This window comes from Gymnoscopelus microlampas (genome assembly GCF_963454915.1).
Source record: "Gymnoscopelus microlampas genome assembly, chromosome: 16".
Classification (NCBI taxonomy): domain Eukaryota; kingdom Metazoa; phylum Chordata; class Actinopteri; order Myctophiformes; family Myctophidae; genus Gymnoscopelus; species Gymnoscopelus microlampas.
The window spans coordinates 16,639,727-16,711,815 of NC_139953.1; the positions used below are offsets into that span (position 1 = coordinate 16,639,727).

Below are 72,089 nucleotides of genomic sequence, written 5' to 3' on the forward strand. Positions count from 1 at the left end.
GCACCCTGGAGGAAATCATTGACGACAACCACGCTATAGTCTCTACATCTGTGGGCTCGGAGCACTACGTCAGCATTCTGTCCTTCGTAGATAAGGACCTGTTGGAGCCTGGCTGCTCCGTACTTCTCAACCACAAGGTAACGGGACACATGGGTCGGGCTGGGCTGTTAACCCAAATTGAAACACACATTTTAGAGAACCAATAACTGACTTAATCTTGTAGGTTAATTGAATAATTGAGAAGCAAGTTTTTCTACACGAACAAATTCTATTTTTTTTAAATAATCGACCTCATCGATTAGTCTTATTAACCACTTAACCCTGTTTTATTCTTTGTGTCACCCCCCCCGTAGGTACATGCTGTGATCGGGGTGCTGATGGATGATACAGACCCCCTGGTGACAGTGATGAAAGTTGAGAAGGCCCCCCAAGAAACCTATGCCGACATCGGAGGACTGGACAATCAGATCCAGGAGATCAAGGTACACACACGCTTCATTCCAGCCTGAACATACAACACCGTCTGACTCCGTTCTGCCAAAAATGAACCAATGTGACTGTTGTGTTTTCTGTTGTGTTGGTAGGAGTCTGTGGAGCTGCCCCTTACACATCCAGAATATTATGAGGAGATGGGCATTAAGCCACCAAAAGGTGTCATCCTATATGGTCCACCCGGCACAGGTGAGTGCTATGAATACAGCCGATTTTCACATGTGCATGCAGTGATTCCATTCATTGGGTATCGGAAACCCCACACTCACCCCCTGGGGGTGAGTGTGTGGGCCAGATGCTGCTCCGTGCTCACAGGGCTGTTTTCATGCTCCGCTCCCCCTCAAAGAGATTCCCTTCCGCTCCGCTACAAACCGCTCCATCGTTCACCTTGTTTTGCCCACGCTCCAATCCACTCTCTGCTCCGCTCCAAATGTGTACATTTTGCTGCCATTTGGAGGCCTGTGTCCGAAACCTGTTTTTTTGACACAAATGCATCCCCTATGATGAGTTTAGAGACTAGAAACTTGAGTACCCCATGAACCCTTTTATGTCAGTGCAATTTGCACCATGGGCAGCAACGATGATGCAAAACATACCGTCCAAGTTTGCTTTTTACATAGTCATTGTCTTTTTAATAAGACTGACAATAACAAAACCTGCGGGCTAATCGCCCAGTCCTCTTTCGCTCTCTGTATCGCTCTCTCTTCCTCCCTCTCTTTCCCCCCCTAAAAGGATGCGCAAAGCGTGTGTATGTGGGCCAGGGAAAACCTGACACTTCCATTTCAAATCCTAGCCTTTGATTGACTATGATATAAATATAACTGACACAAGGCATTAACAACCAGACTTGGCGGATGACAGAGACATTTAAATGACTGCAGTCGGTTCAGAATTACATGTGGAAATCCATCATGCACTCCTGTTGCATTGTTGAGGATTCTACTGTGTGTCTGGGCGGCTTGAAGTCGCTCTGACCTTTTTGAAAATCCTCTCTGTGCTCCAGTCAAAATCTGGTCACCATTTGGAGCCTGTTAAAGTTTAAACTGATTTAGATTCTGATTTGTAACGCAAGGCTTACGCATACTTAGCTCCACAAAAATAATGGTCTACTCAAGGCCAATGCAGTGTGTGTAACCTGTAGTAATCAGAGCATTTTTACTTTCCCGATATTCAGTCATCAGTAACTGATTATTGATACGCTGTATCAGTAACCATCTGTGGTCAGCCTCTCAAATCCCCCCGGGTAATGTGTGTAAGGGATTGAAAAGGATATGTGCTGTTTTTATGAATATGTAGTACAGGAATTGTACGTAGTCTAACCTTTTTAATTCTCCAGTGCTTCCTGTCACTATAAACTTCCGTTCAAATGGAGGTGTAGCCATGCGGGTTACACTGCATTGGTAAATTCCATCCATTCATGAGGGACCTTTTTTGAAGGGCACTATGCAAGGGGAAAGCAGAACTTTCCACAAAACTATTTCAGTCTCTACATACAAGAATATAAAGCAATATAAGTACATAAGAGCACTATGTGATGCTGTGGGTGTATAGAGATAGATCAAACTCATGGGTTCACAGTTAGGTCTGTGCCTATGTGGTACACTCCCAGACAGACACACACGTGCTGTGCCACGACGTACATTTCTTTTCAAGAGATGTACCTTTAAAAAGTAGTGGAAGTAGTGTGTGGAGTTTGCATGTTCTCCCCGTGTCTCCTAGGGTAGTTAATACCCTCACAAAAACATGTAGTAACCCTCGTCGCTATACCGCCTCCCCCATGACAGCCGGGGCGCCTGATGGAGGGGAAGGGAACTGGTTGGAATAATGTGTTCCTTCCACATGCTACGTCCTACCGGGACCGGGCATGAGCTCGGCCCTGGGCTCCCTAGGCTGGTGGGGGGAGTGTAGCGCCCAGGATCGCTTAGATAATTGGCACCGGGTGAAAAAGGGTTACAAAAAAAGTAAGGAAAAGAAAAGTAGTGGAATACTAGCTGTTGTTACTGATGATTGTTTTTGTTTGCTGCCCTTGTTCCAGGTAAGACCCTGCTGGCCAAGGCAGTAGCCAACCAGACATCAGCCACCTTCCTGCGGGTGGTGGGCTCAGAACTGATCCAGAAATACCTCGGAGATGGACCCAAGTTGGTGAGAGAGTTGTTCAGGGTGGCAGAGGAACATGCCCCTTCTATTGTCTTCATTGATGAGATAGACGCCATCGGGACTAAAAGGTACGTGTGTGTGTGTGTGTGTGTGTGTGTGTGTGTGTGTGTGTGTGTCAACATCAGAGCAAGGTGCTAATGTGTTCAGTGATCATGAGGAGATGGTGTTGAGAATTGGGAGATAGTAGAAGGCCTTGTGTTGGTAGTGTGTCATATGTGTGTATAACAGCTACCAACACATACAAATACCAGGAAGTTAATTGCCAGGAAGTTAATTGTTTTAGTTACTTTTACCAGAAGAATTACTGCCACAACTTTACCGGTATCGTGTATCGAATTACAGGAATTGATCACTGTCTGCTTATTTATGTGCAGACAATTTAATAAGGAATTGCAAATCCATAACATCTTATTCTGCCTGGACAAGACCGGGTCCTTTTTTGTTTTTTTGTTTTCTCAAGGTAAAACATTGCTCCCAGAATAAGTTGGCAGGTGTAGGTCATAGTTACATTGCATGTGACGGGTAGATTCGATTCCACTCGCACAGTCGGATGATGTCGGTATTGGTAATCATGATTTTACCTTTCTCCATGTCGTACAAGATGGCCAAATGCAAACCCAGCTAACGACAGAACATGTCCAGTTCAGGAGTCTAATTCTGGCATGTCCTCTTAGCCTACTTCACTTTACTCAAGTTTGGGTGCCCTTCATTTCGAGGGCCACTCTGCAGAGGCAAGAAAGAGACTGGGCAGTTGCCAGGGGCAACTAATAATGGTTTAGAGCACAGAATCAAAAGCTATTTTTGTCTACTACCCGTGTAAGCAGCAACAAACACAAAAACACTATTTAACAATGTACTTATAATAGTAATAATAATAATATAAAAAATGTAATGGTGTGGCTCTGTGTGCTGTCTTCACATTGGAGAGGCCTAGGTAAGATATTTTGGGCTGTGTGGAGGCCAGGCTGATTTTCTTCTGTCCCCGTGTGTCTGCTGTAGGTATGACTCCAATTCTGGTGGTGAGAGAGAGATCCAGAGGACCATGCTGGAGCTGCTCAATCAGCTGGACGGCTTTGACTCACGGGGAGACGTCAAGGTCATCATGGCCACTAACCGGATAGAGACCCTGGACCCAGCCCTCATCAGACCAGGTCCGATTTCATGACCTCGCTTTGATAGTCATTGCTCCATTGCTCATTTGTCTCATGCACTGACTGAACCTGTCATCCTACAGGGAGAATCGACCGTAAGATTGAGTTCCCCCTGCCAGATGAGAAGACCAAGAGGAGGATTTTCCAGATACACACCAGCCGCATGACGGTGGCTGATGATGTCACCCTTGATGACCTCATCCTGGCCAAGGACGACCTATCAGGAGCAGACATTAAGGTACGGGACTACGGGAGGGAGAGCATGCGCGTTGTGAACTACAGTCTTAGAACACATTACTTTGCATGATTCAGAGCTTCATATCACTGCAGCAGGCTGACTTATTTTTGCTTGGTGGCTCTTTAATCAGCCAAATAGATTTTTGGAGCAGAAATTCCAAGTGACATTATTTACTTGACAAAGACACGGGCTGCATGTAAAAGACGAGCTGCATTTAGTGGAAGGTACAGTATCTTCCTTTTATGCTTCCGAAACTTTTTTTGTGCCAAGGACCCCCAAATTGATATATATATGGCCACGGACCACCATGTGACACTTTGAAGATTTTTCAAACGTTTTAAAAAATAGGAGAAGTGACGCGCTGTGAACTTATACGTATATCTGCTTTTTTGAATAGCCAACATATAAATGGTAAAACGGGTAAAATGATTGTGATGCTGTATTAACACATTTAGCTGGGGAACCACTGTCTTAAAGGCATTGTAGGGAGTTCAGACATAATCAAAGAAAAAAACTGTTGTCAAACACCGCCCCTCCAGCAGTTCTTTTCCCCGACCACCAGGGGGTGACGCAGGGGGGACTTTTTAAATGAGTCATGCCCAAAATAGGTTGCCTTATGCGGATACAATTCGCGGAAATGCCCGACCCTACGGTTCTCTGAATTTATATTTTTAAATAGGCTCTTTCATGATAAATTGACCACATATATGAAGCTAAACAACTAAATTCTATCCAAACGATTTTTTTAAAGTAAATTATGTGCCTCAAAAAAGAAGTTTGAGAGCGTTTTAAAACCGAAAGTAAAAAGTTGATACGGGCACGGACGCGCACGGACACGCACATGCGTGCGTTAATTTACGACCCGGACATAAACAACATGAACATAAACAGAAGGGAAAATACGGATTTCAGACAGAGGACTGTGTTTCAATGAAGGAAAACACCCCAGCATCATTATATAGTGGCTGATAGAGGGGAGAAAATGCAAAAAATATATATATACATATTTTTTAAATTTAGGCTTAATGGCCCTCATTTATCAACGCGGTGTAGACCAAATAATGGGCGTACGGCGTAATCACTGCAATTTTCGGCATTTATCAATATATCCTGACGTGGGCTTTATCCTACGGTACGCTGAGATCTCACGTCTGGTCGAGACCAGTTGTTGACGTTGGCTGCACCCGTTTATTCCATTCTAGACCTGCGGAGCACCATTGTCTGACTGTCTGACAAGCATCTGGACACATAATCCACTCATAAATGTGTATATCTACACTAATAAATAATCGCTGTGAAAATATATCATTTTATAAAGTAATTTAAACAAACTGCTTTAACAGTCATTCAGATAAGATTGTAGATCTGTCTGTATTGAAAATAGCAGATCTACAAGCTCACAAGCCAGCATTGCATCGCGACGCGTTGTGAGCTTGTAGATCTGCTATTTTCAAAAATATACGAGCGCTTTTGCGCCGGGAGTCCCGCGGCCGGGACGGCACCTTTTCATGGACAGTGAGGTATTCAAACTTACAGTAGCTTGTCCTATGTTATGGAGTTATGTCATAGAGAGTTATGAAGACTACAACCTGGCTGGGTTAAGGATATAAACCCGACGCTCCAATCTCTTATTAACGTGGGCGGCACGGGATCACTGCAGTCTGCAGACCGCCCGAGTCTCATGGGGAATATAGCCTACTACATGAATGCTTTAGTGTAACTTGAACGGGCACTGCTCGGTATGGGGTAAATAAATATACAAACGTATTCCATTCATGGCGATGTAATTGGTATCATCATATGTCATTCATGTAGGCTACAAGCGTAACGTGACAATTATATTGTACCGCTACGGTACGGAGTGTGTGTGTGTGTGTGTGTGTGTGTGTGTGTGTGTGTGTGTGTGGAGACAGAGAGGGCGTGTGCGTGTGCGTGTGTGGCGAGGCGATTCTTATTGGCTTTTCATGTCTTTGGTCGTATTCTGGTTCGTCTTCATGTCGTAAAATCGGGGCGTTTTGAGATTTTTTAAAGGGCGTGTTATTTAAATGACGCTCGTTTCAGCCGTGACATTTATCAACGCTGGGACCAAGTATAAGCTCGGATCAGCTGTGTAGGATGCGTTGATAAATGTGACTTCGACGTTGGTGTACGGCCGAATATATGGAAAATATACGGCGGTTTATACGCTGCGTTGATAAATGAGGGCCAATGTTCCCTACAATGCCTTTAAGGTATCCTAGTGCTGAGGTCATGTGTTGTGTACAACAGGCCAACATTGTGGAACCCCGTTTTGCCTTACTCTGCTGCCCTCTTGTGGGGTCTTTCACAATGGCACTTTGAATATACATTTAGCAGCATCGTTTGCACCTGTGTGGCCCACTTACAGTGAATGGCTCTCGTATTAGTTGAAATTGAAAAATAATGGGGGCTCTTTTATCGTTGGTCACTAAACAGCTTTCTCTCTGCCAAAAAAAGAAAAGATCATTGTGTCAAATCGGTAGCAACCACTTGGTAGTTCACACAAGCCATTTTCTCTTGGCATATTCAACTGCCTCTGTTCTACCCAAAAGGATTTTGCAGGGAATGGAGACAAAATGTTGGACCAAATTAAATGGCAAAGGAGGGGGAAGAAAAGCATTAGAGGCTGCCAGTATTAAGAAGTATAATTTTGTTTTGCGTGGGCAGTTATTCCTCAATTTTCTAAGTTGAATATCATCTTAGTTGGGAGGAAACCTCATATTTTCAGGATTCAAATTCAGAAATAGCAAAAGTAGCAGATCTACAAGCTCAAAATGCGTCGCTTCGAGCCGCGTTTCGAGCATGAGGATCTGCTGCTTTTGATGCTTTTGTGTGACGCTGTAGTCATCAAGTAGGGTGTAAATTTACGAAAAAACACAAAGTTGATAGTATGGAGATGGGAGGTTTCTGTCCGACAGCAACAATTTCTCTCATGGTTTTCGGTCTGTCCTCCTCTCGTCCCATCTTCTAGGCCATCTGCACGGAGGCAGGCCTGATGGCACTGCGAGAGCGCCGAATGAAGGTCACCAACGAGGACTTCAAGAAGTCAAAAGAGAACGTCCTTTACAAGAAACAGGAGGGCACACCAGAGGGACTGTACCTCTAACCTTTCACCACCATTTCACCCTTTTGCTTTCACGCCCCGGCCACCCTCCCTTATGGCACCCGCCCATCGCAGTGTGAAAGAGAGAGAGAGTACAAGAGGAGTCAGTCGTTGTATTGTCTGTCTCCTCCCGAGAGAGTTTTTGATATTTGTTTTTTTTGTGCATGTCATGTCTGGCTTATACCAATATCCACAGTATGAGAATAAATAAACTTATGGAAGTGACGGCTGGTTCTTTGACTTGGTACAATGTCTCCCGTCCCGTTTGAGAGGAAGCAACATGTGTCTGCGGAAGCGTGCCTATGTTCCCAGGGTCCTGTGTTCCCCAGGACAGAGCATAGAGTGAGCGCTCATTTTGCTTCTCGTGATAACCTATTCTGTCCAACATGGCTTCAAACTATGACCCTGGAAACATAGGACCCTGAGAACATTCGGTCCTGTCTCTTCCCGTCATTCGATTGCTGCATAACTCCAGTTATTTGAGTAATCGTGAAATACAGTATGCAATTGGGTCCAATCACAAGGCTGTCACTAACTGCGGCACAGCTTGGTATAATGAAGACAATTGGTCTCCCCCTTCACCATTACCATGTTTCATCTCTGTTTTCCACTATTTCCTTCATGCACACTGTGTGAAGTACCTGTTCTCATGGCAAACCATCTGTGAGATAACGGAAAAGGCCTGAGGGGACTGCCTGTCCTCCCTCATTCTGAAATGAATTCCTCACTCCCTTTTTTCCTTTAAAAGAACTGCTCTCCACTAATTGCCAGAATATTCCCCACACTTGACGGCACAGATGCACATAATTAAATGTGGGAGAAGGTTACAGTATGGGAGAGAACTACCCTTGTTGCAGCATCTTGCACAGATTTAGTTTCCATGGCCTGCATTATGCCTGTGCATTGCTGCAATTGCTTATTTCCACTGTAAGTAAAGTAGTAAATTTGTCTAAAATGTAATCATTTTTAGGCTTTTGTTGGGTACAAAAAAGTCTGCAGAGAATGGCCTCAGTTTTGATTTCAGTTTTTGTTGTTAAAGAGTACCTTTTATATTTTGATGGCCCAGTGTTTCAAAGCCATGATCCGTAACCATAAGTAGTATGTACACTGTCTCCTGCTCTCAGCAGAAAAGTACATTGCAAACTACAATAAAGATGACGGCGCATCTAGTGTCAATCCTTGGACGTTGCCATTTCTAAGTAATGAATCCAGTGTTTCCAGCAATCCAGCTGTGTAGCCTAAATGTCAACGTTGGATGGCCGCTATACACTACACTAGGCATACACAAGACATTACACAGAATGTAACCATAAAGCACATCTCTGTCGAAAGATTTTAGATGGCACCAAGCTTTACTGTGCCATTGTCAACCAGTAGGTGTCCTATCCGACACCATGGTTGAAATTTCTCAATGGAAGAGTGCTAGTTCATTGTATATTAACAGTTTCAGGTACTGTAGGGCATCTCATTGTAATGATCTGATTTATCAACAGCCAATTGCCAAAACTGATCTTGAATTGTTGATACACTTCTTGCCACTATAACCTTTTTCGTTGATGATGTTGGTCTGACATAATCAGAGTGGGCCTGGTTTGTCTTTTCAGGAAGTCGGTACAGTACAAACACACGGTAAATTCAGTGACGAAACCGTCTATTTCTCAATGATTAGTCTGTTAATGGCATTGAAATTAGGTGGATTAACCAGACCCATAGAGAGAGAGAGTTGCGTCACGCTTTGATCGCGTCGCAAAGCAGGATGTTGCCTCATGTAATTCCAAACATTGGAACTTCCTCATTGAGACGAGAACTTTCGCATTCCATTCTTACAATGGCCGTCTACGCTAGTGTCGTCACTCTCATAGTTATATCACGCTTGGTTTAACCACTGGCTGAAAAACAAATAAGGTTTTATTGTATGCTTTATGATATAAAACGAATCAACTAAACTGTCACGCCCCATTTATATGTTACACATAGATTTTCCACATTGGTAAAACTAGACTTCTGATACATAATGGCTCAAGGAGAGTCAAGGTGAAGACAGAGGAAGGAAGATGGATGGACGAAGTCGGGGACGAAGAAAAGGAATGTGACACGATATGTGGAGTGAGAAGAGGATGAAAGGGGAAATTGATTAAAAAAGGAGGTAGGCTAAGTATAGGTTTTTTTTTGCCAGAGATTAGAATGTCCCCAAAGGGACTCTGCAGAGTCAGGTGAAAGGATTCATCAGTGGATTCTCCCATGCCTCTGTCTGGCAGAAAGCCCTATCTACCCACTGAAGTAGAAAACAAACTTGTCAACAAGCTGACCATGTCTCAGTGAGTTTTCCCTCAGAACTGCACTGATATTAAAACATTTGCCTTGGCATCCAAGGCTTTTCAGAGGCAAAAAAAAGAAGGCCTATTAATTGTTTCAGGGGTTCGTGAAACGAAACCTAAACCTTTAAAGAAGCCTGAGTCGAGAGAAAGCTGTTCAGAGACTACGAGGCTCTGCTTGAGATATTCGGCATTAAGACATCTTTCCTCGTCTCACCTCCACCTGGAGGTGTGATTTTGGTTCGGGACAACCCAACAGCGGCCGGATGGAAGCCGTGAGGTTTCCAGTTTGATCCCCCAGAGGAGTTAGTGTCTAAGTGTCCTTGAGCAAGACACTGAACCCCTAATTGCTCCCGATAAGCAGGTTGGTGCCTTGCATGGCCGGTGTATGAATGTGTGTGTGAATGGGTGAATGTAATGCACAATCTATGTAAAGCATTTGGATAACAGCGCTAGTATATAAATGCACCATTTACCATTTAACTTCTCTGTAAGTCATGCCAGTGTTTCTCAGCCTTTTCAGGCAGTGACCCCCCAAAATAATATATAATAATAATATATTTGAACTGGGGACCCCCAACCCTGATAACTTGATAAGCACTTGGAGGAGGAGTTAAGGCATTCAATTTTGTTTGACTCGGTTCCACAGATAAATATTGTGAAAATAGCAGATCTACAAGCTGTTAAAGCTGTTAAAGGGCAAGACCACTTTGGTAGAGGTTTGGGTTGTGTAGTTACCTTGCCATGATGCAACTCCAAAGGTGGACAAGAAAAAAAAATTGCTCTATTGATTAGAAATTGATAATTCAAAATATGCTCCTCATTGACTTACATTGTACGGTAAAACAGCTCTCAAATTCACTCTTTTACCACACAAACAAAGTTGATTCAGACAATATAGAACATCACCAAACCCAGTACTGTTTTTTTTTTAAATATAAATGTCAACTTCCTGTTGATTTTGTCATTTTTAATGAGTAGAAAACCTGGACTGGATCCGCGGATCCGGATCCAGATCTTCAAATAGTAAAATTAACAGGAAGTTGACATTTTTATTTAAAAAAAAAACAGTACTGGTTTTGGTGAGTCAATGAGGAGCATATTTTGAATTATCAATTTCTAATCAATGGAGCAATTATTTTTGATTTCTTGCCCACCTTTGGGGTTACATCATGGCAAGGTAACTACACAACCCAAACCTCTACCAAAGTGGTCTTACCCTAGATCTGCTATTTTCTAAAATGTTGCCTCTTTCTTATATTATTTGACAATTTGGCCAATGTTTGACCAGTTTTTATAGTATAGTGTGTTGATTACTTTTAACACAGTAATGGTGTTTTTCTTTTCAGGTATTAAAATGGTCTCAAAAGTCCTTAAATTGCCACTTCACTGTCATCTGGGGACCCCCCCCCCCCCCCCCCAACATCATGTGGGGACCCCCCATGAGGGTCCCGACCCACAGGTTGAGAACCACTAAGTCATGCAATAGGGGACGTTGTGAAACCCTGCTATCAGATGATAGCAGGTGATCAGATGATAGCTATCAGATGATAGCAGGGCAGAAGCCTTTTAATGCTGTTGCAACATTATGCACCATTAATGGTCTGCAATGGACTGCAATGTGACATGTACTCATAACGTTAATTCAATTCCTCTTGAAATGGAGCCACATGTGTCTTGGTGCTCACTCAGCAGAAAGTGGGCCCCATGCAGCAGGCATTCAGCCATTGACATCAGTGGTTCTCAACCCTTTTCATGTCAAGGACCCTCAAATAGATATATATTTGGCCCGCAGACCCCCATCAGAAAATGTTTGGTGATGTACATCTGCTATTTTTGAATTGCCAATGTATAAATGGATAAAATGGTTAAATAGATTGTGATGCCGTAATAAAATCAAAGTGGGGTCCCCAGACCCCACTTTGAGAACCACTCATTTACATCTCAGGGGTCCGCTCGGGCACTGCGGCTGCAGCCCCCTCTCTCTCTCTCTCTCTCTCTCTCTCTCTCTCTCTCTCTCTCTCTCTCTCTCTCTCTCTCTCTCTCTCCCCTTATTAAATCAGTCACGCATTTCAGCCACAGTTCGCACATCGCAGCACATTCAGCAAATAGTAGAAAAAAGGGTAAAAAAGACTACACTTTTACATCAAGCGTGGCGTGTTGAACCAGAGATGCTGGGTGGATGAGAAGGGGAGTGTGTGTGCATGCTTGTGTGTGCATGGCTGCGTGCCTGCGTGCGTGCGTGTGTGTATAATGAGGCATTTGCCCTGTCAGCTCAAGGCAGATCTTGGTTGGGTATTTTGTAAACCTCCCCCGCAAGTGCAGAGTTACTGATGGGGGGATGATGAGGCTGTGGTGACCGTGTTTTTTGGCATTCTCTGAAATGTCACATTCACATTATTATTCAATCATGGTGATGTGGACAGATTTTGCTTCATTGGATCATATTCCGCTTAAGAGAGTAAAGTACAGCATTACCTTCCAAATTATAAATTATGCAAGACATAAGCCATGTACTAGTTAAATATAAAATGATTAATAATGTAATGAAATCATATTTTTTGCAACTAACCTCCCTGTTTTTCAGATAAACACCAATTAATATTGACTCCATGACTATTTCAGGGAATAATACAATGTTGACGGCTATGGCAATTAGCTATCAGAACATTTTTAAACATAAACAAAAGGACACCACAAAATGCATACATATAAGTTATAAGTATAGGCCTATTACGGCTAAACGTTTTGAATTGAAATTGTTTTTAAAGCGAAATTATCTACTACTAGAATATAAGTTTATCCTTTCAACTGATGAAAGAAAAAACTGTGATTGGTGGTTACATTTTAACAGACGTTCTTTTCATATGAATTCAAGAATATGCCTTAGTTTAGACAAGAGCATGTTTACAGCTGTCTCAGGAAGTAATGTCTCATTTGTACTCTGTAGCATAGTATAATGGAGTATAATTGACCACTCAATCAATTCAGAACAAAGCTATCATTTAAATAGGTAGCTGTACAGCCTATACCGGAGACTGTGCTTGTGATCAGATGAGGCGTGCCAATTTAGGCTTGCCTGGAAAATATGTGCAGGAAGAATGCACAAGTGCTGCTCTCCCTTCCCTTAATAACTATCATTATTATCCGTTAGCAGAGCACTAGATCAGTGGTTCTAAAAAAAAAAACATGTCAAGGACCCCAAAATGAATGTGTACTGTGTCTTGGACCTGCAACTTTGTCCATTTTTTTATTTTTTTAAAGATCTACAAGTTCACAAGGTGTTGCAATGCAAAACTATAGTTCGGCTATTTTCAAATAGTATAAAGGGTTAAAGTGGTTAAACAGATTTTGAGGCTATATTAAAAACTAATTCTGGGGACCCACTGGAACCGCACTAGATCTCAAACTACATTAGAGAGATGACAGCTCTACAGTGTCACTGGGTCTGGTGGTGTAAGGTGTTGACAGGTGAGGAAAGCACCCAATAAATGTCCTGGAAAAAGATGAAAAAAACTATTCATTGATGAGCTTCCCTTGGGCTGCCTTGTGATCCTGAACCTGTGGGTCACCTTTAACAACAAAAAAGTGTATACACCAACTTTTAGTGGGGGGGGGGGGGGGGCTACAGTGAAACTGGCTACAGTGAAACTACAGTGAAACATTGTGTTGATTTTATAATTTTACTTTTTGTTTTTAAAGCCTTAAATGGCCTAGCGCCACAGTACATTCATTTCTGATCTGGTTTCTGCACCCATGGTACTTAGGTCATCTTACCAAATGCTCCTTGCCATTCCCCCAACAAGCATTAAAACTGAAGGTGACCGGGCCTTTTCTGTTATTGCCGCCACAATGAGGAACAATCTTTCACTGCACATTAAGTCCAGCTCCACCATTGACAGGTTTAAATCATTGAATGTATTTTTTTGTATTGCTTTTATGTTCTTTTAATTATGCTGTATTTGTATGTGGTATTGCTTTTAAGTTTATTTTACTATGTTGTATTTATGAGGTCGTTATGATGCTATTGTCAACTTCTGTTGTTTTAAATGTGCAATACAAATAAAGTATACATTTGAAAGGTTGAAATGGGACATTCTGCATAATGAGTACTTTCTACTTTTGGTTCTTCAAGTACATTTTGATACCAATACTTTTGTACTTTTACTCAAGTACATTTTTAATTCCGGACTTTTACTTGTAAGAGAGTATTTCTATATTGCAGTATTGATACTTTTACTTAAGTAAAGAAATTGAGTACTTTTTCCACCACTGATAAGAAGGCTACCGTGCAATTCTAAACACTGTCCATTGGGTGGTGCTGTTGTTAGACACATTGCACCCTCCATCCACCAGGCTTTGAGACTAGTGTAAAACATAGCCAAACTGTTTATTATTTACGACCATAACACTACAGCACCAGCTCTACCACTTTTTGCGCTGTCTTTGTAAACATTGAGTTTTATTACTGTGTTGTGTAGGCTATAGGCTGGCTATTGCATATATTATGTCCTACTAACTTACGCTTGTTTCAGTTTAACCTCAATATAGAAGCTCATGTATCCCCTATCACAGTTATGTGTAGATTAAATGAGTACAAAAGTCTAAACTAGCTTCATTCTTAAAATTCAGGAAGGTCTGTCTGGGAGAATATCAGCCTAGGTTGCCTATCATCCAATAGCAATACTCGCATTTCCCAACCTATCAAGCAATGCCCCAGCGCTAATAATAAAAAGAAAAAAGAAAAAGCCATCGGATTAACCGCTAGTCTGTTAATTAAAATTGCATCTATTCGATAATTAACAAGATTGTGGAAACAATAATTGCAGAAAGATGCTTTGGCTTTTTAAGCTTCTTATATTTATATTTATTACATTTCCATCAAGTGCCGCTGCCTGGTGCAATGCAGGTCCCACGTAGCCAATAATTGCTGCCAATACATGGAGTATAATATTGCGGGTCTGCAGCGGCCAATCAGAAAGCCCGTCACATAACAGCACAGCACATTCTCCAGTGTCAACCCAAGCAGCGTCTTACAGTGAAAGTATCCTTCCGCCGTTAACTAGTACCCCCGGGTTGTGGCCAAACCAAGTCGTGTTGGCGCCACCAACCGGTCGAATGGGTGAATTTATGGTATGTATGCATGCTTTAGTGCAGCGGTTCTCAAACTTTTTTCGTGTCAAGGACCCCCAAATTGATATGTATATGGCCGCAGACCCCCCACATCTGAAATGTTTTGTGCCAGGGACCCCCAGAAGAGGAGATTTGTGTCAAATATTTTTTTTAAATAGCAGATGTACAAGCTTGTAGATCTGCTATTTTTGAATAGCCAACATATGGATAGTGGTTAAGATGATTGTGATGCTATTGTTAACTACTTTTGTTGGGGGCCCTCTGGAACCCCCCCAAAGACCCCTGGGGGTCCCTGGGCCGGACTCCACTTTGAGAACCAATGCTTTAGTGCATGATTGTGCATCATATGTATTAAGTAGCTAGCTACTAATGTACACAATGTGGAAAATTATTCCTGGACCAAAGCTACATTAGTTGGCCTCCCAAACAGGTGCTCCCATTTTAAAGGTGCAGTCTGTTTAGTAAGTGGCTTGCTGAATCAACGTGTGGTGTGGTGAAGTAAAAGTATGTACGTTATATTTGTACAGTATATAACACACAGAGAGAACTCACAAAGTGCTTACTTACAACAGAAATAAAAACAGCATGAAACATTCAAATGGTTAAAAACAACAAAAACACAAGAAAATCTAAGACATTCCACAAATGCCTGTTTAAACAGTAATGTTTGTAAGTGGTTCTTAAAGAAATTCCACAGAGGCTGACCTTTTTTCGTTCCAGCTCTCAAGACCTGTGGAAGGGCATTCCATACCTTTTAGTTTTTTTACCTTTCTTCATCTCGTGAGAGAACGTGGAGGGGGGAGCAGTGAGGGGTTAAGTGTCTTGCTCAGGGACACTTTGAACCCACCCTGGGCAAGACCTGGGATGTTGGTTGTCTAGGAAGTTGACAACCGGAAATGGTTGAATTTGGCGGAAGTACTGCCCAAGGAAATGACGTTGATGCTTTACAAATCTGTTAACATTCTCCGTGAATGAAACAAGTGTTGTGATTGGTCAAATATATTGTTTCCGGGGGAAACGGAAATCTTGTCCACTCAGGACTTCCTAGACACTCGCTGCTTTAGGTCGTGACCAGGCTCTTCTTTTCGCAGATGAGTGAGGCTGGGACCGAGGTTACTTTGAACCTTAGGCTTCCCAGGCGGGCTCTCTAACCATTCAACTATGGCCACCCAACCTGGTGCGAGGAATGACCTATAGACTCTGGACTCTGGACCTTAGGGTCCTGCTGGGCACATAATATTGTTGTAGCAGGTCAGTGAAGGGTCCTGGACAATTAGACATCACTATATGCTTCAAAATGAGGCTCTACTGGCAGCAGTGGTGGAACAAAGTTACTCAACGTACTTGAGTCAAAGTATAGATACTGATGGTGAAACATTACTCAACTAGAAATTAAAGTATTCAAAAGTAGATTTTCTTTTTAATATCAAATGCTGTATTTGAATGTAGACACTTTCCAAGATTTTTTTTTCTTCAGAAATGTAAATACAATATGAATAATAGTGAAGATAGCAGCTCTACAAGCTCACTGTGATGCGTTGTGAGCTTTCAGATCTTCTATTTTCATTTTTTTAAATAGGCCTTAAGAGTCAAAATGTCCCCGAGCAAGACACTTAACCCCTAACTGCTCCCCCCTCCGAGCTCCTCTGTGGGCAGCACTTACAGCTGAAAACTGAAGTTCCCCTGCGGGACGAAAAAAGGTCAAACACTAAAAGGTATGGAATGCCCCTCGGTCTTGAGAGCTGCAGCCTCTGTGGACATTCTTAAGAACCACTTGTGGAATGTCTTAGATTGTTTGTGTGTGTTTTTGTTGTTTTTAATCATTTGGATGTTTCATGCTATGTTTTTATTTATGTTGTATACTGCAGCACATGATATAGCACTGTGAGTTCTCTCTGTGAGAAGTGTTATATACAAATAAAATGTGCATACTTCACCACACTAGAAGTTATTAAGAGTTGTTGAACATGTTTCACCAGGCAGGTCATTTGTTAATGAGGTAATCAAACGTGCTATGACGACATTAGAGACTATGGACGATGATGATGGTGCTGTTGTTCCCTAAATGGAAGGAAAGTTTAAAGGGCGAGACCCCTTTAGTAGAGGTTTGGGTTGTGTAGTTACCGTGCCATGAAATTGATGATTCAAAATATGCGCCTCATTGACTTACATTGTACAATGAAACAGATCTCAAAGTCACTCTTTTAGCACATAAACGATCCGCGGATCCAGTCCGGATTCTTCCTTATAGAAATAGCGAAATCAACAGGAAGTTAACATTTTTATTAAAAAAAACAAATAGTACTGGGTTCGGTGATGCTCTATATTGTCTGAATCAACTTTGTTTACGTTCGTTTACATGCTAAAATAGTGACTTTGAGAGCTGTTTCACTGTATAATGTAAGTCAATGGGGAACATTTAGAATGATCAATTTCTAATCAATGGAGCAATTATTTTTTTATTTCTGGTCCACCTTTGGAGTTACATCATGGCAAGGCCAAAACTCTACCAAAGTGGCCTTGCCCTTTAAGCGTAGCCTGCTTTTAAACTGACGCACACAAGTATTTAGTAAAAATACATATATAGATGTAATCTGAACATTCTTTCACGTTTTGCCCTAAAATAGTGTCAAGATATGCTTGAATCCTAATAATACCAATTTTAATGAATTATTTGAGTCTAAATTGTATGGAAATTGTGTTAATTTCCATGTTGTATACTTCCAAATATTTACTATGTTTGCCCTTTTGGGTTTGGGTAGGATAAGTGTTAACATAGGGTTAAAAAATGGTGACGAAGGGGAGAAGAGGCAAGAAATCATAGCTTGCATTGTTTAACAGTAAACTGTAATAGTACACACATTTAAAAAAACCTGAGTCTCTTAAATTATGATAACAATCAGCCATTGTAATGAGAGTGACGTTAGGGAGTCAGTTGAGAGTGTGGATATAGGCTTAGGCCTACTGCTTGAGAAGACAGCTGCATGTAAACTTTACTAGCCTACTTTATGTACCCATAGAAAAGGCATATTGTTCCATATAGCTACACAGATAAGTCCACCCAACAACCTATCAGGATGTTGTAGTGGCTATGATTGAACTATTCAGTCCACTTGTAGCCTACCACAACTAAAATGAATGAATTAATGAATGATTGAATGTGGGTTGTGGGCCCCTTGTGTGCATACCGCGTAAGCAACTGAGTACAGTGTAATATCCTGTGTAACAGCCTGGCTTCAAGGGCTTGAGCTAAATAATTTAACACTGAATTTTGCAATGCTCTCACAGGCTTGGGAATCGAAAATAACCTCCACATAAAACTGACATGTTAATCTGCTTCACAAAATCAGACCTGGTCCAGTCTATGGACGTTTGGCAATTAGGCTGAATGCTCCCAACTGACTAGTTTAGTCCATAGGCTAAAACAAGCTGTTGCAGCCTGCAGGGCAGTATTTGCACCGTCATGGTGGTAATAGTAATAAAGTCTGCGCCCTAGCAGTGCCATGGTGCACAAAACAGGCCCACCCACTCTCAGCTTTATTACAGTAGGCCTATGTCTGATGATTCTGGGTGCACAATATTTGCACTGCATGCATTTCAGACCACATCCAACATGGTGACTGGCACGTCTCCGGCAGCAGCAGCAGTAGAACCGTGCCGGCCCAAGTCAAGTAGCTTTAATGTATTATATACTCCAATATACTCCATCATGGGGAGGGAGGGAGGGAGTGTTGGATACAGGATAGGTAGGCACTTGGGCACCTCGATGTAAAATTGTCTATTTTGTCCAAAATGTAAAAAAATATATATATATTGAAAGATTATCTAAAGTATATGATGTGAACATGCACGGTAGATCATTAAGAGACTTAATTTCCTCTCCTTAATATCCTTCAACTTCTTGTTTATGGCCCAAAATGACTGGATATACAGGTTTTGTAGCAATAAGTTGTAGCAGTATTGTAGAAATATTAGACCTCAATTGTCTACTGTAAGCATGTTCTAATCATGTATACTTTACTTTACTTAAAAACATTTTCCAAATATTTTATTTTTCAGCATTGGGGGGGGGGGGGGGGGGGATAGTCAATTTAACACTGAGGTGCCCAGATGTCCTGTTACCGACGAATCTTCTTGAAGCTTTAGCTTTGAACCCAACAACACTGAATTGAACTGATATAAGGAAGTGAGTGGTCTGTGCCAACAGCAGAGCAGTGTGGCGGAGGGATACACAACGCTGTTGAGTCAACCCCCACCGCGCCTCCCCTCTACAACCCTCCCCCTCCCTCCCAGGGTTCTGAGACCACACCACGGCAGATATACACGCTGCTGCTAGTGGAACTCCATCTAAGGAACAGTCTGCTTCCATACACCACCACCAAGCACACAAACACCACCTCCACCACCACCAACAGACAACATGGTACGTATATCTTCCTCATTCATTCTGTGTTATTGGGGCAAACGCGTTTTAATGGTCGTTTGGCACGGTTTAGGCACGGTCTGGTGTAGCATTAGGTAGTGGTGTGTTGAAGTCTTTTTTCCACCCGGATTTATTCGCGATAGATACTCATACAGGCAGGATTTTTTTTCTTTACACTAAAAGGACGAGGAACGCCCCGTAAAAGCGTATTCCTCTAAACGTTTTTTTTAAGTTGTTGTATGTATGGGATCATGTTGAAGTGTCGTGTGTGTGATATTTTATTTGTGTGTGTGTGTACTACTCATTTCTGGGACGATGCTTCCTTTCGAAATGGAACGCTGTTCCTCCACAAACTGCGCAATTCTATATGGCTATATATATGTCTGTATTGGGTGATCATGTTGTGGTTCCGCGGTGCAGATTGAATTAATTTCCGGGACTGTTCTAGCTAGATGAAGCTATTCTGGGTTATTATGGCATAATGTATGTAGGCTAGTCGTATAAGTGCATTGGGCTACATTTCACAATCCGCCTTAAGAAGAAGCACAGGCGTGTTCACACACTATAGCCTCTGAACGATCCGAGTACTAACGTTAGCTCCATGCTGGCATTTTGATTCCTCCCGAGTCCTGACAGATCGATCAACGATACAATAACTCACTTCCACCGGGGGGACCAGATCCATCCATAATGTTGCGTGTTTTAGGTTAACATGCAGGTTTCTTTTTTTTTTTTTTTTTACAGAATGGCACTAGTGAGGTGAATGCCTGAAGGGCGCTCCTCTCTCATGTTGAGGAAATGAATCTGTCTCTAGAATAGGCTTCCCTCTACGTTGCACCATGTTGCGCCTGTCTGTCGAGACGATCTACCCATGGTGGAGAATTGCATTGCAACATCGCATGATCGACAGTGTTCCGCAACGGAAATCGCCCCATATTCTAATTGCAAATGTTACAATTTGCTGTTTGACTTAGAGACCAGGGGTTTTCAACGTTTTTCAGGCTAAGGACCCCCTAGCTGAGAGAGAAATGAAGCAGGGACTCCCACCACTACATATTGTATTATAACATTGTGTTGCAGATTAAACTTTTTCATAGATTTCTTAGATGGCTTCATAGACTTGTTCGACAGCTATGTTCAGTGTTGGATTCATGTGAATGTGTATTTTCAGACCGTTCACCTTTTTAAACCTTCAATATTTAGTCAACTTTGACCGTTGGCTCTGTACTTGGTCTGCTCTTTTTCCTTCTACACCAACTCTCCGAAAATAAGCCTACAAGTAAAAATGGCAGATCTACAAGCTTTAACACTAAACATAACAGATCTACAAGCTCACAACGCCTCATGCTGTGAGGCATTGTGAGCTTGTAGATCTGCTATTTTTGGCTAATGTTCTCCATCACGCAAATATTTGGTGGACCCCCTGTAGTTACTCTGAGGACCCCCTAGGGGTCCCGGACCCCCTGTTGAACACCCATGTGCTGTATGTCACCTGGCCCATGCATATGGCTGCTGCTGAACAATGATAACAGGTGCAGATCCGCCTTCGCTGTCATGCATGCATTATAGGTTTTATCTTCATGATATGCTGGTTGATTTGGTTGCCTCTTGCAAATTCTCGATGGTATGCAAATCCTGTGCCAGTTTGTCCAAGAAGCTTTCTGGCACTTGCTAGTGCAAAACATCAACAGCTGTAAAGTTAGGATGACTTTAAAAAAAGATCAACCCCTTGTTATATGTTTTTTAAATGAATATAATATCTACACTACAGTAATGTCTCTTTTTGGTAGTAGCAACTTTAAGTTTGGAACTCTAATTAAAAGACCAGTAAACCCTATAATGTGGGATCCATCAGCCTAAATTGGCTCATAAAATAAAACATGTGCATTACCGTACTCTCTAGTATAACCATTTGCACCAGATGTTTCTCACACATGCACAGACACATGCTCATACCAGCCATTTCTGACATCTGCAACCAGATAATGAACAGAACCTTCCTACTGGCTTTGTCATGCCAAGAGAAGTCAGGATCTGATTATTGAATAGATGCCTTCAAGCGAATCCATTGATTATCAACCTTGATGGATCATTGATAGCGCAAGGGAGCCAAGAAGCCACAGAACCCCCCCAGCACACACACACACAGCTGTGATCAAATATCCCATATATGGTATTGAGCCACAACACAGTTTCACATTGCAGCGCCACACAGTAATTGGAGTGTAAAATGGAATTGTTATGGAGCTAGCCTGCGTATCAGCATCTCTGAGAAGTTATAGTCCACAGGCGTAAGCCCCTTGTCCTCATCAATACGCCCACTGAAGTAGAAACATCCCCCCCATTGAGGTGGAAGTATCCAATAAGTAGTCGGACCATACGGAGGCTGCTATCCTATTCCTGTTACGCCCTTGTTTGCTGATGCATGTTTAGTAACTCTGAGGACATCTGATACGCTGCGATGAATAATTGATGTGCTTGGCGGCCAAACCATCGCCATGTCCTATTATATGTTATAGTAGTGTCCAGCACTATAACACTATAATGTAGTGTACCACTATGGTACACCCAGCCGCCCACGAGCACCTCGAGTGCCATCGGGCCATATGGTGGACTGGCCTGGCCCTGCAGGGCATGGAGAGGCTGGTGTTGGTTACACCCTCCCATTCTCCCTGCGCCCCTGGAGCAACAGGCCCCTTTCTGTCTTTTGTCTTAGGTCAATAGAGAAGAGGCGTTCAGCACTCTGTTGAGCTGAAAGCTCCTATAGAAAGGGAGCGCGTGGCTGTGTTTGTCACAATGACTCTTTGTGTGTGGAAAAAACACGTGCTGTGAGTGTGTATGTAGACGTGTGTGTGTCACGTCCATCTGTCAGTGACTGGCTGGTTTTGCACCTTTCACATGACTGTCACTGCATACAGAGCTGCTACTTCACTATTGTGCATGTTTCCACACGTGGTTACAGGCCAACGATGCCAGGCCGCAAAACAACACCTCGTAGTTGTTGTGTTGTTTGTTGTTATGGCACAAGTTGCCTGGTTGCCCTCCCTTACACAATTCTGCATTGTAATCATTGAACTAAACACAGTTCTCTGTGGGAGGGATTCAAAAATGTTCACAGAGAACTCCCCCAAACACACATACGGTACATGCACACCCCTTGCTCTTGTTTGGAAGCTCACTGCAGGGGCTGGCTGCCCAGGCAACCGCGGGAGTGGCTGACCCACTGTTGCCAACAAGCGTTTGCCAGCATTCCCCCCACCCCCGCAACCACCTATTCGCCCCTACAAGCTGTCGTTAGGGCTGGAGGCCTGGCACCGCACATGCCTCTCCATAGGGTGGCATGGATCATGAATCAGAGGGAGTTTCCTCGGAGCAGTGTATCAGAAGGAGAGAGAGAGAGAGAGAGGCCTGAGGAGGAGGAGGAGGAGTTCATATGGGCTGAGCTCCAAAAAGCCAAGGGAAGAAGAAGGGGAAGGAGGGAGGAAGGGATGGGCCGGTAGCGGGACTGGGTGGCGCAGCAGTGTTGCTCAGGCCCAGCAGCCTGGGTCTGAGCCAGGGGAGGATACTCGGTACTGAGTCACTGAACCCCACACCCCAGGATAGAGACGGAGAGGGAAAGTAAGGGAGCGGCAGATGGGAAAGGATAGGGAGAGAGGGTAGGGAGGGATAATGTTAGAAATAGAAGGAAAAGAGAAGAGACAGAGAGATGAATGGGGGGGAAATGAATCAGGAGCGTGACATAGAAAGATAGATGTAGGACAGAAGGGAAAGTAAAAGGGATAGAGAGGGAACACAGGAGGAGGAGCATGCTAGCAGTGTTTGCACACGCCACCCACGTGTATGTACTGAAAATAGCAGATCTACAAGTTCACACACACACACACACACACACACACACACACACACACACACGACACGTTTGTGAGCTTGCAGATTGGCTATTTAGTATTTTCAGACACCTGCTCGCAACTAAGTATAACTCGGGCTTAAGGCCGGTGACAGAGGAACAACAGAGATGAAAAGCTACAGTAAGGCCATTAGGCTATGTGGGTGGCACACATGATCAAATCATGTCGGGCTACTGTAATATTATCAAAGCCATTGAAGTCTGTGCAGATCGATGCCTCCCACAGCTAATTCTCCAGACATGGCTTAGAAAAAAAGCTAGAGCTGAAGGAGCATCTGATGGTGTATGCACGCCAATCGGATGAAATCGCATCCGGTCCAAAACAGAGTTCTATTCATTATTCATCATCACATGGCGAGCCTACGGCACCCTTGAATGTAAGCATGGTTCTGCTTCTGTTGATCGGCTGTATCAGAGAGGCCAGACTCCTTGTGCAAACACAAAACCCTCCATCAGGTTTGCAGGAATTAGCTTCGGGGCTGAACTGGCTACTCTGACTAATTCACAGGAATTTTGGGAACGGAAAATATTGGTGTTGAGGAAGAATGGCCATTAATAGGGATGGTGCGTGTGACTGTGTGTACCATCTGTCTGTCAGTCAGTGTGGGTAGGTACATAATGTAGGTCTGTAGGTTCATATAGAGAGTGAGTGAGTGGGTGGGTTCTTGTGCGCTTGTCTGTTTGCGGCCCTGTTTTTCTGCCAGGTGGAATGACGTCAGTGCCTTGTTGCTGTAATAATAATAACAATAAGCTTGTGTTTTCCCACATGGGGGAAGGGAGGATACCTGCGGGAGCTGGCATTTGCACTGCTAGCTCGGTTGTTCACACTTTATTACTGGGGATGTTTGTTTGAAAGCAATGACTCCTCCACAATGCTATCCATCTGTGCACGGGGGGAGGGGGGGTTCTTCCAGTTAGATGATGATAGTAATAATAATATAGCACATCAATCAAAACAAGGTTACAAAGTGCATTATATAAACTGAAGAAATAATTTTGCAATAGAATTAAAAATGTTTTGTGCCATGAGAAACAATGTATGTATTTTTGAATACATTTTTAATTTATGGAAAGGTCTGCCTTGGAAAGTACATTTAAAAAAATGATTCATCAAAGAGTCGAGGAGCCCTGACAGCAAAGTCACGGTCACCCTTTGCCTTCAGCCTCGAGACTCGGGAACAACTACCATACTAGATGCGGGCTACCAAAGCCATTTAAAGCCATTGTGTGAGTCATCACTTGCCATTACAGAAAGCCTAGCTAGTGCAGGGAACAGCCTGGGTAGGGAATCAAACCACACCAAACTCAGCAGCCCATTCCCTCTGTTGTTAGGCAGTAAAAGCACTGTGGAAAAAAATACTCCCATGCTGTCCTGAAACAACCCTGCCTAGACATCCACTCCTGGCCTCCAGATGATCCTTTATCTCTAGTTTCTTTCTTACACTTGTTACCTACCCCTTTCCCTTTTTCTTTAAAGGACTAGGGTGATATTTTCACTGATTGTAATACTGCACATTGTGAATTCATTTAGTTGTAAAACAATATAGTCTTGTTTTGATCCCTAAACCCTAGAGCCATATGAAATCCGTTTTATTTTTTTCCCAATTCCGTTTTATTTTTTCCCAAATTCTGTTTTTTCCATTTTAATATTTCTGAATTCTGTATTTTGCTTTTTATGCTCATTTTTACCATTAAAAAAGTGTCTGGTAAGTGGAAATGAATAAATGTTCAACATATAACAGTCCATACATGGCCCTTGTTGTGTTATACGCAAAAATGTTCCCAAAATAATTCGGTCTAATTCGGTCTGAGCATGCGCAAAATGGCGTCGCCCATGTATTATTGTTTCTATCGTCTTTCTAAGACTATTTCTACGTGGATTTTACTGTTTATAAAGTAGGATGTGGCCATGCAAAATGGTGGTGTCCCGTGGATTTGTAAAAAATCGCGGTAAAAAAAAAAAAATTACCGCGATTTTTTTATTTATTTTCCAAATTCTGCAATATTCCGTGTTTTATTCCAATTCCATTTTTATTGGTCATTTCCGCGATTCCGTCCGCGATTCCGTTAACACGGATTTCATATGGCTCTACTAAACCCGCAACAGTTGGATCCGAGTATCCCTCCCTGGTTTTGATTTATAGAGTTGCTGTCCATTCCAAGGCAATAGGAGTCGATGATGGTCATTAAAATGACCTTTTCAAAGGTCTTAGAAAGTTTTATGCCGGTCTAATGGCACTTCTCTTGACAAACTCAATTGAGTGAGGGGTAATTCTGTTTGGAGAAGAACATGTCGCCCTCAAATGGATGTCCTTTAAGAAAAGGCATCATTTTGGACTGGAGGGATGTTGACTCAAAATTTAAATAAAATCTTGGGACCTTGTAAGAGAGATGTGTGCGGGGTCTGGCCAAGGCCCCCTGTGACAGGCATAGTTCAGTAGTGGGTAGGTCCCTGAACACTGTTCCCTGTGTTAAGGAAGTTTGGCCGAAGGGTGGGGATTTTGTGGGAAGCAATGATGAAATGGTTGGAATAATCGCCTGTTGAGTAACTTGTTTGTTTTCTTTCCTCTTCTCCCCTCCCTCTTCGTTTTTTCCAACCACAGGCTGACCAACTAACAGAGGAGCAGATTGCAGGTAGGAAGACCGTGAATTTGCGACACACACACTTTTGACATTCAAATCCCTCTGTGTCAATTTACAATAACAATTTAGGCATTTAGCAGAAGCTCTTATCCAGATTACCTTACAAAGTGCAAGATCGCAAGTGCCATGAACCCTAGTCAACAAGCGACAGGGTAAATGGTCAAGTAAATGGAGTGCAAAGAAAATTAAGTTCTACAAAGTAGCTGTCATGACACTGCTCAATCTTTAGTTTGCAAGTTACTATTTTTTAGGGGTGCAGTTGGTGAACGAAGCCACAGAATTTGCAATGCAGTTCAGTTGGCAAATATCTGTATCAATTCTCTGCTGCAGCTTGGTGTAACTCACTATAGCAGAGAACGGACATCACATGTGCTGTTAAGTTTGCTGTTCTATGACGTTATATATGTAGCAGCGTGAGCTTATGATTGGTTTTGTGGGGCTATACGTAAAGTAACTGACAACCTGTTCTACACGGCTCAGCCTTCTGCCACTAACTAAACAAGATGGGGTCTAATAACGCCGTCGCTTCTCGGACGTCGGACATCATGTGACCAATCTATGATGTCCATACTATGACATCACGTCATACGCACCTCCAGTGACTTCCAGTGTAAAATAAGTTCAGCAGACCCTCTCCAGACAGCTCTGCCCCTACAGTGGCACGCCGTTGCTGTTGACAATGCATACTATCATCATCTACATTAGGGATGCAAATGATCAATTATAATTCATTAATTGATAGTTTAATGATTCATTGATTCAATCGATTAATTGATAAGCAATGATTTTTAAAGATGGACCAAAATGAAAATTCCTGACCGAAAATGAGGAAACACTTAAGCCGAAAACCGAATACCAAAACACAAAATGTGACTTTTATTTTATTTATTAATTATTATTATGTAGCCAATTGTTTGTGCCATTGCTGTCATGACTGCGACTCTGTTGTGTGTTTATTATTAACCTAATGGTCACTCCAACCAGCAATATCCCTTAAACTCTGAAAGCTTGTAGATCTGCAGAGCATAAATTAGGCTCTAAACTCTGCAATAGTTTTAGTTGTCCGCTGCCTGTCCAAATCCCTCAGGCTTTGATGTTGTGTATCTGGCATTGAATCGTGCATTCACACCGGACAGATACAAACAATCAGATCATGTTAATCAGGGGAGACGGGCCGCTGTTGTTCAGTTATGTTATGAACGTGGAATATGTTTTGGCTCGTTAGAGGTGAGAGGCTGGCGTCACCGTGCGCTCTCGGCTCAACGGCTACACACAGACCCATGGCTTTGGCTCTGTGTTTCAAAGACTGTCAGCGCCTGATGTTTTTCTGTCATGTTATGAATCTGGTATATTTTTTGGCTTGTTTGAGCTGGCTCTGGCTACGTAACTTAGGTCCTGGTCCTGACAGAGTATAGCCACTAAGGTCCTACAGATAATTATGTAGCCTTAGTTTCCGATAATGAACGTTGGGAAATCTGAACCGCGTAACTTTCAATTAAATGTTTGATCAATTTACTCGAGTGAATTCTTAACGGCAATCATAGTCCACGTGCATGTGTCTCATTAGCCAGTTTATGCATGTGTCTACACCATCAAGCGTCAGGAATCAGAATATTGGACAAGGTGGCAGTCGGCCCTCTCTTGGTACCTCCCTTGGTAGCTTGTCAGACAGTGGAGTGATAGGGGGGAGGGGGAGGGGGCTTTTAAACAGTGGCATGAGTCAGGACTCTAACCTAAGCAGTTAGTGTAAAACAAGTTTTCCAGACGAGCAATGGTTTACACCAACCGGACAAGCATGTTGTGACATTCTTGATAAATGACTAATAGGTAATTTGAGCTTTTGGGCTTTGCTGTAAGTCTTCAGGCTGTGTTCAGAATGATTCTTCTCAGCCAAACTCCCTTGGTGGGTAATTAGCTTGTTCTGAGGCTAATGCTCACTATTGCCTAAGTTATTTTAAATGTGTTCGCATGTACCGTGTCTATTCAGAACCCCATCAGTACCAACACAGAATAGACACATGCGTTTTAAGTTATTGGGAGTAAAATCTGCTTTTATCTTAGCAACTTGCAAGCTCCTACTTTGCGCTGTTCTGTGATTATGTCCTACGTACTGTAGCTTTAGAGCTCAATACAAAAATGAACACTCCGATTTTTCCTGTGTATTCCACAAAACCTCATACACAAAACCTCAGTTTTTCTAGTCTTAACACAACCCATTTCACCATGCCTTGCCTACAGTTCTCTGACCCTTACCCTTCCACTCCACTCTACCTCTTCCAGAGTTCAAGGAGGCTTTCTCCTTATTCGACAAGGATGGCGATGGCACCATCACCACCAAAGAGCTGGGCACCGTCATGAGGTCGCTGGGTCAGAACCCCACAGAGGCTGAGCTGCAGGACATGATCAATGAAGTGGACGCAGATGGTTAGTACACGCACGCACGCACGCACGCACGCACGTGGAGAAGCAGAGTTCCAAAGATATTCCAAAAATGTATATGTGGATTCTTAATAGTCACTTCAGGTCAGCGTCAAATCAGGAAATGAAGATGAGGAAATGATTCTCAATTTCTCATGATTAGCATGGAATGAGGAAGCGTGAGACATGGAACTACGAGAACATTCCAAATAACAGGTCAAGCAATCACTATCTGGTGTTTTCATGCTTTTGACATCTGAAGACTTCCCAGATTAACCAGGAACCTTCCGATTCTCAGACGACTGCTTTAGCTCCTGAGCCATTGCAATACAGTGTTGTAACCTTCCTTCCTCACCATTCATCCCCATCAACTGTCCAGTTAGCCCCCCGCCCTCAGATGGGTGTCAGCAGTTTAGTCACTGTGTGTTAAGGTCCATCAATGTTGACAATGTCAGAGAAGAATCGTGTACACGAGAGAGAAAAGTGAGAGCTAGTGTCAAAGACTGTGGCAGCGTTAGAGCCTGGGCTGTGAGGCCATCGGGTGCTATTACTGAGACGGACAAATACACGGACAGACAGATAGACGTGTTCTTCCTCTATCCTCTTCATGCTCTCGGAATGTTGAGTCCCTTTACTGTAGGACCGTCTAATTGCACTGTGATTGAGAGAGAGACAGAGATGGAGAAAGATGGACAGAGAAAAGGGAAGGAGCCAAGTATTTGGTTCTTGGCTTTCATGCCTGCAGGCCAGCTGGCCGTCTGTCCTTGGGACTGTAAGGTAGGGGAATGGGAACTGTCAAACCCAGCCCGTATTTCACCGGTGCTCTGTCAGCTTATAGGATTTTGTAAATGGGGAGCACATTGATCAGGAGAAATCAATTGCACCGCGGCTCCACTGCCTCCACCGAAATGTCCTCCCACCATCGTCGTTCTCGCCAACTCTCTCTCCCCCCCACCCCCCCTGTCACAGCTGACTGCAAGTACGAACACTCAATTGTGCATGCATGCACATAATACACATACACACGCTCGCACAAACCACTGCTAACCTCCTCTTGTTCTGCCTCTGCCTCCCCTGGCTGATGCAATCTAGGTCAGACAGCAATGAAGCTAGTAATGGAAAATAAAAGTGGTTACATAAGGCCTCTCCAGGCTTTGCACATCCAGTACCCACATAGGAAGCAATGGGATGGCAGCTGGCCATTGAACATCAGCTTTATTTACCAACCGATGAGGGTTTGCAGCGAATGACCGATGGTGAATGAGAAACGGTACAATTTGCTTTAGACAAGAGGAAGAATTGAGGAAGATGAGGAATGACCTCTTGGGCTACTTGATGAAAAGAATTGTTGGACGGCAATTGTATCTGCTAATGCTCATGTCAGAATCAAGTCTGCCTTTGCTTTACTACACAGTTACAGGTAAAACTCTATTTGATTATGGTTTGTAACCCTAACCTTATTCAACGTGTACCGCTAGTTCTGTCAGTAATAGTCGAGTACACACCGATTATCGTATGAATATGGAATTTCTTTCATGTTTTATATAATACTGAACGATGGGTTCAACAGCTATTTCGCCTAGGTCTGTACGAGAGATAGAGGTAACTACAGTAGCTTTTAACCCCCACAGCATTTCAGCATCGTCAGGGCGATGCTTTTCTCTCCTCGCCTCGCCACAACCACATCTATATATATATATATATATAGAAGTCCACTGAGATGCTTTAGCCCTGTCTAGTTTTGCGTCAGCACTCTCTCTCTCTTCATGTGTAGTCCTACTACCCTCTCCCACATGGCTCGCTCCTTACGTATACTCCTCTCCTCTCCGCATCTCCATCCCTCCCCAACTCCAGCTCTCGCCCACTCACTCATTGACAACGTCGCTCTCCTTCCCTCCCACCTCTTCTCTCGCCTCAGTCCCTCCCCCACAATCCTTCTCTCCTTCCCTCCCTCCCCGCACCCTTATCCCCCTCCCCTCTCTCTCTTCTCCTCTCCAAGTGACTGAAGCAGCAGCATTGAGCCCCCAGGCTTTAGTGGAGCAGCAGAGCAGATACAACTCCTGGGCCCACACTTCTTCTCTAGTTATCGTTCCTTCCTCCCCTGGCCAAAGCTGGACCCCCCCCCCTCCCCCCCATCCCCAGTGGCAGCACGTGTTCCCTCGATGCTGCTGACTGTCTCTGTGTGTTAGATAATAGGTCCTTAGATCACCACCGCGGGCCATTAGATCACCATCTGCCCCATCGCATCACCACACCTCCCTCCCTCTCTCTGATCTCTTGTAATATATCTTTCTCTACCTCTTTCTCTGCCTCTCTCTCCCCTCCCTTATCTATTATACTACCTCTTTCTCCCTTTTCTCTCTCTCTCTCTCTATCTGCGGTGCGTTGTATTGCTGGTTAATCCTAGTCCCACAGCCCCTCCCTAATCCCACTGGGTCCTTTGCCCCGCCCTCTCTGTCCCTGACCTTTCCCTATAATCCCAACATATAGTCTTACGCCCCAGATCGCACACAAGTCAAATTAACACTCTGGATTTTACTGTGTAGCATCTCTCCAGGTCTATATCTGAAAGCCAAGACAAAAAATAAATAAAGACATGCCATCTCCGGTTTACTTCCTGTATCTGCCTGAAGCAGCAGCCTTGTTAAGAGATCAGAAGCAGGTCTATTATTTCCAATGGAAGAGTGAACGTGAACACAGCTTCTGAACCATTCTTTAGCCCCATGGTCTCTGAACTAAATATTGGACCCGATCACCACAAGCCACACAACCTTCCCAATATTTTCATACAAAAATGGCTTTTTTTCAGAGCGAAAAATCAGGAGAAAATAGACTTCATTATCGACCTTTCTCTGTCCCAGCAACACACTTTCACAGAATCTAGCACCAGTAAACATAGGACGTTCGCGAGAATGTTCTGCCGTCAGACGGTGCTCACTTAAGGAAACACGGAGTGAGAGAGTAGCGGAGTGACATGCAGCAAATGGCCCGCGCCGGCTGGGAATCAAACCAAGGACTCGTTTGTCAGGCATTAGAGCCCATGTGGTATGTGTGCCCTAACTATTCGGCTATCAGGTTGCCCACCCCGCCCTTCACCCTCCTCCTGTCTGTGGGGGGGGGGGGGGGGGGGGGGGGTTTCATGGAGCTGTGCAGATCACTGGTCCTTCCCCTGTCTACAGGGCCTGATCCCCGGCTAATCCCGCCTTGACAACGGCAACATGGATATCGATCCCCCCCGCCCCCCCCCCCCACACACACACACACCACTAGCACAGTGGTTCGCTGATCCTCCTATCCATCCTCCCATGCTTTCCAGCCCACCCACATAAGTGCACGCACATACATACAATACGTACAAAACGCTGAGCGATCGAAACAAACGAGGAGCAGAGGTATAGACTATGGATGTGTAGGGGCTCGGCAGAAGAGAGCGGGGATGAAAAGAGGGATAGAGCGAGGCGCCAGGGTTGAATGGAACAGGAGAGAATAGGGGATGGAGGGATAAAACGGGAGAAGCTATAGTTGTTGATGAAGAGGGTAGAAAGAGTGGAATGCGAGAATGAAAAGAGGGATGGACAGATTGGGTGGAGGAAGAGAGAGTGAGAGGGGATGGGTGGATGGATGGATTGGAGAGAGATGCTTCTATACAAACAGGTTCTCCTGACAGGGGAAGCAGGGGCAATGAGCCTCTGATTTATGGAAGTTCCAGGAAGGCCAGGCTATATGTCTGCATTATGGATGACCTGCTAAGCATCCTCCCTGCCATGGTGCTGCTCCCCGTGCAGTGGTGGAAAAAGTACTTGCATGTTTTACTTAAGTAAAAGTATCAATACTGCAATGCAGAAATACTCACAAGTTTTCAAATAAAATGTATGCAAATCTTTTGACAATAGCCGAGCTTGTAGATCGGCTATTTTCAAATGGTCGAAATGTATATAGGGCTGAAGTGGGTAATGTATGTTTTGTAATAATAATCAAAATCTAGAAAGTAACTAGTAAAAGTTTTCAAATATTTGTAGTGGAGTAAAAGTACAATATTTGCGGAGATGCAAGGTTTCTGTCCGACAGCAACGATATAAATCCTCTGCTTCTGGGCCTGCGGCGAGGCTGTTTACGGCAGGAGGGAAGCTGTGTACAGGGAATGACTCGAGGGGTGTTCCCTTCGCCATGATGACTCAGGTCTCAAGTTGCTCTCAGCGTGTGAGAAAAGCCTCTCAAGGGCTTGGAGAAACGCTTGCCTTTTTTTTTATACGTATTCAGAAGTTTTAGGCTTAATCAGTTCATGATTATGAGAGACCAGCAGGGGAGCCAAATTAAACTATTGATCTAATCAACTAAACGCTCATTTATTTTTATCCGTTAGGTGTTACGCAAGAGCAATTTTTCTGATGAAAGATTTTTGTAATCTCTCTCATTCCAGGTAATGGAACCATCGACTTCCCCGAGTTCCTGACCATGATGGCCAGAAAAATGAAGGACACAGACAGCGAGGAGGAGATCCGCGAGGCGTTCCGGGTATTTGACAAGGTAACCCATCTGAATGTTGTCAGTGTGTTGACACAGCGCAGTGACCTTTTTAAATGACAGTGATGTTGTGTCTACTAACCACACCTGTTCTGTACCTTATAACAATTAAATGCATGTTTTTCCATTTTGATGTGACGCTAATTAACTGCTGTGTCATCAGCTAATGCTAAATCAACTAAATAAACAAAGACACATCGCAGCATGATGACCGTTGAGGTGAAATTAGACCATGCCAATGGTCTGGCATAGGCTGGACAAGAGTTACTGCCGAAAAGTGTAGTGTATCAGAATGTACTTGAATGCAGGAAGTTCCAGCTGGCTGGGCACTGCACTTCCTGTCCTTCCGGTTAAGCACTTTGGTCATTTCCCAGGCTTTATCTCCTCATGAGATGGAGATCAAACGAAGAATGAGTTGGTCTTGTGTAGCCCATCTAATTCAACCCCACCATAATTTGACATTATTACAGACCATTTTCCAAATGTTGGTTCGATTTCCAATGAAGCCATTTGGAGAAAATGTGAAATCAAGCCATTAAAGGGAAAATGCTCTATGTTTATGTACGATATATATGGCCGAAGCTGTGAATAGGCAATGACTGGTATGGTCCTTTTATAACCCAACAAACCAGTTATATTATATGCTAAAAGGTCACGACTCTTACTCTACTCAAGCACAAACACCCTCGTCAAATATGCCCAGGCGTTTCTCCAACTTCCTGTTAGCTTAGCACCTGTTGCTATGTCAGTTCATTAACCAAGCTGGTGGGAATTTTTGTATTTCTCACCTTGGCCTGCCTGTGTGTGTGTGTGTCCACCAGGATGGAAATGGCTATATTAGCGCCGCAGAGCTCCGTCACGTCATGACAAACCTGGGGGAGAAGCTAACGGACGAAGAAGTGGACGAGATGATCAGAGAAGCAGACATTGACGGAGATGGACAGGTCAACTACGAAGGTAACGAACGATCCATGGATACAAAAACTGTCTTTTTGAAATGTTTGTATACTGTACACTCATTTTAACCCGCGATGCAGATCGTTTTATGTTCGAGACCGCTGCACTGACTAGTTAACCCATTCAATCCGGGGAACGCATCTCTGTCACTTTCGATTTGTTTGGCTATTCAAAAATAGCAGATATACAAGCTCATGAGCTTGAGCTTGTAGATCTGCTATTTTTGAAAAAGCATGAACATCAAGTGCAAATATTTTCTTTTTTTTAAGCGAACATTTGTAACTCAAATATTTGCTACTGGAACTAAATATTTTGCAAATGTTCACTTTAAAAAAATACATATTCCATGATTTGCACAAATCTTCACGACATTTCTAAAATAGCAGATCTACAAGCTCATAGCTCGGTACTCGGTGCCACGCTATGAGCTTGTAGATCTGCTATTTTTGAATAGCCAAAGAAATCTTTAAAATGACGCAAACAATGCTTCCCCGGTCTTAAAGAGTTAAACTCTGTTATACCGCACATGAAGAGAAAGAGGCTCTTGAATTAGTTTTTCAAAAGGGCGATAGTGAGCCGCAGAGCACAGCCAGCCACGCGTAATATCGACTATTAGATGAAGGCTATAGATGAAGGCTACTAAAGTAGAGATGGGAGAAAGAGACGTCCTTCTGAATTACATCACATTGCCAAGAGCCTTCTGACTCTCTTTCAAACTCCCCTTCTCTCTCTCTCACCCGCCCCCCCCCCCCCCCTATCTTTTTCTCTCAGCACATTACATGAGAGGATACTCTCATTTTCTTGCAGGGCGTTAATATTTGTGAAAGTCTTTTAAGTTATTTGCATAAATGTGCCTGACTTCCATACTCACATTGTACTCATTGATTGATTGAATGTGTGTGTCACTATAGTCACTGCTGTAACAAACCACAATGCAGCAGCTTTTCTTTTCTTTAAAAAAAAAATGAAACGGGCTTAATGAGATGGACACGGAAGCTGTTAGGAAAGGGGACACTAATTAGGACGCGTGTTTCCGAACCTGCTCGAGTTGATTAAAAAATTAACAAAGCATTTAACAATTTAGCAGGTGACTGGCCCTGCTGCCTCTGTCCTAATGTTCTCTTGTCCTGTCTCTCCTTTCTCTCATGTTATCTTTTCTCTCTCCGTGTCTCTCTCTCTCTCTCCTTCTCTCTGTCTGTTTTTGTCTCTGCAGAATTTGTACAGATGATGACTGCGAAGTGAAGCTTGCCTGCCCTGTCCTGTCCCCTCTTAGAAGACGACAAAAAAAGAAAAACAAACAAAAAAAATATCCAAAATGTTTTACTTACCTCTTGGGAAAAAAAAGAAAAATGTTCATTTATTCATACTGTTTCTGTATAGAAAATAATTGAATGTTGAAATATTAAAATATCCTTCTGTCCACACAGGATAAACAAAACAACCAAACAAAAAAAAGAGAAAAATATACAAAAAATATCTGCATGAAAACAATGGTTAGTGATCCTGTCCCCCTTTAATAACCCTCCGAAGATCCGTTTAGCATCAGTACTTAACAACATAAGACTAAACGGTAACAACAAACCCTGTAACTACTACCTTCAAACTGAAGCGTAAGCATTTGGTGAACTCCTTCCAGTTCCCTTTTGCTAGTGGTAAATGTCTGGGCTGGCCATCTCTCTTCAATTCTACTACTACTACTTATTTCTCTGTTTTCTGTTCTCCATGCATGCAGCTTGAGGCCGGAGCACTACCACCCCCCACCCCCCCAGCCCCTCAGACCCCCAAACACCACCCCCACCCTCCCCTTCCCTCCGGGTGACCAGAGCGTGCTGATTCCACTATAAGCTGTCCTCTTGTTGGTTTGGTACAGTTTTTTTTGTATTTGGAGAGGAACCCCCCCCCCCCATAATCCGTTAAGACCAGACGAGAATATAAGCCGGTTCTGACCCAAGCTGGGGGGAAAAAAAGGTGGAATGGGACTTAATTGTATGCTAGATAAAGAGTTTTAAAAAATGTACAAAAAAAATGACATTTTCAAATGTTTGGCATGTAATTTTCTTTTTTTCTTTTTTTTTTAATGTTATTTGGGCAGCCATCTTCTAGTTGTGTGTCCTTTGCCCTGTTAAAAGAGGGGGCGGGGCTTCAAGAGTCTTATGGTGAACTTTTCTTTCTTTTATTTTTCTTTCTTTTTTTTTGCTGAGATGGAGTGTCCTCTTTCTGGCAAGAGAGAATCACTGGCCTTCACTTATTCTATTTTTTTTTCTTTTTTCTTTTCTTCTGTTTCTCGACTCGGATGCGAGCATAGCGAGGAGGTGCGCCGCGTACCGCAGTGCACACACTGTAACGGTCTCGGTGCACGGCCATCGCGACCGCTCGCCCGAGTTCAGTTTACATTCATTCCAAGTTGTACATGCTAGTCCTTATTTTAATTTTTTTTTTTTTTCAAATAAAAAGACCATAAACTTTATATACCGTGTCTGTCTGTATGTTATATGTTTAGTCTAACTTAAGCATCATGTCTAGTCCATTTACACGTGGGGCCGATTCTAAAAACTGTTTCCGGAAGAAGAAAACAAGTTTCTATATATCGTCGTTGTCGGGTGGAAAACTTGTCTAAAACTGTTACTTTATTTATTATATTTTTAAAATAGTGAAAATAGCAGATCTACAAGAGATCTGCTATTTTCACTACTTTTGTGTGACACGACACTTTTGTATGATGTAGGATTAATTTCCGGGAAAAAAGGTTGAAACATGAGATACAAGGTTTCTGCCCCACAGCAAAGATATGTGAATGGGCTGTTATGGGTGTTATTATACATGCAGTGGTCAGCCGAGGGCTTTACTGTATAATCCGTTGCGTGCAGTGTCATGCACCCTGAAAATAGCAGATCTACAAGCTCACATCGTGTTATGGCGTGACGGGTTCTGGAGCTTGTAGATCTGCTATTTCCGGTGCATGCCACCGGCGCACGACCAAAGTGTAAATCGGGGCTTCACTCACTGTGGATAATGTTCAGCTCAGCAAGTGACAGTGGGATGATGGGAGCAGCAGGAGAGAGAGAGCACTGTTTGCTCTCTCGCTGATCCGTGGATATACATACACAACAGTGACACTTATCCAGCTCTCCCAAGACCCAGCTGGTTGCTAAGCAACAGGAGCATACTGTAACTGGGGTGTATGGAGGGGGCAAAAAAAAAGACAAGTGGGAGTTTGAATAAACCCTCCTGCTGCCGGTGATGACTCCATGTTTGCTTGTGCTTCTCCTAGTAAGGCAAACCAGGCTATATACTGAGTCGACGGCACTGTTGATGCCAAAGGCATTGATCCAAAGGCATTGGATCCAACATGCACCTTTAACCCATTAAGACCGGGAACGCATCGGTGTCATTTTTTGATTTCTTTGGCTATACAAAAATCGGTAAAAATGTGTGCAAATCTTTGAATACATATATTTTTTTAAAGTGTTACGATTTAGAAAACATTTTTAGAATCGGGCTCCGGTCTTAATGGGTTAACAGGGGGAGTTGAGCAGATCTAGTCGTAGGCTCAGTACCATCACTATGCTACATAAAGGTCTAAAAAGTCTTGTAACTTTGGCACATTGTTTGACCATATTTGGGCAGGGATTTAACCAAGCTTGGAATGGAAGTATGGAAAGTGTCCACGCGTGACACACTGTCTTAAGTTTGACTTACTGTAAAGCTATCCATCATGTACACATAATACTTACTGCACATAAACAGTACATGGCATTTAGAGGGAGGCAATGGATCCCGGACACCAATCCTCATTAACACCGCGTTGAACAAGTGTAGAAAGGTGTCCACTAATCACTCGGTGACCACCATGGGGATCAGGGAGGGTAGGGGATGCCTTATTAGCTAAAAACAGTTCACTGCTTATGTGTGAATGGTGGTACTTCACACTTCTACTTGCCTTGTGGTCAGCACTCAGCACTACCTCAACAATGGTGTGCATTTCTCCCCCCCACCCCTCCCCTCCCCCCATCCTGTGAGAGAGAGAGAGCAGCCGCACACTCATAGCTCTGATGTAAAAATACAGACTGATTTATATAATAGCGAAGTTTCGACAGCGTTCTTAATCGGGCTTAAAAACAGCATGAATAGCAGATTTACAACGCACAGCGATGTGTCACTTTTTGAACATTTTTGTCTATGATGCAATTTACAATTAAGTCATTTTTTAGCATGACGCTCTTATCCAGAGCAGCTTACAATAAGCAAGTTAGTCACATACAGTAGAATGCAGATAGACAGTGAGTCAATGATGACATTCCCAAATAATTAAGGTTGAAAGTGGTGCCTACTGCCACCATTACACAGGTGGTCAAACGGACACAAGAAGAGTGGGAACCTCGATGTGCAATTGGCTATTTTGTCCAAAATGCAAAAAATATATATTTGAAAAATATTGCGTTAGATCACGTATTTTAATAGTTTTTTTTTTTTTTGAGATCTGACGTTCATAGTGACACAACACTATGAACGTCAGAACATACATACATACATACATACTTTAAAAAAAGGGAATTCTCGCTAGACGAGATTGATATCTCGAGATTGAAATCTCGTTTAGCGAGACTTCCGATATTTTTTTTGTTAGTGTTCTGTCACTATGAACGTCAGATCTCACCAAAAATTAATGGTTTCTACTGTACCATTCATCCTAAGATATAACATCATAGAAAACTTTAGAAAACCGTGGTCCAAAATGTTTGACCCTTAAAGGGCAAGACCACTTTGGTAGAGGTTTGGGTTTTGTAGTTACCTTGCCATGATGTAACTCCAAAGGTTAGAGCAGACAGAGCTGATTCTGACTGTATATAACATCACAAAACCCAGTACTGTTTATATCATGTATATTTACATTACTGAAGACCGTTTCTCAAATGTAATTTTTTTAAACATTTTGGACAAAATTGGCAATTTTACATCGAGGTGCCCACTCTTCCTTAGTGCCCAACTGCCCACTCTTCCTGTTACTAGTCAAACATCACAGAGGTGCCCCAGACCGCTGGCGTAGCGGTCTGACAGCGCGTCGCGGGTTCGAGTCCCGTTCTCTCCCCATCTCTCTCTCCCTCTTTCCTGTCCCAACCCTTCACTTGAAAATCTATCAATAAAAAGGCAGAAAAGCCCCCAAAAATATTGATAAAATAAAATAAAACATCACAGAGGTCTTCTGCATTTAAAAGAAACGAAAACTTTGACCCCAAATCACGTGAATGTTGTCTGGAAAACGTTTTGCCTGTGCTGCATACTCGGTGTGACGCTGGTCGATGTATAGCGTCTGAAATCGCATTCTTCGGTACTTTGCACCTGTTGTCAGGTCATCCAGGATGAGACGGTGTCAGCTAAATTGCCCGATAGTGCCGCAGTTAAATGTTAAGGAGCTCCGGGAGAGAGGCCTGCTGCTGATACCTATATCTGCCCTCAGATCCTCTCACCTCATCTCAGGATCATGACATTAGCCACCCCACAGCTGCACTGCATGTACCCACACACACACATACATACATACATACTTACTGTATGCACAGACACACATACACGTCTATGAAGAGACACATACACTACTGTGAAGAGACACATACACTCCTGTGAACATGAAGACACACATACACTCCTGTGAACATGAAGACACACATACACTCAACACTCCTATGCAAACACATTCTCAAAAGCCTCTCAGTCAGCCTTGTTCACTCCCTTGCACACATACAGCGCACACCTACAAAAAACACAATTTCAAACATATGATCTCATTTACTCACACGTGTAATGTGTACATTTAGCCACTCAGTCACTCATACGTGGTGCCACCGAGAGTTACGGTCCAGTGGTTCTCAAAAGGGTTTTTTTTTTTTTTTAAACAGAAATCTCTTCTGGGGGGTCCCTGGCACAAACATTTTCAGATGGGGGTCCGAGGCCAAATACATATCATTTTGGGGGTCTTTGACATGAAAAAGTTTGAGAAGAAGTTTGAGAGAATGACATACACTCCCAGGGTTGAATGAAAGTTAAACACTCAGGGATCTGACAGTGCAGAAACCACGCTACAAAACCCAACACGGCAGACCGGGCAAATCAGAGCCAAGCCCAAACACTCCCTGCCAGCCAGCCAGCCAGCCAGCCAGTCCCAGCAGAGCAAGGTTATTATAAATAGTTTTTTATTTTGTTTTGACTTTATTTTTTCAATTTGTTAGTTTTTATTAGTTTTTAAAGTGGGTTTGCTTGTTTGGTTTATTATTATTTTTAGTAGTTTTTATCATTGTAATATGGAATAGCCGGGGGGCGAGATTCAACAAGGTCAGAAAAACTGCAAAGAAATTGCAGATGTACAAGCCCACAACACGTCACATGACGCGTTGTGAGCTTGTAGATCTGATATTTTTGAATGTTTTTGACCAAGTCTAAAACTAAGGACTAAGGATTTTCTCAATTATTTGTATTAGTTTCAGTTAGTTTTGTAAACACAATACAGTTTCATTTAGTTCGTAAAAAAAAAAAAATCTTGTTTTTATTTCAGTTGTCAATTCTAATTGTGTTTGCTTTAGTTAACTAAATGCCTGCAGCAAAGGAAGGGAGCATGCTGCAGATAGAGAGGGTGGAGGGCTGGGACCCCTCCTCCCCATCCCCTCCCCTCGGGGTAGGAAGGGATACCTGAGCACCCTGGGGGTTAAATTAAGCACATCAATATTTCACGTGTAAATGAAGCAGTACACTGTGGAGGCAGTAAGGCGAGAAGGATTGAGCAGGCCGAGAGACGGGGCCCGATCATGTATCACCGCCTCTGGAAAGATCTGACACACGTTCGAGACGGAGACGGGCCCCTGTGAATTACGGCGGGAGAGTGTGTGTGCAGGAAATATGTACAGTATGTGTATTAGGGGCTGCAACAGTTGATATGTCAGAAAGGGGTTAGAGAATCCCCTCATGTCTGGGAATTCCCTTATATATATCGTCTCTGTCGGGTGGAAACCCCATGTGTCCAAAACTGTTACTTTTCAAGATTCAAATTCAAAAATAGCAAAAGTAGCAGATCTACAAGCTCAAAGCGCGTCGCGTCACGTTTCGAGCTTGATGCTTTTGTGCGACGCTGCAGCATGATCAAGTAGGGTGTTCATTTTACGAACAAACTCTAAAAAGTTAGAGTATGGAGATAAGAGGTTTCTGCCCAACAGCAACGATATGAATGACGTATGATGTGGTCATCGCCTGAGGGCCACCCTATAGCATAATAGCTACAGGCAATGATAGAACAGTGTCAGATTCATTAATATCCACACTAAAGAGGCAATGAGGAAGACCGACTCTGACAAGTTAAGTAAGATTCTAAGACCTTATAAACCCAACCGACTCAACTCTGTCCCGCCATTGATTACTTGGGTCTCGGGCCCCCATTAATCTGCCTCTAAGGCGCTAGGCCGGATTTAGGGAAGATCCACCTTATGAGCGGAATCGCCTTGACCAGACGATACTTGGGACGATTGCTGCCAGTGTTAATATATAAACAGTTCTCCCCGTTAGATAGAACTAATCAATGTAACGGATTATTTAAAAAAAAAAATCAATAATTGATCATTTTATATTTTGGGCATATTATTAAAGGATACAAAAAAATGTACAGCAGTGAAAATAGCCGATCTACCGACACGTGAGCTTGTAAAGTTCAGCTATTTTCCCCATTATTGCATGACATTTCTTAAATGTTAAATGTGCTTCTCGATTAGAAAAGTGATCCATAGAAAAATTGCTAAGAAAATAATCGATGGTTGCAGCAGCCCTATGTACAGTATGTGTGTGAGCGTACGTGCGAGCATGCAACAACATTTATGTGGGTCTGACTAAAAGGGTGTGTACATGAACGCATGAGTCGATATGTGTACGTCTCTCAACCTTTTATAATGTGGTGTGTACAAACAAACACACTGTGTTTGTGTGTGTGTGTGTGTGTGTGTGTGTGTGTGTGTGTGTGTGTGTGTGTGTGTGTGCGCGCGCGCACGTGTGCGTGTTCGTGTGTGTGTGTGTGTGTGTGTGTGTGTGTGTCTGTCGGTGGAGACTAACAGGTCGGTGTAGACATGAGCATGAGATGACCAATAACAGGCATCTATATAGCTGCGCTAATGTGTGTGAATGCATCCGCACACACACACACACACACACACACACACACACACACACACACACACACACACACACACACACACACACACACACACACACACACACACACACACACACACACACACACACACACACACACACACACACACAGTACACACTAGCCTTTGCAGAAGGCCCACATCATGCACCTGTCTTGTATTTGTCCCGCAGTGGTGCTGTAACCTTTCTGGATGTTGTACAACACAACGGGACAGACATACTGGAACACAACACTGCTTTCTCAAATGTCAGGACGTTCCTCGTGCCTCCGGGTGGCTGGAGAGACAACAAAAGAGAGAGAGACGGATTCTCATCCAAAATGAAGGCAGTGAAGCCAAGCTAGCAGTAAAATGCTAAAGAAGAAATTAGATTTTTTACGGGCAGGCACACGCACACACACACACACACACACACACACACACACACGCGTACATGCACACACACACACAGACATGCACATGCACGCCACACACACACATATTGTGTTTAATGACTGTCTGGGACGCTTTTCTCGTTTGATCTTCTTCTCTAACACCCCCTGCACACACGCACACTCACACGCGCACACGCGCACACACACACACACACACACACGCACACACGCGCGCACACCCGTTCCCAGGCTTTATTCCCGCTGAAATATTTATGCATAGGTAGCAATAAGAGACACCTAACAGTAATTAGGTTGTATGGATTTAGCCATAATGTCTCTTGCAGCCCGGTGGCTTATTAGTGTCAGGGCCGTGGAGGGTCGTTCACGTCTCCCTCCATGTTGTGCTAATGATGACTATGGGCTGATGGTGGAGCTGAGCACTGCAGGGGGGCTCTGCTGCTGCATTGCAGCGAGTCCCCCCACCCCCCCCCTCCTCCTCCCCCCTCCTCCCCGCCCGCGCTCCCCAAACACCTCCTTATACCCATCCTATTTCAACCCATCCAGTCCCAGGCCAACCCCAGCTAGATGGCAGGATATACCTCCTTAAATCAACTCCGTGCCTTTTCAATTACTGGGAGCAGTGTTGCTCTCACTAACCCCCCCCCCCCTTTCTCTCTCTCTCTCTCTCCCCAGCCCCCCCTCTCTCTCTCTCTCTCTCTCTAATAGCTCCATCTCTCTCTTTTTTTTAAAAATCTTCTTCTCTTGCTAACCAGTGTTGCCAGGTCTGCTTATTATTTTTTCCTCCAAGCTCCTCCAAGCTCACAACGTGTCACGATGTGACGCGTTGTGAGCTTGTAGATCTGCTATTTTCAAATACCCGATGTGTACAGTATAGGTTTAAAGTGCTCATGTGGCCCATAATCGCTTCTTTTGGGCTTGTTTTCCTAGACCTGGTTGCTTGTTTCTCTCACAGAATCTGGCAACACTGTTGCTAACTCTCTCTCCGTCACTCTCACTCTCACTTTCTTTCTCTCTCCTCATTAACTTGTTCTCTCTCTCTCTACTGACTGTGTCATTCGACTTACGTTGCATTTTCATCTTTATGGACTCCCATCACTCTTCTTTTCTTTTTCTTTACCCGCCTTCCCCCCATCCCACCACCACCAGCTCCCTTTATGGCGCATCAGTGTCACTGTCTTTGGGCTTATTTCTCATCACAGACGCACCACACACACACACACACACACACACACACACACACACACACACACTCCGCCCCCATTTACCCAGAAGAATACACCCATCTATCTTTGATTGTTGTGAAATATTATGTTGTTGTCACGACGACGACAGTTGGCGCCACCTCCCTGAACCTCATGCAGTATTCAGCGGTGATGACATAAGACTGACGCTGATGAAAAGGACAAACAGGCACCTTCGTTGGTAGTAGGAGTAGTAGCCCCCCGATCCCGTGCCGAGCCCTGTGAGTTCACCCCAAGTCGACCGAACCGTGCCACTGTTTGTGACCCGGCACTCTGAGACCGAAATGTCAACACCGCCAGGGACAGGGGCTCTCCACTCCCGTGGGGTGGCGGCGAGGCACGAGGACATTTTCCATGTGTAAACGGGACCTGTGCTGTACCGTGGGGCCCAGTATACCTGCACTGTGGGGCCCACCCCACCTGCCTCGCGGGGGCCACCACCTGCACTGTGGGGCACCGTTCACCTTCGGTGCAGAGCTTCCATTCTGCTGTGCTAAACCCTTTCTTTGAAAGCGGCATATTGTCTGGGCTGGGGCCGGAATGGGAGACATTGTCAATGTAATACTGAGAGGGCCAGTAAAGCATGCCGTGCATGCTTGGAGGGCTTTACCGGACAACCCTCGTTTTACAACACACACACACACACACATTCATACATGCAATGGAGATATACACATATACACACATTCTCACATAAACAATCACTCACATGCGCTTACAAAACACTCTCCCACACAAGTGACTTAGGCAGTAGATTGCATCAGTGTCAGCAGTGCTTCCATATAGGAATACAGCACCAGAGAGAGAGAGAGAGAGAGAGAGAGAGAGAGAGAGAGAGAGAGAGAGAGAGAGAGAGAGAGGGAGAGAGACAGGAGCAACCGGGACAGATACAATTTAAATTCAATAAACTCTGCACTGTTTTGAATAGCCTATCCCTATGAAGGAAATAACATGCGCGCACGCACGCACGCACGCGCGCACACACTCACTCCACCTCCATTTAAAACCAAATGTGACATTGACCCCTCTCTCTGAACAGAAGGGACAATTGTGCTAGGTGTGCCACATGTCTATCCATAGCTGTCACAGTTAATCCTGCTGTCCATTTCTCAATGAGTGGCTTGTACAGGGACCGCCAGCATTGTATCCTTTTGTTTTGGGGTAAATATGTCATAATACATCAGTCCACCTCCATGCCTTCATCCCTGCTAAGGAGCGTAAATGTGACACTTTAATGCATAATATAGGCCTACGCCACTTTCTTACCATCTCAAACTGCCCAGGCTCAATTTCTAACATTCAGATCCTATTAGAGACATACTATAATTGACAAGATTATCTTGACACCATTATCTCAGCTTTAGATCAAAATTAAATATTGCTTTTGTTCATGCAGGACAATACGCCCCAGCTGTACTGAAGAGCCTAAAATGCAGGACGTTGAATGGAACAAAATTGGAATTACTTGCATGTAACCTGCATATAGTCTCTGTCGGGTGGAAACCTCCAAAACGGTTCAGGATTCAAATTCAAAAGCATCAAAAGTAGCAGATCTGCAAGCTCAAAACGTGTCGCTTCGCGCCGCGTTTCAAGCTTGCAGATGAACTACTTTGGATGCTTTTGTTTGACGCTGTATAGTGTGATCAAGTACGGAATTAATTTACAAAAAAACACAAAAAGTTAGAATATGGAGATAGGAGGTTTCTGCCCGACAACAACGATATGCACACACAGTCTCAAGGTTTACAAATATTTAGTCCATGGCTATGGCTCCATCCTACACTGATCCCTGCTATACCCCAGTGATGCCACACTCACCACTGCTGCTGGCAAAGGTTTGGCTCCACCACCCCAGCCTCCACCTTCATTGCATGGCTCAAAATGTTTTACTGAAACAAAATGTTTTACGTGCTTTGGGCCCACTCTTGCTCTGCATCACGCTCCCTGTTTTAGCCTTTCATGCGCTGCTTACTAATTCAGGGAGCATCTTAGGAGTGGAGTCATCAGCGGCAAGTAAAGCTGTATTCCATTTGATACAATAGATGGTTAAATCTACGACAATAGTGTTCCTGACAGAACTACTGTCGCTATTTGTGTTAGAAATCACATTCACTCACTAAACAAGGAGAACAGAGCACAGCCATACACCCCTGCACTGAAACTTGTTCCATTGCTGAGAAAATACTGATCCTCCCACCATTAGCCCCGGTCCACCTTATTTTCCAAATCACGTTGTGTTTCCTGATGGAAAACAACATCAAATTGATTTCCGCTGATATAATGAAAATACATAAAACCCTCTCCTGTCTATCCCTCCCGCCATTAACATTCAAGGGCCAACCTCTGCATTCAGTATGTACTGTAGGCTAGATTAAAGATGGGACAGAGAAAAACAGTCAACAACAGAAACGGGCACGAGAACAAAGGCACCCTGACCCTGCTATGCATGATCATTGTTTACTTATTTATGTTCTTCCTTTTTGCAGTGCTCCCTTTCCTGATAAGCCAACAGACTGGAGCAAGCTTCCTCGGGGCAGTTACATGCTTTGTCAATAACAAAACAATAAACACGTTTTTCACCCATCTAGTATATCCAGCCCTAATGCTTTTATGAAAATGTCATCATTTTCATATTTAGTTTGAATGAATTCTTCATGAATTCATGAATAATCTTTCACTTTTATAGATTTTCCAAATGTTTCACACAAACAATTGTTTATTTCATCCAACGTGTACATGTGATTCCTATCACCATTCTGACTCGGAATCATTCCGTTTCATAATATTCATCATCGTTTCCCTGACCCTTATTGGGGTGATCGGGTAATGCCTGGCTACCACAGTGCAGATATAACCAATTTTCGATTGGCTCAGCCATCTCCGCTCCTGGTGAGCTCTCAGCCTTGGCCATGTCATCCACCCCAACATGACCTGGAGCCAGGGGTGTGTTTAACATTGATGACTTCTGGTTCTAAACAGGCTTGATCATTTCCTGAAGCGCTGCAGCTCTCGCTTAACCCGTTAAAACCGGTAAAGCATCTGGGTCATTTCAGATTTTAGCTATATAAACCATGGATTTAGAACAGTGGTTCTCAATAATAGCAGATATACAAGCTCACAGCGTGTCACTTCGTGCCGCTCTGCGAGCTTGTACATCTGCTATTCTTGAACATTTTTGAAAAATCTTGAAAGTGTTTGAAAAATGTTTTCTTAACACAAATCTTCTCTTCTGGGGGGTAGCCTACCTGGCACAAACATTTTCAGATGGGGGTCCGCGGCCAAATACATATCATTTTGGGGGTCCTTGGCACAAAAACATTTGAAAACTACTGATTTAGAAGGCATTTATAGAATCAGCCTCAGGTATTAATGGGTTAAGTGCTTCATTGCGGATGAATGGGGGAACACTGCACACTGTGACTGTGGTGGATGGGACAGCCGACAGTGAAATCTGTACATACACACACCATTAATAAAAATGCCACTCGCAAACAATTGATTGACGTAGCTTTCAGGAACACAATACCCTGGGCACGAGAGACAGAGATGGCATCTGCCGAGTATACGCCACCCCTCCCAAAACACCTTAAAGGCATAGTTCACCCAAAAAATGACTTTGTTTCTATTGATTAGTCACCCCATGGAGACTTGAATTCATGGATATTGTTTCGTTTTTGTCGCATTCCTAAGCCAATAATTTGATGACCAGCGGACCGGAAGGCAGCGGTTCCAGTATAGGAGACACAAAGGAGACTCTTTGTGTCTCCAACCGGAACCGTTGCCGGTCATCAAATTATTGGCTTAGGGAATGCGACAAAAATTAAATCCATGAATTCAAGTCTCTCCATGGGGTGACTAATCGATAGAAAAAAAGTCATTTTGGGGGTGAACTATCCCTTTAGTGGTCGAACAAAAAAACTGCAACAAATGCCGCACAATCAACACTCAATCATAAGATGGAAGAAAACTAAGTTTAAATTTTGATTTCTCAGCAAACAGTCACTCACCAAACACCAAAGACTGTGCTCATACACCCAACTCCCAGCATGCAACAGAGAGAGAGAGATAGACAGAGGGAGATAAGAGAGACAGAGAGAGGGAGAAAGAGAGAGCAATGCAGTGGAAGTAATACAATGAGAGATGCAGTGAGGGAAGAACAAGTCAACGAGGGCAAACGAGGCAGATGGAGAGAGAGGTATAGATAGAGGAGGGGGGGGTGAGGAGACTGAGGAGAGAGTGGGGGAGAAAGTGCTGAGTAGGGGTTCTCCTGCTAGGGATTTCCTTCCTCTAATGTATTCCCCCTTTTTGTTGTCTTTACCGCAACGTAATCTTTCCTGGGCTCCACACAATACTGTGTGTGTGTGTGTGTGTGTGCGCGCGCGCGCGCGTGCGTGCGTGCGTGCGTGCGTGTGTGTGTGTGTGTGTCTGTGTGTGTGTGTGTGTCCTGCTCTGTCCTCTTCTTCTACAGACGGGTAGTAACCTGGCACAGAAAAATGTGTGTGTGTGTGTGTGTGTGTGTGTGTGTGTGTGTGTGTGTGTGTGAGAGAGAGAGAGGGGGGGGGGGGGGGGGGGGGGGGGCGAAGTTTCGGGTGAAATAAGGGCATCACAAGGGGAGGGAGAGAGTTAAGCGGGGCAGTCTTGCAGAGGCAATGCAGAGGCAAAAGAATGCAAATGCAACATAATGCAGTGGTGCCAGTAGACACTGCAGATGTGACAGGACAAGGACATCCAACAGAGTACAATTCCACCCGTAGCACCTTAGCAACAATATGATGTATGATGGACAATGTGACATGAAGTATGATAGACATGTATAATGATGTATGATAGTCATTATATAAAGTATGATGGACATGTGGTATGAATTATGATGTATGATGAACGAAGTACGAGATACACTACGCTTGAGATAGGTAATCCATCACAGTGAACTTAATGGCACCTTTTCTTTTGTTTCTCCATGCATTTTAATGCGTTTTTATGTGTGTATTGATTTGAAAAGCCTAGTCTAAAATAGTCCCCGGAGAAAAGCCTGATTTACGAATGAAAATCAAACATCCATAACTTATTTACTGCACACATTCTATGCACCAAATTCAATTCAATTCAATTCGGGCGAGTGCCCACACCAAGAAGGATTATGCACAAAATAATAATGTGCATACATTTTCATAAGATATACAAACCGCTGTATGAGGATTTGGACTCTCACATGAAACACTTTTCAAGGATGGCCCTTTTCACCTACAGTACAAATCATTGCAAAACTACGGCACACCCTGGCTCAACCAGATGCAGAAGAACTAATCCACACATTTGTTACCTCCAGGCTGGATTATTGCAATTCCTTATCAGGTCCACTCAAAAATCTCTAAAGTCTCCAGTTGGAGTGCTGCCGCACATATATACAGTATTTCTTCCACATTAGCTTCTCTGCACTGGCTCCTTATAAAGGGGAATGTAATTTAAAATCCTTTGCAACTACAAAGCCCTTAAAGGTCAGGCAGACCGCGATTGTACCCTATTACACCCAACTCATGCTCACAGAATTCAAGCCTACTTGTGGTTCCTAGAATCTCCAAAAGTAGATAGTAAGGCAGAACCTTCAACTGTGGCTCCTCTCCAGTGGAACCATCTCCAAGTTTCCTCTCTACATTTGAGAGCAGACTTAAAGGTGTCATGACATGCTGGTTTACAAAACATTAAAAGTGTTTATCATGGTCCTTCCAACGTGTATTAAAAGGTTTTAACTGAAGAATCCACTCCAGTGAGCCATGACAGGTTTTTTTCTTTCTGTGTTCTGAGGCCTTTTCAACTGCAATGAAAAAAAAAAATACCTATTTGCCTGCGGGTGTCGCTGTTGAGGGATTTTGCCTGTCAATCATCACCTCTGTTCTGCCCCCCCCAAAGGAGAAGGATAGGGGAGGGGAGGGGCGGAGAGGAGAGGGGGCGGGATTAATGGACTATGACATCAAAGTCCACGGGCCAATCACAGCACCTTTCTGAGCCTAATTATTCAGAAAACCCCAGACCACAGAAAATCCACTGAATGTTCAAAGTTCCATTTTTTTGTGTCTGTAATTGAGGTCAGAAAACCCCCAAAAAATAAAAATAAAATAGAAATATGATGTCATGAAACCTTGCATATAAGCTTACAAGCTGAGGACTCAATCGTACAGTAGTTTTACTGCTATAGGCTTAGATTACCAGGGCACGCAGCCTCTCCCTCTCTATCTGTACACATTCATGTCCCATCAATGCATATGTTATTAACTTCACTACTTCCCCAGAGTTGTTCTGCTTTCTCATCTTACAGGCTTGCAGATGTTCTTGGACTTGCATGTATCATGATTACAGATAGGGCTGTCACGATTATGACATTTTGCTTGCGTTTCTGTTTGAAAATTGCAACATTATGAATAAAAAATACATTTCTGTTTGGCTTTTAGGCTTCATAAGCCTAAAAGGTGCACAGGGCAGATATGACAAATAACTTACATAATTGAATAACTTTATATATTTTTTTAAAAACATGAAAAATGGATGGATCTACAAGCTCAAAACGCATCACGATGTGGCACGTTTTCAGCTTGTAGATCTGCTATTTCCATTCCGTTTGAAAATGTTTGAAAAAAAATTTCAGCAGGTTAATGATTATGACGATTATGCAAAAAAAAAGAAGAAGCAATTATCTCAAATAATTGCAATTAGGCAATTATGTAGTAATTGTGACAGGCCTAATTACAGATTGCGGATTGAGCGCTTCCATGGACTATGACTGTGGCACATTATTCTAGTTATTGTTTATTGTACACCTCTGTCTTTCTCTCCTGCCCTCGCTCCCTTCCTCTCTGTCTCTGTCTCTCTCTCAACCCAACAGGTCAAGGCAAATGGCCGCCCACCCAGAGCCATGTTCTGCATGAGGTTTCTTTCTTCCCATTAAAGGGGAGTTATTCCTTGCCACCATCATCAAGTGCTTGCTCATGGGTCACTGTGAATCAGAGTATGGTCTTTACCTGCTCTATATGTAAAGTGTCATGAGATACTGTGTACATTTTGTTTTGCGATTTGGTGCTACATAGCCTAAATAAAACTGAGTTGATATTAACATAATAATACTGTAAAGTATGAAGGACATGTCATATGTAACTATGACGGATGTCTAATATAAAGTATGGACATGTAATATGGAGTACGATGTGTCGATAAAATGCATCAAGAGAATCTGCTGCTCTGAGCTTACACTCTTCTTCCTGTCCCAGACAGTAAAACGGAGATGCACAGGACTGAATGAACACACACACACACACACACACACACACACACACACACACACACACACACACACACACACACACACACACACACACACACACACACACACACACACACACACACACACACACACACACACACACACACACACACTACACGGACCACACTAATGTACAACATGCACACTGATGCTCAATTATTCAAAGTCAATGTACGCAACGTCTGACAAAACAAAACACAACGGCTCAAATGTACCGTGGCACAAAAGAAGTCATTACTATGGATAGGCCGGCGTCGGGAGTAATACGGGCCCAGTGATAGGACATTGACGTACCGCAGAGTAATACAATTTTCAAAGGTAATCTGGTTTCCAGATTGTTTTTGCGTGCGTGCGGGCGGGGAGTCGCAACGCTTTTTCCCGCTCCTCTCTACCGGCCAGCGAGCCTGGAAAATGTTCCCTTAAATGTTAATGTCCTCCTTTTCTGATTTAATAATTCAATAAAGCTAAACTTAAAATGGTTCTGCGTGCTCTCTGGGCTGCCAGGAGCAATTCAATTAGCCAGATGTGTCGTGACTTATGATTTTCGTCATGAATTATGTGCAATTTATGCTTAGCTCCATTATTTATATAGAAGATATATCGTTTGTTTGTATATCCCTCCTTTAAAAGCCCACATAAACTGTCTGTCTCGTTCTGCCTCACTGTCTGTTGTTTCGCCGGCTCTGACAGTATGTTACATCTTAGTGGCAAGGAAGGCCATGCAATCAGCTAACTCAGAGCTTTTCTGTGACTAGCTGTGATGAGCTGCTGTAAAAAAAAAAAAAAAAAAAAACATGTTGTCAAGAGGTTGGTTGCAAAAGGCGGACAAAGGGAGAGGTTGAGAAAGAAAGACAGAGAGACAGAAATATAACGGGGGAGTGACGGAGTGAGTGGATTGAGGTTCCTCGGGACTTGCATAATATTCTGTGTGAAAGGTGCTGACAGGCAACAGGGGCGTTAAAAGGGCAGCACATTCATTCCCAGGAGGGGACGGTGCTGGTCAGCCACCCCCAGCCAACGGGAAGAGCGCTCAGGCTAATCCCGAAATGAGATGGATGACAGAGAGCCAACTGTCAGCAAGTGACAATGGCCTCGCACTCCACACCACCCGCAGATAGGACAACATCACACAATGGCACCACCCTGCACGGGACATGTGTCACGTATGAAACCGTAGGCCCGGGACGGCAATGGAAAGAGAAAGAGAGAAGGGGACGACGGCAGATGAGGGATAGGGGGAAGATGGGCCGCTAGACAGAATACTAGACAATGCCTCTTACGTGACCTTGTGGGATAACAAATATATGATCAATTATTCATAATTTATTCATAGGTGTCCTCGTACATGCAATCATGCGGACTTGTCACACGGCCTGGACGACGTGGGGCTGTGATGAAGAGGAGAGCGCAGGACTTTATGACGTTATATGTATACATGCAGGGCAATACACTGGACCATTTAAATGGTATTGTAAACGATTGACTTCATTTTCATAAGGATGAGGTGAACGGTGATAGACTGCCTGCTATGTTAGCACAAATGCATAATGTGCAAGTTCACATGCCACACACACACACACACACACACACACACACAAATATGCATGCTTGTGTATATCCGGGATACATACATGTGTGTGTGTGTGTGTGTGTGTGTGTGTGTGTGTGTGTGTGTGTGTGTGTGTGTGTGTGTGTGTGTGTGTGTGTGTGTGTGTGTGTGTGTGTGTGTGTGTTTGATTGATGCGCGTCATCACAGCAGCGAGGCTGATATGAGTATGTGACAGCATGCTTGCGTGGTATATAGGTATGACTGTCTGTATGCATGCTCATGACGTACGTATATACAGCAGCAAGGCTATATTCAGTGTGCATGCTTGTTTATGCATGCACGCGTGTGTGTGCGTGTGTATGTGTGTGTGTGTGTGTGTGTGTGCGTGTGTATGTATGTGTGTGTAATGTATGCGTGTTCAAGTGAGACCACAGCAGCCAGGCTCATCAAGTCGTAGATGTGTGTAAGCATGTTTTATTTACAGTACATGAACATATACAGTATATAGTATGTACAGTATACTGTGTGTGTGTGTGTGTGTGTGTCTGTGTGTGTGTGTGTGTGTGTGTGTGTGTGTGCGTGTGTTAGGCTGATGAGCAGCAGTGTCCTCTATGCTGCTGCACCCACACGCAGGCCTAGTCACCAGGTGGGCGGCCAGAAGTCCACTCTCATTGGCCGCCCAGCTCACTGGAAACTGAGATAAGGTGGCCTACCCGGCCAAAACGAGATTATTTTCATCTCCTCATCTCCCCACACACTCACCAGTCCCTACCGCGTCCGCGACTATAAGTGGAGTCTGATTCAGAACGGGGGGAGAGAGAGAGACAGAGGGAGAGAGAAGAGAGACACCTTGATATACAGTATACAATATAGTTATTGAATCATCCTACTCCTTCAGTTGAGTCACTATATCGTATTGAAAAATATGTTGAAATGTGTTGAGCTCAACCTGACTGAGTCATCTCTGGTGCTCGGTTTAAGTAAAATGTACCATTTCCTACAGCGTAAAAGAACTATGAGCACTCGTTGTTAATATGATACATTTATAGTTCCATTTATAGTTCATTTATAGTACATTTAAAGTCACACGCACACGCGCACACACACACACACACACACACACACACACACACACACACACACACACACACACACACACACACACACACACACACACACACACACACACACACACACACACACACACACACACACACACACACACACACACACACACACACACAGTGAATTTGAGAAATCAGTTCATATAACTTTATCCGATCAGGAGAGAGAACTCACATGATAGGGTTAGGAACACTATCAAATTTAAGCTGATGAATGGGTCTCCTGTGGTTAGATGAAATTAGCAATATTGCATATTTTCTGTTTACTAAAGAGCTGGAGAGACAGGGAGACCCCTGTTGTTACTGAACAAACACTCTCTAGCACTAGCAGTGATTAATATCAGAACCAGACAATATAGTCTCATGTCATGGTGTAGATACAGTACAATTTTGGTACACTGTATTGCCTGGCCCTAATTGAACAGAATGCTTAACAAACCAATCTGTACTCAAACCAGGAGTTTACTTTTTTATATGTTAGAATGTTCAGGTTTCATACATATTCATAGAAAGATATGAATAGGAATGTATTTTAGCTTAATCTATCTATGCAATCAATGATTTTTGAAAATGCACTTTTACTTATCTTTTTTTTCTCCTCATTGTTGCACTAAGGAAATACATTTGTTTCCCCCTGAAAAATGGCTTCAATCAAATGACACAAATGAGTACAAAACAAGTATACGTGTAGCTTTTAACCACAGGTGACTCCAGAGGTCAAATGGTCATCATTATTTACAACGTCCCCATGCTGTTAGGAAGGGACCCTGACTGTTGATTTATTAGTTCTTCTTTCCCTTCCTCACTCTCTTTCTCTCTAATTACCTCATAGCAGACTAACGAGGAGGATTCACTCGTTAAATACAGTACAAACAGTAGCCTTGCCTGCTAATTAGCAGCCTCTACTCTGCCTTTGTTTTCGAAAACACTGACGCACAGAGTGGAGCATCTAATAAAGGCTCAGTGTTAGGTGGCACTCAAACATTAAAAGGGTTGTGCCACCGAACTATCTGCACAGTTTGAGAAGGAAAATATATATGAAAGGCTCATTTGAGTGAGAGTTAAATTCACAAAAGTAAATCAACCACATAAGCCCTTTATACTATACTATACTTTGCGGTACGATGAATAGTGGATAAAAAGCCCCTACAAGCTCACATCAGGTCGACAAGTTGTGAGCGCGTACTACTGAGTAGATCTTATTGTTAAAATAAGTTAAAGGTAGGGTAAGTGATATTTTTGGTTCAAACTAAATGTTTTTTGTAAAAAGGTTAAAGCACATTCTGATAGTAATCATTGTTTGTTCAGTAACAGGAGTCTCCGTCTCTCCAGCTCTTTAATAAACAGTCCTGCTTCTTCCAGTTGAGAAACATTTCAAAAATCAAGTAATTCCTGTCATTCGCAGACCTTGAGAAGGTAATTCATGCCTTCCTTTCCTCAGGCCTAGATTACTGTATTCTGGGCTCAACAAAAAGGCAATCTCTCGTCTCCAACTTGTGAATTCGGCAACTAGACTATTGACTAACTCTAGGAGGCGTGACCGCATCACACCAGTCCTGGCCTTCCTTCACTGGCTGCCGGTGAGTTTCAGAATGGATTTTAAGATTTGACTGACTTTTAAAGCCTTACGAGGTCAGGCTCCCAGTTACATTTTAGACATGCTGGAATCGTATGAGCCTGTGCGAACCTTGGATCCTCAGGCAGGGCTCTCTTGACTGTTGCCCAAACTCGCCTCGTCAGTATGGGTGATCAGGCTCTTGCAGCCCGGACACCTAGACTCTGGAACGCCTTGCCTCGGGACCTATACCAAGGCCTTCTCTTAGATCACTTAGTTTATTGTTTTTATTGTTTTGTTTTATAGTTTTTTCTATTGTTGTTTATCTTACCATCTGTTTTTAAGCTGAATATTTCAGTCTAAACATATAAAAACAAAACAATTAAGCTGAATCATTCTTGGTGTACAGTACTTTATTTTGCCACTGAAGCACCACGTTTCGAAAAGCGCTTTATAAATACAGTTTATTATTATTTGTATTATTACAAACAGAAAATACATTTTCAGGTGGGTTGCAATTTCAGCCAATCAGGAGAGAGTTTATCAGCTTCATTTGTATAGTGTTCCAGTTCCAATTGTTTCAACCTTTAATGAATAAAATGTTATTTTAATATAATATGTTAAGTGTTTCACATCTCTGCAGTGGTTGGAGGTGGTCTCCCTATTCTTCCATTGAAAAATTCTGAACCTGCCTGCCTGTCGGGTAGGACACCTACTGTACTAGTTGACAATATTAATAAAGTTATTTGAAGCACTGGATTGGACACTAGGGGTTCTATCTTGTGCACAACCTTACCCCTTATGCCTACATCTTTGGAACGTTTTACTGTGTTAAAAAATATCTTTAAATAGTTCAAATAGCCGTCTAGGCGTCTACATTGACACGTTGTGAGCTTGTAGATCGGCTATTTGAACTATTTAAAGATGTTTTGGCGCACAATATAGGGCCCCAAATGCGCTGCAATAAAGTTGCAGTTCTGACATCATTGCAATGATCTCTCTCCATCAGAAGAGGGGGGTAACGGACATAAAAGGTACAGATTGTAACTTTAAATCAGACAGATTTAATAATTCGGATCACACAACAATTCTCAGAGGTTTTTGCGTTTTAAAGGGCAAGACCACTTTGGTAGAGGTTTGGTTTGTGTAGTTACCTTGCCATGAAGTAACTCCAAAGGTGGACAAGAAATGAAAAATAATTGCTCCATTAATTAGAAATTGATAATTAAAAATATGCTCCTCATTGACTTACATTGTACACTGAAACAGCTCTCAAATTCACTCTTTTAGCCCATATACGAACACAAACTAAGCTGATTCAGACAATATAGAACATCACCAAACCCAGTACTGTTTATTTTTTTAATAAAAATGTCAACTTCCTGATGATTTTACTATTTGAAGATCCAGATCCGGATCCGCCGATCCAGCCCAGGTTTTCTTTCTAATAAAAATAGCTAAATCAACAGTAAGTTAACATTTTTATTAAAAATAAAAACTGTACTGGGTTTGGTGATGTTCTATATTGTTTGAATCGACTTTGTTTACATTCGTTTACATGCTAAAAGAGCGACTTTGAGAGCTGTTTTACTGTACAATGTAAGTCAATGGGGAGCATATTTTGGAGTTACATCATGGGTAGGTAACTACACAACCCAAACCTCTACCAAAGTGGTCTTGCCCTTTAACTTGTGTCTGACACTTGTGTACATCAGCCAACTGGGGTCAATGCTGTTACACAGTTTTCAATGGTACCACTACAACAGAGGCAATTGCACTCAATGTACGCGGGCATGCACACACAGCAAAATCTCACAAAACTGTCGAAGCGTGCTGTATTTAAGTGACATGCGGAACCTTGTGAATAATGGAAGCACTGTATTTAGCCTGTGTCAAGGACCCAATCTTAGAGAATACCGGCTGCTGGAAGGAAGCCAGCAGGCGAGTGTTAATAGGGTCAAAGGCTAAGTAAACGGATGAGGAAATGTAACTGAAAATACCTCCCTTTCAATATCCCGTTCCTTCGGGCTAGGGAGAGCTTTCTTTTTGTTACAGAGAGTACACCTCTCAGTTATCTGCGTCCTTAACCCGAGCTGTCACACTCCCACACAACCCCACTGTCTTCAAAGTCTCACCAAAACAGAACACAGCACCTGGTGGACCAGGGGTGTGGTGAGGGGGGGGGGTTGTGCAGGGAGCGAAAGAAATGTGCTTCGTGTAGCGTTACCATGGAGACCTGACGAGGTCTTCGGAAAACCTGAGACGGCTGCGGCGGCACGCTTGAAACTCGCCACCGCCGGTCGAACCGTCTCAGGTTTCCATTGAAGGGCCTGGAGGCTCCCAATGGCGGCCAACGGGCCCACGGTGTAGCCGTTGTGTCTGCTGAGTGACAAATGACCCCGGGTCAACTCATTATAGGCAGTGGTGTAGTAGGCATGATGGGGGAGGTATAGTCATCGCCTGGTATAAATGTAGAGCCCTGAATGGTCTGTTAACGAGACACTGGATCCTAAATGATAACAGAGTGTTTATGAGAGTTCACCCGAGACGGGCTGATTAATTATACAGGCGATATGGCCTGGTGAGTGCAGTGGCTGGACCGGTCCGGTCAGTCGGTCAGAGCTCACATCCCTGGTTGGGGGTGGTGAAAGGCCCAGCAGGGTTCTATGCCATAAAATACGTAGTGTAAATTTGGACCCCGTTTCATTTAATCAACAAACTAAGCAGACACCAAGTGAGAGGGAGCAAATAAAATGCTATTTATTCGACAACAAAAATGTTTCCACCTCCAAGTGAGGATATTAAAAAAAAGCTAATTTTGCATTCTGAGATTCATGGAAAAAAGAAACAGCGATGAGACCCTGTAAGCGTAATCAGGTTTATACAATACTGTAGAGCAGTGGTTCCCAAATAGTGTGCAGTGTTATGTTTTGCAAACAAGTCCAGGTGTGCCTTGGGATTCTGTGACAAACAGCGGTGGACAGCAACAAAGTACATTTACTTAAGTACTGTACTGAAGTAAGTTTTAGATCAGCCCTTGTAGATCAGCCCTTTTCAATATTTCTGACTGATATTTTTGGAAAATCAGAATTTTGGGGGAAAATGTCAAAGTTTGAATACAGCAATGCATTGATATTAAAAAGAAAATGTAATTTGTCATTAGTACTTTTGAATACTTCAGTATTTAATTTGAATTTGAATAGTTAAGTATTTTTGGAAGCAGATACTCTATACTTCAACTCTAGTACAAATGTGTACAGGAATATCTCATGGTCACTTGTAACTTGTTTAATCTAACAGAATTCCTCTGAGACCTTTGCATCCTGAGTGAAATCCCCTTTCACCTGACCTTCAGCTAAAACATACTGTCCAGAATATGCTTAGGTCAGTCAAACATTACCAAAAGCCCAGCTGTCCCACCAACTGACCACAAGGATTTGGCCTCGACTACATCAGTCATTTTTTCATTATGCAACAAAGTCGTGTAAATATTTGGGTACATTTGGCCCAGTCTGCAACTTCCACAAACATCTCGTGCACTACCCTACCCCCAATAGTTCAAATTCTTGAGTAGTCATGGAAATACCGGCTTTATCTACCATATAATAATTTATGACAGGTCACCTGATCATTAATTCTGTCACTACTACTGCTCTCCAGTACGGGCATCTGCATCTAAACAGGAACATAAATTGCAACTTGTGCAGAACCGAGCAGCTACACCAGTTCCGGGGGCTGTACACTCAACTCAGGAATCCTATCATTCAAACGCACGTCAGACTATCACATAAAAAGCATGCTGTGCTGTATCCTGACATGACGCAAGCCTAACAACAGGCGCTGTCTCTTTCTAACTCAGTCGGAATATCTGGCACTCAGCTCGGCTAACAGGAGCGCTCGGCCTTATTATCATACCATAACAAGATGTTTGTTACATCAGAGCGCCAGTATTTATAATCGCCTCAAAAGCGGGAGTGAATTCATTTCTATAAAAAGAAGCCCATTGAAATTACTTAGACTTGAAAATGATTGGATAGTCGCAAGTTCCATTAGTGTCCATCCTCCCTCTCTCTCTCTCTCTCTCTCCAAACCCATTAAAGGTGCCTCCATTTAATAATAAAAGCACTATTTTACTACTACGCCCCCTCCCTCTCTGCATCAGCTCACTGGCAGATAAAAGGGAACAGGGACGTTTCTTTACAGAGAGACACGTCGGCCTCTATTCATTTTGCATATCGTCTCTGTCGGGTGGAAACCTTGTATGTCCAAAACTGTTACTTCTCACCATTCAAATTCAAAAACATTAAAAGCAGCAGATCTATAAGCTCTTTCAAGCTTGTGGATCTGCTACTTTTGATGCTTTTGAGTGACGCTGAAGTGTGATCAAGTAGGGCGTTAATTTACCAAAAAACACAAAAATATGGAGACAAGTGTTTCTGCCCGATAGCAACATTATGAATGGACGGACGGACAGACGGACGGACGGACGGACGGACAGACAGATGAATGGATGGATGGATGGATAGATGGGTGAAAGTGTGGCGGGGTGGAGGCAGGGCTCTCTATCTCCATGTACTGTATGTTCCAGTGTGCAGTCTGCAGGCCCTAACTCACACCCTGCGGCGTTGCTGAAGCTCAGTGAAGCTGGCAAATGAAGACGGAGGGAGACCGAAAGAAAGTAACCACCCCCCATCCTCTCTCTCTCTCTCTCTCGACACTCACAAACAAATACACAGTCACACACAAAAACGCACACACACAAAAACGCACGCACACACGCGCATGCACGCACACGCACGCACGCACACACACACACACACACACACACACACACACACACACACACACACACACACACACACACACAGACTTTTGTCTCTATCTTCCCCCCTGTTCATGTTGTGATGGTTACATAAGAGTGAAGAACGCAGGGGGCAGGCTGGGATAAACACGGCCACTGCTGCTGGTCAGGGATTTCTATTTACTTATTCATCAGTAGAGAGCTGAAGGGCTGCTATTCGGTGTAGTCACATGGTGTGGTGCATGTTTGTCATGTTGTGGGGGTGGGGGGGGGGGGCGTTGTGCATTGGAGTGGGAGATCATTAAATGCCAGACAAATAAATCAGGTCAGTGGTATTTATCTAAAGCACACAGCATTAGCATGCGACTCATGATGTTAACCATGTCCTCCCTTCAAACCAGGTTAAGTAATTAGCTTTACTTGCTGTTCTCCTGTTTTGCCCGGGAAATCGGGCAGAGATAGACACTAGCCGAGGCATATGGACTAAGGCAGGGGTCTTCAACGTTTTCAGGCCAAGGACCCCCTAGCTGAGAGAGAGATGAAGCAGGGACCCCCTCTATATTGTATAACATTGTGTTTCAGACCTTTTTTTGTTTACTTGGTCTGCTCTTTTTTCCCTCTACACCTATACCTCTTTGCCAAAAATAGCCGATCTACAAGCTCACAACGCCTCGCAGCGCGAGGCGTTGTGAGCTTGTAGATCTGCTATCTTTGGCTAAAGTTCTCCTCAGAAAAGGGATAAAAAAAAAAATCATATCGCACAAAGATTTGGCGAACCCCCTGTAGTAACTCTGAGGACCCCCTGAGGGTCCCGGACCCCCTGTTGAAGACCCCTGGACTAGGGGATGAAGACAGCATGAGACGGAGAGAAGAAGAGGGAGAAAAACAGAGCACCGCCCAGGAGTTAGTCATGGGCCTCTGCACCTTCCAAAATGGGAGGTTCCAGTCACTCTGCCGGTCTTTGTCATGGGGGATGACATTCCCATGATAGTGGGTCATCAAAAGCTGAACCTGCGACAATAACATTGATTTCGCATCGGCAGGGCGCGGGAAACCCTGCGGGGGGCTCGGCAGGGTCCTTCCTTGAACATCTCTTTCTGGCACAATACGAGGTTCTCATGAATATTCAAGGGGCCCACATACATGGTTTAAGACGCGGTAGAATTTGCTGATATCGGCGCAGAAGAAGACGTGCATACACAACTTAAGTGCACTTATAACGGCACAGTACTACGCTTTCGCTCTCCGTCGCCCTCCTCTCATGCCCACACACACACACACACACATCCAAAATGTCCAAAGGCACACGCGTGTGCGCCCGTACGTGCACATCACATACTCAACACCACCCACATGCTTTTAACTGTAAGGTTCACACATTATCTGGTCAGTGAATCGTGTGGATAGCATCTTCATATTCCCTTCACTGGGCCCTTTTGTCCTTCCGCATTAAGGACAACGTAACTCATTCATATTAGCCAGCTCAAATGTGCGCTCGACGTGAAAAAAATAAATTGTGGCTCTTGTTTAAATATTCACAAAGGTCAGCAGCGTCGTACGTCCTAGAATCATCGTAAAAGCGCTGATCTAGGCAGAACCTAATCAACATAATTGCTAACACACTCGTCGGTTTTGTAATTGGATTGTGTTTACATCAAACTGCACTTGTGTCTCTAGGCTACTACTGACAGTGTCCTCGTATGGCTTCGGCCCTGCGTGCTGCACCTGCCTCTCAGCACCGACATGATGGGCACAGTTGTACCCCATTACATACAACCTTAACCACTTAAAACCCCATATGGTTGTCCCTCAGGGCTCTATGCTAGTGTATTTTCCGTTTTTTTGTTATTGTGGGGAAAGCTTTCGCTGAAAATAGCCGAGCGACAAGCTCACAACGCGTTGCAACGCAACGCGTTGTGAGCTTGTCGCTCTGCTATTTTCCTGCAAAAGCTTTCCCCAATACGAATGCTGGGGCTTAAGTGGTTAAGTGTAGCAGCTGTGACTGTGGATCATGAATCCATTATTCATGACATCCATCAGCTTTTAAATGTTGTGACCAGGCCCCCATCCCGTGGCCCGCAGACACCGAAAGGCCTCCTCAGGTCCCTGTTTTACCTCAAACACCCTCCCTCAACTTCTGATCGCATTACTCAACGCAAAAGGTATACTGTCAGGAGCTCATATTGTCTCTGTGAAATGTGGGTGACGCGTGCAAAGCATACCAAGCGGAACCGAGAGTGCAGGGAGAACTTTGCAGAGTGTTTTGGAATTCCACTGTACTGTATGCTGTGTTTGCAGTGCTATTATGGATGGCTAGCCGCTAACCTCTAAAGAGCTCTCATAAGATGTCCTAAACTAGTTTAGCTATTTATTTGGCTTATGACTGTCCGGAGCAACTTTAGACACAGGATTTTCGTAGCTAAATTTCAGATTTATGTATTTACGACTCACAAATGCTGTATAATGGGAGGAAAAGGGTAATGATTTGTCTCCTTGTCCCTGCCATATCATTCTTACAACCTCCAGCTAATGTTCATAAACACTGTTGCAATCGACAGTCAGTAGGCTAATGTACTGCCTTTCAGATTTGCGTTTAAGATTAGACTAGATTGATTATTTTATTTTCGTGTCCTGCACACAAAGTGCCCAACCCTCATGTGTTTATAAGACACCATTTTACGTTTACTACAACATGTTTATATTCACATAATACATTCAAATAATCGAATACAGATTATCACTAAGTAACACAAACCGAAAGATTCTTACATTATCACAGTAACACACAAGTCAACCATGTGCCATGGAGGGAGGAAATACCAATATGCCCCATGATTCTGATGTCTTTTCGTGATTTAATTGCTTTAGTTAATTATATTCCCTTGGTGTCCAAGGTCCCTGATTAGACATCCATCTCTGACAAGGACCTGAGGTGAATACAATCAACCACCTGGTAGGAGAGTAAGTAGTAACAGGGTTCTCAAGTTGAAGAACCCTGTGTCACATGAAATGACCCGACCCACAGTTTGTGCACCACTGCTTTAAGATAGTAATGGTGAAAAGAGAGTCTTGTCAATTTCCTCTACGGTCAATTACAACCAAAAAAACAATGTAACTTCAACCCTTACAGTTATCTTTTGGCTGAACTGAACACCTCTCCTTGTGGGGAATGTAGCGTGAATCATCACTGAGACTGGTAAGGGATTTAAAGCCCAACCACTTAAGCCCAGGCTTAATTTATGCTTGCTAAAAATGTGTAGTGGGATTTGGATTGAAAGTGAGGGAGAGTGGGAGAGATAGGGGACAGGAGAGAGAAAAAGACGGGGAGTGGAGGGACAATGAGAAAGAAACCGAGAGAAAAGCGAGAAAACATACAGTAAGGAGAATGTGTTGTAAGCCGTTTATGTTGAGAGAGAGAGTGGAGAGAGAGTGGAGAGAGATGGAGAGAGATGGAGAGAGAGAGGGAGACTGAGCCATTTAGCCTGCTGTTCACTGTGGCATCATATCCTGACAGTAAGGACATAAAAAGCCCTCCCTGCACTTATCCCAGTGCAGCAGCTCTCCCTTCTAAAAATCTCCCTACAGTTTAGAGAATTAAGGACGCCTGAGCTGCTCTCAATGACTCTGGCACGAGCCTCAATCACAGGCCTAAATCTCTTTTTTTTTTTCATTTTCGTTAGAAGGTTCCTGGAAAGAAAACAGAAGAAGACAGTATGCCACATCATGTGTGATCTGTATGTTCAGGCTGTAATGTTCAGACGGTTCCATGTTATGTAAATATTAATGAATGAGTACACAGAGAAAGGACAAAAAAACGCTTCATGTATGAAAGACGTACGTGACAGAACTTCACATAAACAAATTGTAGATGAAGTTGCTGTGGTTATACCTAGAGGCATCATGTCAATTCAGCTCGATGAAATTTATGTTCAGGAGGCTGAGGGAATGAATGCTCACTGTACCAACAAGAGGCGAACCCACCCGGCCAGACCTTGACTTTGAGTCATTTTATCGTCTACTCAGGATTTTGTGAGCCCCCACCATTTTTAAGTTGCTTGATTCAGTATTTAGGTATTTGATATTCATTTTATCAGACACGCCCCCTTCCAATACAAACCCATTATAACTTCAAACTCCATTTTGAACATGTTAGATTCATCAAAAACACCCGTCCTTGGTTCTGATGAGTCACCAGAACCAAGGACAGGTGTTTTTGATGAATCTAACATGTTAAAAAATTGAAGTTTGAATGAAAATGCTGTTTAACATCTCTCCTTCTCTGGCAAAAACAGTAGATGTATAAGCTCACAAATAATGCATTACTGTACATCGCGACACATGAGAGAGTGTAGTAGATTCTAGATTTGTCATACGACAAAGTGTTAGGGTTTAAGTGGTTAACGTCTCTTTCCATCTCTCTCTCTCTCTCTCTCTCTCTCTCTCTCTCTCTCTCTTGCACTGTGTCCATCTCTTAAATCTTAGCACTGCAGTCTGCTGTGCATCAAAGAGGTTGTCCATTAAGTGTGTGTGTGTGTGTGTGTGTGTGTGTGTGTGTGTGTGTGTGTGTGTGTGTGTGTGTGTGTGTGTGTGTGTGTGTGTGTGTGTGTGTGTGTGTGTCTCTGTGTGACATGTGGATGTCTGATTGTACTGTATGTTCCCAGGATGGCTGGCACTCTTGGTCATGAAGTACCAAGCTAATTAGCTTGCTTGTTTGCGTGTGTGTGTGTGTGTGTGTGTGTGTGTGTGTGTGTGTGTGTGTGTGTGTGTGTGTGTGTGTGTGTGTGTGTGTGTGTGTGTGTGTGTGTGTGTGTGTGTGTGTGTGTGTGTGTGTGTGTGTGTGTGTGTGTGTGTGTGCGCGCGCATGTGTGTGTCTTGCAAAATTCTGTGGAATCTCTTCTACTATTGGTAGCCACCAAATATGGCGAAGACGCTGTTATTTGGACCCCTGAAGGGTGTGGGGGTATTTGTCCATGATTTGCTAACTGTACATTTTTTACAGCATCTTGTAATATTTGTGTCCTTGTACTGTATCTCTTATGTGGACATAAATATTATTATTAAATGTGTGTGTGTGTGTGTGTGTGTGTGTGTGTGTGTGTGTGTGTGTGTGTGTGTGTGTGTGTGTGTGTGTGTGTGTGTGTGTGTGTGTACACACTCGCGCACGTGCACTTGCATGTGCACGTGCATGTCCATGTGCATGTAAGAGAGAGAACAGGCACCAGCTTGTGCATGTATACAGTATGTGTATGTGCAATGCATGCACATGCATTCATAAAAGTGTGTTTGCGTGCATTCAAGGGTATGCCTGTCCCTGCTTGTGAGCGTTCTGTGTGCGCAAGAGAGAACAGAGATAAACAGAGAACTATCTCATTAAGGGCTGGCCTTTGTCCAGTCTCTTTCATGGCCATTTCCTCCCGTATCTAGAGACACTGGAAACACAACAAGCGTTGCGTTGAAACCTTAGCATCAAAGGGGGCTCTGCCTGCCATTGAAGAGTTATTTTTATTCTGCGTTTCAAGTCCTGGGAACGAGAACGGCAGGGAATTCCTCTGAGGAGCCACAAACCTGAGATGAAATGAGGAGAAAAGCAAAATACCTGTCGGGCCACGATGTGCACCGTCAGCCTCCTGTCAACTAGCGTGCAAGCCCAATTAGGACCACGGCCAAACGGCTGCATGGGCTAGCTCTCTGTTTCTCACGGCATGGACACACACACACACACACACGCACACACGCACACGCACACACACACACACACGGTCAGATACATACTGTACTACAGTACACGCCCACACAGGTGCACATAGAGCATGCAGACATCGAGCTGCATTTAGCCACATATAATAAGTAAATGCACACATGGCTTGGCTTGAGCCTACACACACACACAGAGAGAGATAACTACATCGGAAAATGGAAGACAACTGTAGGTGTATTGCATTTGGTTGTTAAAAAGTGTAGTGAAGCCTCTGTTTTTTTTCCTTTCTCAGTTTCTTCCAGGGACTGATGCCAGTTGGCCATTTGACTACATTTTCATATCAAGCCTGTGTGTGTGTGCGCGTGCGGTGTGTGTGCGGTGTGTGCGGGTGTGTGTGTGTGTGTGTGTGTGTGTGTGTGTGTGTGTGTGTGTGTGTGTGTGTGTGTGTGTGTGTGTGCGCGTGCGTGTGTGCGTCTGGGAAAGGCTGCTATAGGGCAGGGCGGTGATGATGGTCTACTCTGTACATTACCTACAGTAGGGTTAGGGTTACCTCCTCTATGTAAAGCCATAGCAACATTATTGCCACAAGCCTGGTGTCCACCCAGCTATACTAATATAATACAGAGAAGCATATAGGCCATATACACATGGCACAAACACCTGCAACACAAATGCTAACATGGTATGATGGCTGCTGGTGCTGCTTTCCATATCGTGCATGTCCCAGTGAGGTGATGCTGGACTTTGTTTGACGACAAAGAATGTGGGGGTGAAAGGTGATATCAGCACGTTCCTTGGTCCGCTAACGTGACCTGACACACTGCCGGTCCCTTAAATCACTTCTAAGTGCTTCACTTTCAAATGGCAAAGACAGGAATAGTTATTTGATAAAAAATTGATGATTAACCTACATTGGGGTTTTATGTGTCTTTCTTCCCACAAGGCTACGGTAAGTGGTAAGTGATGGTACGTGTTGGATTTCTAATGAAACCTCAAAATGAGGTTTAGACGAGGTTTCTGTTTTGGAACGTCAATGTTGTTTTATATTGTGAAGCTGCTCTGAGGCAAATGGAAAATACAATGCTGTTGAAATCAAAGTTGAATGAACTGACTCATCATTAGCCTTTCCCACAAGGGAGTTGTATCCATCCCTTTCAAGATGTTGTGTTTCGTATTACTTACTTTATACATCACCTACAAGCGCATCATACTGTGGTTTAGGCAATACACAGCCCAGTATTTCAATTGTTCCGCAGTTGTCGCAGTAAAGTCTGTTTGCCTCCTGTGAGACGGCAATAAAAGTCTAGACACTGACAGTGTAGAAGGAGGATGCTGCTATAGCTTGAATGCTAATGGCACATTCTAGGGCACTGCCACGACGCCCATGGACACATTGAGTAGCGATAGCCGGCTAATTTAGAGCACAGGTTTCCTCACTCTGCCACCAGGCCAAAAATAAATGACCCTCCAGCCTGCGGTATTGTCAGAGTGAATTCTTATCCTCCCGTTTGTGTCGTTGTGTTTTCCCTCTCTCCCGCCCTCTCTGTCCTCCCGATGAGCCGCTCGCCCTGTGCCTTTGATGTTAACTTATGGATGTATGCATGTTACATTCTCTTACACAATCAGCATCAAACCGCGGGTACGCCCACGTATGGCCCTGCACACAGCACACACATGCACGCACACGTCTGTCTCGCGCACGCATGTGTGTGTGTGTGTGTGTGTGTGTGTGTGTGTGTGTGTGTGTGCGTGTGTGGCACACACACACACACACACACACACACACACACACACACCACAGAGGGCCAGGGATATAAGTAATTTAGCACAGTGTGACACTTTCACGGTCTAATTAGCCCCAGTGTTGCAGTAAACACGTTCCAATGACCCTCCGGTTCTGGTTGCTCATAAAGTATGGATTGAGCTGAAGATGGCCCAGGCCTGTAGTCCGTCAGGATGTGACATGTCAGTGAAACAGCACTACCGGAACCCTCAGCATCCCCGGGACGGACATCCATTCCAGACCCAAAACAACTGCACAACACTATCTCTCATCTCCTCATTACAGATACACACATGCAAGACAACAGTGGAGGCTTTTCTCTCCGTGTGTGCTGGGGGATGGGGAGTTACAGTATGGTGTTTTCTGAACATGTTCAGAAATACAAGAACAGAGCGGATTCAGGGCTGGATAAAGCTCTAGAGAGATGCTGCGTGGCATGTAAACACACGGCGGTGATGCCTGCTGCCTTTGACGCGGTGATGGGGATTTTCCTCTCTCTCTTTCTCTCTCTCTCTCTCTCTCTCTCTCTGTTGCAGTAGCAGACGTGGCCAGCGAGCTGTGATCAAACCATGCCTTCATCCCTCCCCTCTCTCTCCTTCTCTCTCTCATCAGCTGGAAGGCTTCATCAGCAGGGTGCCCCAGATACACAAACCACATCCCTCCTCCCTTCTAGTGAGGCGCACGGGCCACGCAACAGTGGAGGACCACTGACACTTGCTGGCCAGAAGAGGGTACTGCAAAACAGAGCTGCACTGTGGCCCCCAACAATGGCAGGGTATTTGGAAGGCAACGCCACCATAGCCCTTTTCTAAATGTAGTCCTGACCTGAAGTATTATAGAAATCCCACCCTGGAAAAACTGATTTCAAGGAGGTTGTGTGGCTCACCTGACAGGAGGAAGCCGATTCGGGCCCTGCATGTTTCCTCTGCTGCAGAAACTGTGATGTCTTGCCATGCCCTGAAAAAGAAATGACAACACTGTCATATCCGTCCTATAGTGTATAGCGCAGTAGTCTCCACAATATAATAATTCAATATCTATCATTATTATAATATAGTCTACTTCTAACCATTTACTCTCAGTGGCTGAGGGGCAGTAACTGGAGGCTTGCTGGTTGTTGAGACAGTAGCTCTGGTTTGGTTGGTGGCCTTATTGCAAGGGTTCCCAAACATTTCAGCCCGTGACCGCCCAAAATAATTATATTTGAACTGGGGACCCCCCACCCTGACAAGCACAGGCATTGACACTAAGGGTTGCCCACCTGCCCCTGGCAGGTAAATAAAACCTGTGGGCAGGTGGAGTTTGCTTTCAGGTTGCCCGACCGGGCAAGTGCTCGTTTGAGAGGGGACGCAACCGTCTATAAACACACAGAGATTTTTGTAAACACCTATACGTGGCCAGAGCTCTGTCTTCTGATCTGTGGAATGTAAAATAAGAGCACTGTTTACCTATAATGTGCTGTTTTCACTGTCGCTACACTTAAAAATATAAAGTATGAGCCCATAGTCATTTTCATAGCTATGTAGGTATTTGGCATAAAGAAATATATGATTTTTTTTATCGCACAGCCCCAGAAAGTAAAACCTATCATTTTATAATGGACGATTTACTTTTCGGGCAAGTGGGCATGACCTTTGGGCAAGTAGAACATGACCTGTACTTATGACCTGTACTTGCCCGACGGGCAAGTGCCTCTGAGACCTTAGTGTCAACCCCTGCAAGCACTTGGAATTGTAGGCATTACATTTAATAATAATAATAATAATAACTTGGATTTATATAGCGCCTTTCAGAAACCCAAGGACGCTTTACAGTACACACAATAAACACATTAATTGCCAAAAGCTTGAGTAAATAAGTGTCTCTTCAGTGCGGACTTGAAGGAGTCCAGTGTTTGCATCTGGCGGATCTCCAATGGGAGAGAGTTCCAGAGGTTAGGGGCTGCCACGCTGAAAGCTCTATCGCCAAGGGTCCAGACTCGGTTCCACAGATAAATGTTGTGAAAATAGCCGAACTACAAGCTCACAATTTCTCGCAGATAGACTTGTCGTATCAGGTGATTTTCACAATGTTTGCCTCTTAACTTATGTATGTGCAGATACCCTGTATACACTTATACATATGTTGGTTTGTTTACTGTTGAGTGAGAAAACAACGTTGCACATAAAGCTAATTATCTGGGGACCCCCCAAAATAATTTGGGGACCCCCCAGTTTGGGAACCACTGCCTTATTGCACATTGGCATGTCCACAAATCCAACAGTGTCTCTTCCATGGTCTTCATAATATTAATGAGTAAGTATTGCACACTCACATGTTGTTACTTTCATCAACCATGATGCTGCTGGTAGCTGGATGGCCTTTTGACCAGGGGGAATATATCTGAAAAGATCACATGAGCATTCAGACTCCAGTACAGTACCATATTGACAATTGCTGCAAGCAATGCTTTCCTTGCTGTTTCTGTAAACATAGTTTTAAATAGCTTTTCAATGTGTTTGCATACTTTGAAGGGAAGATTGTGCTCAACAGTGAAATATGTAATAACCGTCTGAATCTCTGCTCTTGTCACTTTGACTTTATCTTTCAGTTTGTTCTGGTGAAAAACATATAATGCACCCTTGTGCTGCCTCCCTGACATGCTATGGTCCATGAAAGTGACATAATTCAAAATCATTATATTTTGAAGATTTAGCCTAGCTGTGCTACTAATTTAATTTAAGCCAGTAAATAGATGACTATCTGCTCAACTCAACCAGGCTAATTGCCTGCAGTTGTTTGAACTAAATTATTATATGTAATTAGATTTGCTATTAGCTACTGTAGCCTATAAACAAGTAGGGCTAGTGTACAGTACAACAGGCCTTAAGTGCATTTGTTGATGTAAATTGATATTTATTCCTTTAGTATATTTATTTCCCTGCAAATAACCCTTTATTGTTTGACTGATTACACTCATTACATTTAATCTAACACAGCTCTGTGCTTAGCAATATCACAATGTTGCTTACAGCTTCCCGCTTCTCATATTACTCACCTTGGTATGTCTTTTACAGTTGTTTAGACCGCCGTTCAACAACAACACAACTGTTAAACAGTAGCTACACAAAGGAGGAACATGATGATGTTTTTAATTGTTTGTATGAGGCATGGGTAGTTTGGACTTTGGTCTTTGGAGCAATGATGTAAAGTGTATTTTCTGTCCTGCCCTGCCCCTGAGTGCCATCTTCTCGACACCACACGACACGAGCGCACTGCACGACACTGGCAATCTGTCCAACTACTTTAACGTTAAAAGACGCACACAAGCACAACACCAGAGGGAGCTCCACCAATCTCGTTCAACCCAGTCTGATTCGGTTTAAACAAGGGGTCAAATTAGTTTTACTGCTATGCCACCAGAATGTGGAATGCCCAGCCCTGCCAACAGTCATAAAAAAGTGTACCTCTCCTTCAAAACCGCTCTAAAAGAGCACCTACAGGTGGCTGCAATTAGGAACTGACCCCTGTAAAAGTCTAAGCTCATCACCGGAAATGCCCGCCTGCCAACCCCCAACTGTTTACTGTACATATTTTTATTTTTTATTAATACTTGCATATATGTTTTTGCATATTATTGTATATCGTCTTTAAATGTCTCGATGAATTGAATACACAGGACCTCAATGGAAATAAGCCCATAGGACTTTTTTTGGTTATCCTTTTAGCATCCTTTTGTATTAATCCTGTACCACAAAACCTTTTTTGCAAACTGTTAAAAGTATTCAATCGATCAATAAAAAAGCCAGGCCTTCTTTGTCCAACAGATGCCAGTCTGCAACAAGCGGACTCCCAGGTCATTCCACAGGGACTGACATTATTCCACCTTGAAAATGAACAGTTCAGTGACAAATGAGGACCAAACAAGGAGGGGTGAACAAGCTTATTTGGTGGAATTTGGGGATGCAGTGTATCAGGGCAACTGAGATGGTCTCTATGATTGAGGGCAACCAAAACAATGCCGTTGAACGACATTTAGGGTAGCCTAATCATTTTTACAACCCAGTGAAAACCCCCACCTATATGGCAGCCTACTCCTCCAAATGTAATCAGCATGAATTATCTACAAGAAGCCTAGTAGCCAGTATTTCAGACTGAATTGTTCGCCATGGCGTTATGAAATAGAAATAAACATTCCTACACTAGGACTAACCCTGCATTATCAGTACTATTGATCAAAAGTGCTGAGTCTATTTGATCAACTAGCTACTTCTGAGTGAAGTGGCATTGCCTTGGACCATCGGCATTTGCCCCTGGGGTCAGTCAGATGGACAGTGAGGGAAGGACATGGGCATATCAGACAAGATGCCTTTATCGATCGCAATATGTAGTGTCAATCTAGTGAGTGGTGCTCTGGCAGGAACAGAAGTGACTGAAAGGTTGAACAGCACAGCGGTCTGAAGAGCCATTATCAAATAGGGCCAGCTCAGCATTCCCCACCCCCTTAAATAAGCCACTTTTTGTGGAGGAGGAGCACAGAGCGCCAGGTTCAGTGAACCTCGTGGGTGACTTTGGGTTGAGCATTGTCAGAGAGTTTTTAGTTTATACAATGGAGCACTATGGGAGATTGTATCTTTTTTTCCCTTTTCTTTTGCAAACTATGCCATTTCCAATAGGCTGTTTAAGTGCGATTCAAAAGCTCCGGTATTTCTTATGAAAAAGCTCAACTGTCCTTCAAAGTCTGAGGAGAGAAAAATCAGCTTCAGTTGAGTCTGTAATCATGTAAATGCACAGGCGTATCCATTTCACCAGATATGCATACAGATGAAGAGCACTATACATACATACATAACTTCACATATGTTTGCATACTACTTTAAATAAAGAGCTTCTCATTCTCTTCACCACTCCATATGTAGCACTGAGAAATGCATTTTTGGGGTTAAGTAAAGAAAGAGTCCTTTTTGATGATAAAAATGAAACC

General features: G+C 43.5%; 3 protein-coding genes across 4 annotated transcripts in view; 2 read left to right on the forward strand and 1 right to left on the reverse strand.

Annotated features, from left to right (window-relative positions):
• LOC311063154 (26S proteasome regulatory subunit 4) overlaps nucleotides 1-7,384 on the forward strand; it is a 10,199-nt gene extending 2,815 nt beyond the window's left edge. Inside the window, exons 5-11 of the mRNA XM_084082404.1 lie at nucleotides 1-137; nucleotides 354-482; nucleotides 585-681; nucleotides 2,528-2,717; nucleotides 3,649-3,800; nucleotides 3,884-4,038; nucleotides 7,028-7,384. The exon at nucleotides 1-137 is cut by the window's left edge and continues 49 nt beyond it. Of these exons, the coding sequence (XP_083938530.1) occupies nucleotides 1-137; nucleotides 354-482; nucleotides 585-681; nucleotides 2,528-2,717; nucleotides 3,649-3,800; nucleotides 3,884-4,038; nucleotides 7,028-7,162 (995 nt within the window). The 3' untranslated portion in view covers nucleotides 7,163-7,384. The remainder of the gene's footprint in view (nucleotides 138-353; nucleotides 483-584; nucleotides 682-2,527; nucleotides 2,718-3,648; nucleotides 3,801-3,883; nucleotides 4,039-7,027) is intronic.
• An 11,517-nt stretch (nucleotides 7,385-18,901) lies between these two features.
• On the forward strand, nucleotides 18,902-35,946 carry LOC311062659 (calmodulin-1). Its single transcript, XM_084081866.1, has 6 exons — nucleotides 18,902-19,030; nucleotides 25,541-25,571; nucleotides 27,861-28,004; nucleotides 32,419-32,525; nucleotides 33,344-33,479; nucleotides 34,693-35,946. Exons 1-6 carry the CDS (start codon nucleotides 19,028-19,030, stop codon nucleotides 34,719-34,721), a joined length of 450 nt encoding a protein of 149 aa, XP_083937992.1. The 5' UTR covers nucleotides 18,902-19,027; the 3' UTR covers nucleotides 34,722-35,946.
• A 36,120-nt stretch (nucleotides 35,947-72,066) lies between these two features.
• Nucleotides 72,067-72,089, reverse strand: part of LOC311063309 (breast cancer metastasis-suppressor 1-like protein-A) — an 11,954-nt gene continuing 11,931 nt past the window's right edge. For both annotated transcript variants that reach the window (XM_084082676.1, XM_084082675.1), the window contains one exon: nucleotides 72,067-72,089. This exon is cut by the window's right edge and continues 2,440 nt beyond it. The gene's annotated coding sequence lies outside the window, so the exon portion shown is untranslated.

Excerpts from the sequence above, each read along its gene's own strand:
- LOC311062659 (XM_084081866.1), top strand. Across the intron at positions 32,526-33,343 it reads CGTTCCGGGTATTTGACAAG|GATGGAAATGGCTATATTAG; the intron begins GTAACCCATCTG and ends TGTGTCCACCAG. Across the intron at positions 33,480-34,692 it reads TGGACAGGTCAACTACGAAG|AATTTGTACAGATGATGACT; the intron begins GTAACGAACGAT and ends TTGTCTCTGCAG.